The following is a 72089-nucleotide window of genomic DNA, read 5'->3' on the forward strand; positions in this document are numbered from 1 at the left end:
AATGATTAAAACATACTAGTATAAAATTTTATACCTCTTCGAAGAGAGAAGTGAAGCATTTTGTTTTTGGACTTGTTGTGGATTTCAAATAGACTCCAAACTCAAGTGGGAGTTTACTTTTATATATATATATGCAAACTTTTGTTTTTTTCTAGGACATCATGATTTTGATCTAAAAAGCTCTAATAAGTCCTCTAATAAAACATTGAAGAGCCTCATAATTTCGCTCCAGAAGCTCTATGGTCCCCTCTGGGGACTCACAAAGTCCGCTGGGTCCTATGGATTTCCTGCCTGGCTTGATTCTTTAGCTGCTGGGAAGCGGCTAGAGTTTGTTTATGTTCCTTCGGCCTCTCCAGCTGATATCATATCTCAGTCTCTAGCTACAACTTAGCTTGAGGAAAGGATGAAGGTAGTATGACGAATGGGGGAGACTCGATAGCATTGTGCGATTCGGGAGATAATTCTAGTTTAGATGAAATTGTCGAGAGTGAACACCGCATGCAAAGGAAAGCGGATAAAGAGACAGATTCGGAGTGCTCATTAAAACTTTCTTCTTTCACTTCATTTATTTATACAGAGTCAAATTGAGAGACAAGGAGGAAGAGACGAGTAGGGAATTCCGACTAAAAGAAAACGAAGTAACAAACACAAGAAGTAAAGACAAGAAGTAAAGAAATGATAACACGGACAAATAGAATACCGTACCTAAAGAAAAAACGAGTAAAATCCTTCGCCATTTGATTGCTTTTGTAGGAAGGTGTAGCTCCCCGAATGTTCTTTTGGATCCAAATAAGCGCTCAGTGCGGTCAATGACAAGGCATACACGGACGTTGTAAATGTCCATTGGGGTATCCAAAGTTGCATCAAGAATGATATTTGCCCTTGTTGCCCTTCCCTTGGCAACAACTTCTCGATGCATGTTAATCAATTCACATAATTCCATCCCTCTAGAAGAATCACCATGTGATTGTGAGCGTGTTGGATCCCTCGCCTACAAGCAATAAGTTAACAAAGACAAAACCACTATTTAGTTATCTCCTAAATTAGCTCAAGCCCCTAGGCACAATGTCTCACATTCAAATCATACATTTGACGTCGCTGATGAATCTGCAACGATCCTTCTATGTGATTGCTGACCTGCCACTTCTTCTCTTGTCTCCAGCAAGATCTTAGTGATGGTGACCATTTGTCGCTCCAAACTTCCAAACCGCTCTTCAAGCATTGAGTGTTGTTGCTTTTGTTGGCAAAGCTGCTCTTTAGCGGAGCCGATGATGCAAGGGATGTCTTTGATATGCCAACACTCATACCCAAAGACTCGACCAAATTTATCGAGGGCCACACACTTGAGCAACTGGATCATGGTCTAGGTCCAAGCTTACGCTAGCGGTCATCCTCAATTATAGCCTTGATTTTTTCCTATCATGACAACATATTAGACATTTAATAAATTTCAAGCGATATATAAAGAGAACAGAAAATAGGCGGTGGTCAGATTCATCATTAATGAAAATAGGCAGTCAAACTCACCATCCTTTCTGGCGCAATAAAAGAGCCATCCTTGTGAGTATGGATAGCCATATATGAATCCGTTCTAGTCACTTTAACATTCGGATTTTTCGATTTCTACAAAACATTACCAACTCTGTTAGAAGTAAATATGGTGTTACGAATAAAATTAGCAATTGACAAGGTAGATTAGTACCATATCATGGACTGTCCTTGCTGCTCCCCTTCTACCTGATGTATGTAAAGCCTTCACAGCTTCTCTAGCCGTCTTGCCCTTTGTCCGCATGAGTTTTCTCGAAGGTTTAGATTCATTATCCACGAATTTTTCCCATTCTTCCAATTTCACTCCTGTTGGGCAGTTCCTTTTCCTATCGACGTCATTGTCATACTTGTCATAGTACTTCACGCGGAGACGATGCTTAAACTCCCTAAAGCTTTTGGCGACCTTCTTCAGATTTATCTTTTTGTATGCATCATCCACATTGTATTCTTTCTGTATAAGAATCTAATATTAATAAAAGACATTTGAAACGGTCAAACTATCAAACAGCACATATTCGATTATTTTATATGCCAAATACCACTAACAATGAAAGAATACTAGTATACAATCTTGTAATTTATAGTTAAATGGCTTGCATCTTTTCACAAGATTGCTCAAACCAAAAGATGTCAGAAATAACTTTATAGTATCGCTATTAGGACATGCACAGTGACACACATTAGAAACTAGGAAAAACATTTTCATATGATAACAATCTGCTTACTAGTGCTAACTGGAGTTTCTGTTTTTGACATGTCATAAAAATTTATAGGTAATGATTTATGAAGAAACTAGTTAATTACAACGGTCGTTTGCTGGTCAAGTTCGAGAGTCGTCAGAGCAATAAACAGTTCATAATTACAACGCTTGCGAATGATTACAACTCAGCAGTAGAATAGAAGATCATTTTCTTCCAAACTTCATACTTATTATGTAGAAGATTTTATTCAGAGAAAACTACAAAAGTCTTTCATCTCATAGTAAATCAGGATGAGTAGTGACTAGTTTGCTTGTAAAGTTAATCCAAAGACAATTTTGTGTACTTATTATTGCTTTAGATATTTGTTTTTTCTTCAAATATTATCTCTTATTCTTTTCTCTTCCTTCTTGTTTTATTTTAGTTAATGTACCTATTCTAGATATGTTTCAATAAATACTATCCCTTTCATGTTACTCCAATTGCTATAGGTACAAAAAGTATAGAAAACAGTGATTTAATCATAAATGAAGTTATATACTAGACAAGTAGAGACCTATGGACTTTATTTTTTAGTTCGAACCTTTGCAATATATTTGGTTACCCAAGGTTCCATCAAAAGTCTTGTCTGTTTTAGTAGAACATAGGATTATAACCATTGCAAACCTTCAGAATGTAAAATGACTATTGTGACATTTGTTTCTTCTAGGTGTGCGTACATTAGCTTCTCCTTATATCCTTATACATTGTCATTTCTCATGAGACAGTTTAGTGCCATTCTATAGAGTCCACTTCTCTTTCCTGTACAAGGTAAATCTTGGATCCCTTATCTAATGTATCTTATATTTATACATTAGATAAATAATAGTCCAATCCCCATTTTCTTACGCCTTTTACCCAAACAACAACACTCTAACATTCTAAAAATACATTCTTTCACCTACAAAACCCAAAAACAACACTCTACACATAAACCCACAACACCATTCCACACAAAAAAAAAACAATACTTTAACATTTTATAAAACACAAAGTACCTGAATGGGAAACAAAATTTCGATAATCCCACGACGAGCAAGAGCGTAAAACAATCTCATCGGAGATACCAAGTTTAGTAATTTCAAGACCAGTTTTAGTAATCTTGGTCTCTCTTTGAAAACCAAATTAGTAGTAGTAGTAGCGAAAAAGAGAAAGTTCTTGAAAGTGAGTTGGTTTTGGAGAAAAAAGATTGAAATGGGGGTGAAGTTGGTAGAGAGAAAAGAAGATGAAGCAAAGGCCATAATGACTCACACTAAAAAGAGAGAGAGAACCATAATGGATATGAAGCGAAAGACTAACCACAACGCCGCTCAGTTATGTTTTTTTTGTTGGACTAGGCACATTTTTGAAACTCTCATAAGAGATAGGACAATGTGTCTTTGTTGTCCCACCAAGCAAACTAGAAAATCCTTCTGAACCGTCTCCAACAGGCTGTCCGTCAGAGTCAAATTCAACTTTCTTCTTTCCTTTGGAAGAGACTATAAAATAAAAATAAATAATAAAATTACTGAAGAGGCAAAAATATGTCAATCAATTCGTGGGAATATATAAAAGAATAACTATCAACAAAATTGTCGCAATAAGGTTCTCGGCTACGTTTTTCTCCACATGCATTACATCCACATTGTGAGGACTAAACAAGAACTGTTAATCACGAAAACACACAAATTACAATGATGTATAATGATGTAAATTTACAAACCAAATTAAGAAATGGAAAATTAAGCTACCTCCCAATACGGCAAGTCAAAGAGTTTTGATCTTTTCGACCATGCAGTCACGCCCTCATCATCAACATTTTTTTTCCCTTTCTTTCGTGCTACCTTTCCATAAACCGTTTCAAAACTTTCCACTTTGCTTTTTACCTCGGAACCACTCAATCTTCTTGGAGCTTCCCCATGTTCTTCCTTCCCATCAAATGGTTTTTTTTGTCGCCTAAAAGGATGATCCTCTGGAAGAAATCTCCTAGTGCCCATATATGCATTCTTATTCCCATGTTTTAACCTAATTGAATATGTCTTTTCGCCGCATGGAGGACAACCATAATTTCCACCCGTCTTACAACCTGATAACATGCCAAATGTAGGGAAATCATGTATGGCCCACAACAAAACTGCTTTCATAGTAAATGTGGTGTTACTATGAGAGTCGTATGTTTTGGTGCCTGTAGACCACAACTCATTCAACTCGGAGATTAGGGGTTGCAAATAGACATCAATGTCTTTCCCTGGACTACTTTTCCCAGGTATCAACATGGACAACATAATAAACTGTTTAACCATACAAAGAGATGGCGGGAGATTATATGGAACAATCATAACAGGCCAACACGAATAAGAACTATTAGAATGAGAAAACGGATTAAATCCGTCTGTCGCAAGTCCCAGACGGACATTGCGTGGCTCAGCAGAAAATTCTGGCCACTTTGCATCAACTGTGCTCCAATTGAGAGAGTCAACCATGTCATGTCATGTCATGTTCTCCGCAATCCATGGAACACTAAAAAAAAATATATACATATATTTCATTAAAAACTTATTGATTCAAAGGGTAAGAAGTAAATGCGATAACGTACAAGTATTGAAGCCAAAGCCTTACCTATACAATCTTTGTAACCTAAGTATTAATGGGAAGTATCTCAAGACTTTTGCCGGGTATCGGTTTAGCCTTTTTCTTGTCTCAGAAGATCAAATGGCTTCAACATTCTTCCATCTGCTCACACCACATTTAGGACACTCTTGAAGAGCTTCAAGTGTTTTCCAATACAAAATGCAATTATTGGGACATGCATCGATTGTTTCATAGTCCATACCTAAAGATTTAATCAGCCCTTTAGCCTCATCATATACGCATGAGAGGCAATGTATTATCTTCGGGAAGAATATCTCTTAGCGATCCAATAATTCCTGAAGCTATTATCGGACCACTCGATGTTTTGTCTTGAGGTTCATCAACTCAATTCATATCGATAACTTAGTCTTTTCTTGTCTGCATGAGGAATATATTGGTCTCTTCACATCCTCCCACAAATTATTGAACTTCATCTCCTTTTTAAATTAACTCGGATTTTGGTTACATTGTTCATTATGGCAATCGACATCCACATTTTCATCCGAACTAATCTCATCCTAACTTATCTCATCCGCATTGAAATCTTCATCCGAACTAATCTTATCTACGATTCATCCAAATCATCAAGTTGGACAGTCCTAAGCTCTTCATTCACAAAGTTAATTTCTTGAGGATGGGTATCTTCGGGAGAGTTATGAGAGGATGAACCAAAAGGTTCAAAATTCCCAACATTGTTTACAAATGACTCCCCATGAAAATACCATGTAGTGTAAGACTCGTCAAATCCATAACGAACCAAATGAACAAAAATGGTTTTTGGATCAACCATTCCACGAACATTGCAACACTTGGCACACGGACAAGAAGACCAAGTTCCTTTTCCTAAACTATCCCTCATGAATTCAAGGAATGATTCGATTCCATCTAGATATCCATCACTCCCCACTGATTCCTTCATCCACTCTCCGCCGGGCGTGACAAACTCATCCCTACTTAATGCAATATGTAGATAAGTACATATTATTTCACAACATTATGAACAATCAATAACTAAAAACAAAATAATAAGTCTTCATTATCCATTTAAAACTCATGAAATTTTCGCATGCTCATTCAAAAATCCTCATTGTGTATAATAAGATCACTATGTGTGCCGTACAACGTGACAACTGAATCTCATTGTTGGTCAAAATACCAGTTATCAGAGAAGAACTGAAGATCGATAGTGGCTAATATATACAAATATACAATAAGTCCATAGTGATTCCAGAAAAAAAAATGTTTTTAGGTGCTATTTTTCAGAAACATACTTTCCAAACAATTTTTTTTTGAGTTAAGCTCTACCCCCAGGATATCCTCATAGGGGCGAGATCCAAGATCGTTGGATGTGTGATCAATCGGTTCAAAAATCAAAACAAACTCACATTCTCTCTTTTCATTTTTGTTTTGATTTTCGGACCGTTGGATCCCTCATCCCTACAAGGATATTCTAGCCCAGGCCTTTTTTTATCTATGAAACACACCCTAAAAAAAGAACCGAAAAGGAACTTTGTTACTTTCAACTTTGGACGGTATAACATTCACCAACAAATCAGCCTATATAGTAACGAAAAATCGGTAGATTAACGAAGTTGTTGACATGTCACATTTGGTGGCACATGTAATCATGAACATGAATGAATGAATCTACGCCTTTAAATTGACTGAGTCTCATCAAGAAAAAAAAAACAAATTAAAATCATTGGTAGGGTCTTATCTATTTCTTTTAGCCTAAAGATGTTTAACAAAGTAAACTTCAGTCTTGATCTTGTTTTTCCTTTGTTAGGTTATAGAGGTGATCCCTTGAAGTTATGGGCCTGAATCCACAGCAGGCATCGGAGGTTCGTGGATATATGGGATATTGAGAAAAGCTTAGCTCAAGAGTTTAAAAGAGTGGTCTTTCAAATCAAGGAATGGATAGGGCTTTGTATGTTGGGTTGTAGTTCGGTTCTAAGCACATATAGGGTTATGTTGGACTTGTTCTTTAGAATTGGTCTCTATTGAGTTGGAACTTTGGGAAAAACTTAAGAAACACAATACCTAAAAACATGGTGGCAGTTCAATACTTCAAGATACAATGAACTTGGCCTCGCCAATCCACCTAGCTACGATGCCTACAAGGACCGTAATTTTTCATAGGGGTTTAAGGCCTAGATATGGAGATACACAATTTCTTTTTTTTCGCTTTTGAGAGAACCCCTACCAGCTTATCGATATTGGTAAATTAATAGAGAATGCCTAACTAGAAGTTTAGAAACATATATGCAATTGTAAAGAAGCATAGCAATAACAAAGTAAAGAAGGGGTACTATTTATTACGATAAATCATCCTAACATATGTCTTAAAACACATACTCTACCGTAAAACACATAAGTAGTTATAGTTTCTCAAGAAATGTTGAACAGGACATCAAGGAGACCAACAAACTATAGGCGATCCTAGCACAACTACACTCTATTAGATGCCAAAGTCACTGACATCGCATTATTGTGGATCGTGCATTATTTTTGTAGCACGCCCTTAAACTTAAACTTTTACCACACACGGAGAAGAACAGATATCTACACTGATCCTTAAGATGAATGTAAAACATGTAAAACTCGATCCAATGTGACAAGAAGTTAAATTGATACGCATTACCTAGAAACGCTCCAGTTCCTCCTGCAGCGGTCTATATACAAAATAGTTTGTATGTTTTCAGTAACTCCCTGGTAGATCTTAAACAAATGATGCTTCGGGGCCACTAATGTGCTCTTTTAGTCGATTCAAAGATTGCCGCTATCCTAAATAGAAGAATATCAATTTCAATTTAAGTAACTATTAAAAGTGAAACCTGAGTATGGCATGAAAACCTAAACAAATAATACTCGAAGAATATCATCACAATGTTGATTAAAGAGATTTCTAGGTTTCATTACCAAACGCAAACCGGTGACAAATCAATGAATCACTAATTTGAACCTGATTACAATACTACTCTGTTTAACTAATTTCGAATCTGATTACATGTTTAAAGATTATATGAATTAATCATAGACGGATTAAAAAACGTTAAAATCTAAACGAAATTGCTTAGATTTGATAAAGAGATTGTAGATTTGCTGAAGAGAGTGATTTGAGAGGATCGATCAAATATTATAAAGATTTTGAGAGTGATTTTGAGAGCAGAGATTTTGAGAGCAGTGATTTTGAGAGATTTTGAGAGCAGTGATTTTGAGAGTGATTTTGAGGATCGATGATGAGACCCTTTTGGTGAGAGAGAACAAAAGCGGGTTTTTTTAGACCCTTTTTTCTTGATCCGACGCTTAAGGTGAGTTCAACGACACGTGGTGGGCGTGCTCACAAAAAGACAAAACAAAAACGTCGGTAGGTTTGTCTTTTTTTTTTAAATCTGGTGTAGTGGAACTGGTAATAGGATCTTACAACCTTACCCCAAGGTATTGTTTTTCAATCTTGTAGGTGAGTCCTCTTGTTTGGTTTGTTTGTTTGATAATTATAGTGTTTTTTTAAATATATTTACAGTGGTGCCTTACTTGTAAAGCTGCGCTTTTTATCCATTTCGAATATGACTTTCCATTGCTTTGACCCTCTCTAACACTTGTAAGCTGCTACAACCTGTTTTAGAAGGTATTACCAAGAAGGTGTTCTACCCACGAATGAAGGAGCACGCTGAAGCAAGGGAGGCAAAAGGAACCTTAGGAATAGCCAGGGAGGCAGGAAAGGACGCATGTAGAATAAGGAATACAGTCCAATACAGCTAAGGTAAGCACCCCTTTTCATATTTCCCTGTTTTTTGTTTGTTGGTGTGCTTGATCAATATGTCACTTTAAGTATGCCTTTTCACATTATTGCTTTCTTTGTTAGTTGAAAATGCGTACAAGGTTAAAATAAAGCAATTACAGACCCATTTTTTTCTCCCTTCACTTTCACGCCAATAGCTTATACAAGCTACTTAAGAGAAACCAAAGTTACTAATTAACCATCTATCCACCTTAAAAACTTTTATGACCCATCTCTTGTAAACACTAAAGTTAAGTGTGAAAATTCAAAATATGACCTAGGTATGGCTATTGGGTTTTCTTTTATTCTCGCGACAAGGCGAGATTGAGTTCCGTCGACTTTTGTTTAATTAGTTTAGAGGTGAGTCTAGTCTTCTTCCCAAATAGCTAGTTTAAAATCATTTTGCAAGATGGGGTTTTGTTTTATTATTTGGAACTTGTGTTTTTAGGTACGGTAAATGAACAATTTTTAGTTTGAAATGCAAACTGTGAATCTCTTTCTTCTTTTGTTGAGTTGGAGCTTGTGTTTGAACTCGAATTCGAGCTCGTACTGAACGAGTCGAGTCGAACTTGAATTTGAGCTTTAGCCCTATATTAAGCTCGAAGTCAAGTTCGAGTCGAGCTCGAGCATGCTTGCTAAATGTGCGAGTCGAGCTTGAGCATGCCGATACCCGACTCGGGTAGCTCGATGACCAACCCTAGTTGCCAATGCGCTATAGGACTTTAGCTTAAAACTTTTGTCTACTTACTGGATTTAATTCAAGTGTATTCTTTGCAGGAGAACTCTTAGAAGGTTAATTGTAAATAGTTTCACTAGATTAATTTTCATTTCCTACCTCAGTTTATGGTTTAAATACCTTATTAAGTTAGTTTTGTGCCGTCCTATTCATCCTCTTCTTAGTAATATGACTAAGTTACTTTGTTTTCATTTTATGATTGCAGACCCAGGTATATTTGATATTTGAATATGCAGTGAAAGGCGAACTTTACAAGGAGCTCTAGAAGTGCAAATTTTTCAGCGAGAAATGTGCTACCACCGAGTTATTGGTTAGGGAATAAGTTGCCCTACTTAGCAACCTGTGTTTTCTTGTACATAGATGCAAAACAATTCTACGGAAGCATACCTATTTTTGTTTGCAAATATCTTATACCAATGTTCACTACTAAAAAAAAGACATGTGATGACGGCTTTTAGCCGTCACGAAACAGGTTTAATGACATTTTTTCATTTAAAAAACAACTGTCATTATAGAGCCCGTCATAAAAGTTAACTAAAAGCGTCATAATTTTGATGACGGTTCTGAAGAAACTAACATAAACGCTCGAACTTAATATGACAAAAATTCATTTATAAACGTCATAATTAGATCATTTTGTGTGACATGTTTTACTTAGCCGTCATAGTTTTACTAGAAAAAACATCAAGAAATAAACCTTCTTTATGATTGTTTTTATTTAAACGTCACCATGAGAAACAAAAGCGTCAATAAATTAACATTAAAAACTGTCAAGAATTGGTATGTAACGTTCTTTGGAAGCCGTCATAACTTCGTTTTTTTTCCTGTCAATCTGAAAATTCTTGTAAATTTGAAATTCCTGTAAACCCAATGCATTCATACACCTTGACAACTCAAGTCCATTACGGAAACAAGAATCATACTTTTATTACCAACATAAATCATTCCAAGAGCTTGTTCATATTACATGATTTATTCACAAAGAAAAAAAAAATTAAATAACTCAAACACTTGATTCAAAATCAATTCATAATCCAACAATAATACAATTTACATAACCCATCTAACAAATTGCTAATCAACCGATCCATCTCAAACAACCTTAATCGAGCTACCATGATATCTCACTTATAACCTAAAAAACAATATAAAGAAGAATGTGTTAGTTTGTTTAATAAATAAACTAAAAATATAATCATATAACTACTAAATGAAAGAGATACGAACAACGCTACTATGACAGAGAATCATGTTGGTTGAGCCCCAAACGTACACCACTGTAGGATATCTGATCTGTATACACAAATAACCCTTTACCTAATATGCAAAGGAAAGAACGTAAGAAATTACCAAGAAAAAAAAAAGTAAGAAACCGAGTGATGTGAGAAGGTTACACTCAACATGAATTAGTGACTTAACATGTGAGAAGTGATGTGAAAGGTTGACTCTTTGGTTCCAGTTGAGAACAGGGCCAGGTGTAGCCCCCTGTACTCCCTTCCTTCCTACATAAAGAAATTAGTGACTTAGCAATTTAAGTTCCAAGAGATGAAAATGAGAACAAAAATAGTAAGTTGTCACATATATGATCAGTAGAGCTAATAAGTTCAACTTATAGGGAACGCATTAGATATACCATGTAGAATGTCACGTAAAGAACCGCTTCGTTGCATAATGATATATCAAAATTGATTGTTTGCCTCCAAACAAGTAGCCCAACAATTCCACAAAATGCTCATGCTTTTAGTCTAGAAACCGCTTGATAAGCGCATCCAACAAATTTTAAAGTCAAGACAATGAATCGGGGCTTAAAGACAAATCGAAGGCTTAAACCTCATATCTTGCCCTTCAAAGAGCTATACATATTTCATTTTATTACTCAAGTCACCGAAAGCAAAAAAAATCAGAATCGACTCTTGTGTGTTACCGAGATCTAGCTTCTTTACAATTGCTGCAGACTCACCAAGATTTTAGGGTCGCAGAGAAAACTCGACCATAAGACCCTTCTCCAACTAAAGCCTTTGTCCCAAAGTTAGAAGTCAACCTCTTCAGTTCATCCAAAGATATTGCTGGCGTTTCAATGGGTAAGATCTTTGGAGGAGCTTAACTCCTCGAAGCTTGGGATCCCCTAGGCTCTCCTCGATCATTACCTAAAACATGCAACAAGAGGAGTGAATCAGTGTGCATGATGCCATGTTTGCAAAAATTTGCATGACAAGCACAAACATAACGGGACATAAAGGCATTGACATATATAGGATACAGAAGAAATTGAATACCTTGTGAACTTCATACAAGTATGATGAAAGCAAAAAATGAGGAAAATAAATGTTGATTTATGCACATTTATAGTTTAAAACTATACAAAAAATGCCCCTGATCTTCCATGCATAACAAGGTTCGAAGATGTAAAATGCGCTAAATATGTGTTTCCTCATAAATGTTATAATAGTACCATAAAGCATGATTCAAAACAACAATTGAGATAGGACCATGATTCAAAGAAAGAGCACCATGCATGTTACTTCCTGAACATCAAAGTAGCTATTCATGATATGGCTGCAAGATTTATGAGTGTAACCTTCTCACATCACTACTAAAAAAAAAATTTACCCATAAGCGGTGCTAAACTAGCGTTTCATTCGCTTCAAAACCCAGCTAGCATCGGCGGGACTAGATCTTGTTTAGATCAGGACTTACGCTTTAGCAGCTAAGAAAGCTGACTTAGATTCCCTTCTAACTAGTCCTAGTTGAATATAATGAATAGCCCAAGATCAGAACCAAGAACTTCATTTAGATAGGCATAACCGCATGTTTAACCCTTGTGTGCTGTCTTTACCCATTAGCAGGACTAAACAACCTTTTAATGCATCTCAAATGCCAGCTAGGTAGGGCAGGAGCTTGTTTAGAATCGGAGTTCACCCGCGCTTTAGCTGCCATAGCAGCAGACTTAGCTTTTTTAAGAAGCGTTTTATCCTCTTGACTTACCCTTTTTCTTCTTTTTGTTTATAGCTTCATATTTGTGATTGTATAGAGTAGGTTGTCCCGTAGTTTCTTGGGTACGGAACTATGTTGGCGATCCACTCTAGATAGTGTGAAACCAGAGGAGGAAGCGGCGTTGTATCTTTGCTTGATAAGCTATTTCTTCCTTGATTTTCAACATCCATTCGGTCTCGATCTTAGTAGTTTCGCTTGACGTAGCTTAGCCCCTTCGTTCATAGATAGAGTAGAGAGAAATGGGAGAAAGCGGATTAGCCACGCGTTATAACTCTTCGCCATTTGACTATCATAAGAGTCATTTCATCCCGTGAGTCTCCGGTGAGGGATATCTAGTTTAAGTGCCAGTTTCCTTTGCTGTCGATGCAGGCAAGTTGGGCCTATTCTCGTCTCGAATAAGAGAGTACCTAGAGTACTAACATATAATCTTTCTTGTAAATATACAGGACTCCTTTTCCTTTCCAGTACTATTACTATTATAATCCCCTATAACTAGGGAGTTTAACTAGAACCTAGATATAATCTCCGGAATCATAAACTGCTATCTCTAACTATGCTTTTATGAGTGGATTTTAGAGTACGGCATAGCTATAAGCTCCTAAATTTTTGGAAGGTTCTTTCTAAGCAGCGTAAGATAAAGCACTAGTAAAGGATGCAGGCAAGTGGTAAGCTGGCCAAGTCAAACTAAGCAGAAGTTGAGGAATGCTTTTGAACTTTAAACCAGATTTGTCATGGTAGTCGATGGGTTGATGGGTTTGAGAGGAAATGGTATTCGCTTCGAAGGAAAGACAATGAGAGCTCAGTCCCTGTTCGCTCGATGATGGCGAACTACTCTATTCGGATGCGGGGGACTGAGGTTGACGGAGATCGAGAGGAAAGCATGTGTGACCATTGACTATGAAATTAGAGCTTTGATTATAATTACTAAGAAAAAGAATATATATTTCTTAGTGTGTGTAAGAAAGGGGTTTTGCTACTTACATAGTGTGTGTAAGGAGAAAGCCCATTGAAAGATATATGAGGGAAGCATCACCCCAAGCCCTATTTTCTAGCAATGACCGGTCAATCAAAATGGAGATTCACAGATGATTCTCAGCATAGAAGAGATTTTTACAAGTCTGGTCACCGATGGAATGAACGGCTAATCATCGACTCAAGCACGTATTGCCATCACATTACAACATGTCTCCTGAAAGGTCAACAAAGAGCGCCTCCCTCCACACTCAACCGAAAAATGGAACCCCTTGAGCTGAACCAACAAAGCAAATAATTGAATGAAGCCCAATTCCCTCCTAGAGCCACTTTCGGGGCCCCGCTTCCTCAAACCAAGAGACGAGAGACAGAAGATGCATAAATACATAAAGAAAGATAATTCTAATTATCTTATTTAGAAGAATAATATTATAGGACTACTCACTCTCCCTTATTCAACGTTGGTATCCCTTCTTCACCGGTGGCGTAGTATCTCTTCTCTATCGGCTGTCCTTTTGTGCTTCTTGTTCCAAGCTTTCCTTCAAATCTGCTTATAGGGTGTGCTCCTCTCTCTCTAGCCCCTGAGACTGATCCTTCCTTCGCTTTTAGAGTGAAAGAATTCATCTTTGAATACTTAAGCCGGTCTGATCCAACCGCACAAGCTTGGGGTTACTTCCTCGGAAAGATCCGCATAAAGGTTAAATAAGAGAAGGCGAACCACTTATGAGGGCTTGGGACCTTTTTAGTTGGAGGCCAAGAAAGAAAAGGTAAATAGCTAATAACAAGACCACTTACAAAGAAATAACAACACCGTCAGCAGAGCATCCAACCATTTTCCAAGTACAAGGATAAATCGAGTTAATACCCCCACACATCTAGAACATGCAATTGACCAAGAACACTCCTAAGGTATAATATCATCCATAATGGTTCTTCATTACACAGTATGAACATCACACTGAAGATTCAAGACATATAAATTCATTACATGTTGGTGACTATTATAATATCTGGTTCGAAACTATAACCAAAACCAAAATTGCCCAACTAGATTTATCACAAATAGGATTAAAAAGGAAATGATATACAAACCTGCTGACGCAAGAAAGACGAGCGATGTCACAAGGAGATAAGACTTTGAAGAGACAACAGATGATTTCATCTGGAAGAACTTGTAAGTCTCAGATCTGCAATCTTTTTACTGAACTTATGATTTTTCTACACGTCTATTTTTCAATTTCCTCTTGTCTGACATACATCAGGCTTTCGCCCTTCTTTCTTGTGAACTTGTGACCAAGCCTTTAAAAGATTAATTTCTTTCAGAAATTTAATCAAACATTCGGTATTCATTTTCATGAAGACTTTTTAGAAGTCAAAGCTGCCAATTGAAATAAAAACATATAGGCTTAATTCGAACCTGATGATAGATTGAGAGAGTGATAACTGATGCTACTCCTTGTTTTCGCTTAAACTTCTACTTTTCCAGATCCAGAAACGCCAGTGTTCTAATTTTTCCCTCTCCTCATCAAGCTTTTCTTCCAAATTCATTAAAACTAAATTCATTAAAGGGGGAAATCATAAAAACCCACGCGAATTAGCAGGAAATGAAATGAAAAAGGGTTAGAGAAATTAAGACATATATGGAGGCATACCTTGATCGATCCAAAGCCTTCCACTGCTATTATTTCAATCTATCAAAAACCCGAACAAAAATTCAGTACTGATAACCAATTAAAACCAAAATTTGAGAGAAAAGGAGGTGCCTTTTCTCCATGGCCAGATAATAGGCAAAAAAAGATTCGTCGAGAAGGAAATGGTGACATTCCAAAAAGAAAACGAGGCGCCTTGTTTTTTCTAGTGAAAAATAAGAAGATGCAAAAAGAAAATTCACTTGTTCGCATTATAAGTCGGGGAAAAATAGAGCCCTTGACGCTTTTTCTCTTCTTTTGGTTTACTTTTGTTTTTGGTGAGACACGCTCGAGTCTAGATTGTTGACGCTTAACTCCCGAGCCTTGAGTTGTTGACGCTTTGATTAAACACACCAGCAACCCGCAAGTTTTTCACTTTTTCTTCTTGGGTATTTCTCTTGATGCCTTGACCACTCTTGATGCTAGAAACACTAATTTAAGGGTCCCTGGATAAAATGTTAACCAACAAATAGTATTGACGGTTTAGGAACTACGGGAGTTATCGGTTGTGCTAGAACTGTCAAAATAATTCTTGATGGTCTATCTTACTCTCATAAAAAATAGAACTATATCAACTGATGGTTTTGCTAAGTACGTCATAAATTATTATGACACCTATCTTGGTTACGTCAAAATTTGACAAAACCGTCAAGAAATTTTTAAGTACTTTAATTTGGTCTATTATGTTGGTGACTTGACTGTTTTAGGAAACCCGTCAACAAATTATCAATTTTTCTTGACGTTTGTGTTATACGCGACATAATGTTGCAACAGCCGTCATAAAACCATCATATTTTCTTGACACTTGTGTTATACGTGACATAATGTTGCAACAACCGTCATAAAACCATCATATTTTCTTGACACTTGTGTTATACCCGATATAATGTTACAACAGCCGTCATAAAATTTTTACCAAAATACCTATCTTGAGGGTTTTCAATAAAACCGTCAAGATATTGAAAACCCTCAAGATAGATGAAAAACATGCGTCATAATATGTCATTTTTTTGGTAGTGGTTTTTTATGTGCGTCAATAGCACATTTCATCACTTGCATGAACCCTGATATGCTGCCATGGAAAGCATGTCATACATAGAGATATAAAGCTGGAGAATCTCCTGATTGGTCCACAGGTGTCTTAACCTCATATATGTTTTGTGTTCAAACTTATTGTTACTTTCAACAATTGAGAGTGTCGAGTATTAGGTTATTTTTTTATTTGGATTTGGATTAGGCTGATTAAATTTATATGAATTAGATTGGAAATGTGTTATTTATTTCATTACGTTTTACAATTAAGTATATATATATATATATATATGGTTATCCAAGGGGATTGGAATGTTTCAATGAAAATAGCACTATATATGAGTGTACTTGAAATTTAATGGATCATATTCAGGTATGTAGTTTATTTAGGTGTGCAGTTTATTGTAGGTCTCCAATTTTGTGAGTTTTCATATATATTCACGTTTCTTTTTTCTCTTTTTAATAAAAAAAAACAATATATACATATCACTGTTTTGCCCAAACCGTCATGACTGATGGTACTTTTTATAACCATTAAAAAGAATGAATGCATAACAGTTTATTTAAAACTGTCACAAATTATATAATTTGTTGTGATGGTTTTTGAATAGTTGTTACTATTTTTTTATGGTTTATGACTGTTAAAAAGGATGAATGCATAACCGTTTATTTAAAACCGTGACAAATGATATGATTTGTTGTGACGGTTTTTGAGAAGTTGTTACTGTTTTTTATGGTAGAGAAAGGCTAGTTTGGAACAAATATTTGTGACGGTTTTGGGAAAAAAATAAATGACTCTCACTCCGTCACGGTTTTGTAAAAAAAAAACAGTGACAAAAGACTTTTTGTGACGGTTTTTAACAGTGATATAAAGCCTTTTTTCTTGTAGTGATATATATTAGTATAATTTAAAATAGTTGCATATTAGTTTAATTGCATTCAAGCATAGTAGGATAGTTTTTCATCATCTTCGCATAGCAAGAATACTAGACAAGATTGATACAATGGTCACACACAATGATGGAGGTGTTATGGACACCAATAATCCTGAAGCTATCTCACCCATGCAAGCACAGCAGAGGAAGAAGCTGAGCGATTTCTATTCACCAATCATTGGAGACCCACCCAACAATATTGTTTTTCCAGAGATGGAAGCCAACCAGTTTGAACTTAGAGCATCAGTAATCTCTATGCTTCCAAAGTTCAATGGTTTAGACAATGTTCAGCCATATGTTCACATGCACAAATTTCTATTAGTCCTCAGAACTTTCAAGAACCAGAATATCAAAGATGAGAGTATCAAGTTGATTCTTTTTCCGCTCTCACTTGAAGGTAAAGCCTCTGAATGGTTAACTGCACAGCCGATCAATTCAATACACAACTGGGAGAAGTTGAGAACAAAGTTTATGAACAAGTTCTACCCACCCTAGAAGACAGATGCCATGCAGCAAGCTATCAACAATTTCAAAGGAAAAGTGACTGAAGAATATCATCAAAGCTGGGAGAAATTCAATAATCTGCTAGTCTCATGTCCACATCATGGATATGACAAGAGCATACTGCTCATTTTTTCTATAGAGGACTCTCGATGATGAACAAGCAGATGATACAGTCAATGCACAAAGGCAAGTTTACATCAATGGATAGAGAGGAAGCTTACAACTTTCTCGAGAATTTAGCTGAAGAAACACAACACAACTACTAGCAACGAGGATGTCGCTAGTATGGAGGGGGAGCCAAAAGCAATTTGGTTACCAAGCACATGAACAACCGGATCAAGAACCGAAATCTACATTTGGCCACCGCCACCAAAGATTGAAACTCGAGTAAGAAATTCAACCCGGAGTTCTCTCATGAATTCCTCCAAGATCAACAAGTCTCAAGCTAAATCTCTCCCACCATGCAAGCTAACCGACATTGTGAAGTTTGTTCGACACTTCCCATGCAACTCTAGAATGTCCCGGTTACTATCAACATGCATCGGTTGGAGAGTACAATATAAACTCATTTCAGAGGCCCAACCAAGGTGGTAATAACTTTCAAGGCAATTATTGGAGATTTAACGCTAGACCCCGTGTTCTCAAGATCAAAGTTATATTCCACGATAAGTCAAACTTCACAGTTGGTTCCTCAACAACAATTATACTCTCGAGAATTCCAATACAAGTGGAGAGTTAGTGCCCGATCCTAGGAGAAATTATGCCGCGACTGGCCAACCCGGAGAATGCAATTACTTTGCTATCACGAGGAAAAAATTAGAAGTTTGAAAGTATTCTAGAGCTTCTTGCACGCGGTCTCAACTCAATCTCCAAAGAATCTCGGGCAAGTCAATGTTCTAGAATGGAGTCTCTAGAGGCTAAAGGTCGACCAACTCACTACTACTTTGTCCTCGAAAGACACAAGCCACTCAACCTAGCTTATTGGAACCAATATCGAAGAGTGAAGATGTATGCCACATTGGGACAACTTCTAGTACTTGATCAACTCCATGATCATGTCACCGATTACTACTCGGTCGATTGAAGATAGACAACAAGGTTAACTTACCTTCTAATGATGACATTGCTACAGAGCAATCGGTTAAGATTTCAAATGAAGTTCAAAAGGAAGTGGGGGAAATCCTTTCCACTCCCATTTGTCAAGATGACCAAGACAAGATATGCAAGAATGCCAAAGAGAAAGAAAAGCGCGGACATCGTCGATGTGTTTGTACCAAAAGCACCTTTTCCTATGTTTTTTGCTCAAAGCAAAAAGGACAAGCAATTTTTAGAGATGAAGGATGCATTTGAGAAAGATAACATCAATATCCCCTTTCTCAAAGCGATCAAGCAGTTGCCATCATATGCCAAATTCTTGAAAGATGCATGCAACATAAAGAGAAGTACTCATGTTCCAAAGCGAGCGTTTCTAGCTAGACAAACAACATCTATTATCCATCAGCAAACTCCAGTCAAGCTCAAAGATCCAAGAAGTCCTACAATATCATGCAAGATAGGAGAAAAATTCACGGGTAATGCTCTTTTAGACCTTGGTGCTAGTGTTAATCTCTTGCCATATCATGTGTACCAAGCATTGGGCCTGGAAAACCTAAAGCCTACACAAGTCAAATTGAAGTTAGCTGACCACTCTACCAAGATTCCCAGAGGCATAGTTGAGAATGTTCTTGTTGAAGTAGCCGATTTCTACTATCTAGTGGATTTCATTGTAATAAACACCAAGGAGGCCTTTGATAAAATTCCAATTATTCTAGGCCGACCTTTCCTCGCTACCGCAAAAGCTTTGATAAATTGTCACAACAGTGAAATGAAGATCAACTTTGGTAAGATGTCCATGGACATAAATATCTTTCACCTGTTGCATAAGGATTGTGATGACACCGAAGGTGGAGAGATGTACTTCCTTGATAGCATGATACAAGAATCCTTTCCATTCGAAGATACAATTGAAAGTGCTCAATCTACAGAAAATTGTGATGAACCTGAGAACCCCACCACAGAGGCGTTGCTAGCCATGTTCTTCGAATCTCTGCAGAAAATTCAGGATTTAAGTGAGCATAATGGAAAATTGGCAGAGAGAGTATCATACCTTCAGAAGATGAACTCTACATTTCAGGATGAACATCAGACTTAGCTTCTGCCCAGAAAAATCAGTTGCTAGAGAATCAGCTTAAAGAAGTTTTGGAAAAACAACAGAATCTAGAAACTGAAATGAGTCTTCTGAAGCAGAAAGTGAACCATATTGATAAGAAGCATTACACTGTTGAAGCCTCTTCTACACCATCATTGTCTAAACAAGAGAAGTATGTGAACCAGTCTACCGCCCACCCTGAGCGCAGTCCGCCAGACATCCATTATCATCACTGTGGTGGTAAAGGGCACATCAGATACTATTGTCCTGTTATAAAGAAAGATTTTTGTCAATCTTCTACACAGAGAAACCATAAGGCCTATTACACAATCATCAGACCTGAAATAGTTCAAGGTAGAGAAGCAACTTCACCAGCAATCTTTCCGACATATCAAGGAGTATTTTTGACAACCCACAAGGTGAAACCTCCTCGTCCTCCAAACATTCGTCAGATTTGGGTAAGAAAATCTAATCTCCTCACTCCAAATTGATAATGCATGATATATAGTCTTAGGGATCTAACTTAAAAAGACCTAACAAAAAAAATTAAAAAAAAAAAAAAAAAAAAAAAAAAAAAAAAAAAAAATGGTAAAAGGAAATGTTCTTATTTTTTGGATTAATTTTGATATTCGGCATCAATGGTAACATCTTCCCTTTTTCTCATTCATTTCATTTACTTAATTTCTATACATTGAGGACAATGCATATGTTAAGTTGGGGGAGGGTGTACTTGAGAAGTACTTGAGAAATGAATTTCGAAAATTAGTTTTCAAAAACAAAAATATTTTTGTTTCTATATCAGTAGCATGAGAAAAATGAATTTTAATGATGAGTCTGGGATATATATTCTATATTGATTCGTGTTGAGTTTGATAGATAGTTGATATTATTGATTTCATTAACACTTAAACTATTTATTATGCTCGGACATAGTTTTTGTTGATAGAATTCTTTATCAAGGCACCACCATAGTTCTTGGTCAGTTTTGTGTACTTTTGCTAGAAAAGAGATTTAAACCCCTAGTAAACTAGAAGTAGAATTTTTAGACTTAGCTCGTGAGACTTGAGCTTTATACCCATTCTTTGGAGAGTTCTTACGAAAAATCCGAGTCTTAGTGACTCTACATCTTTCAGTTCTTTATGTCGTTATAATATAGTCTCATTATTTGTTGGTTTGGTTAATCACGAAGTGACATCAACTGGGGAGATAGCCATTAGGTCTTGTAGTCTATTCGAAACAGAGTATCATACTGATAAGTCAAGTAGTGAACCTATTCAGCCTTTATCCCACCTAGTAAGACCATCATGTTAAACCCTTTTGAGCCTTACAATAAGCCATTTTCTTTCATAAAACCCTTTACCCTTTACCCAACTCCAGACAAGGAGTATAGCCAAAATATTTATCAGCCATACCCATATGTTTTACGAAATACGAGGGGCACAAAGAGGAAGAAATAGCACAAAAAGGAAGATTACAAGGAAATACCGAGAGATACAATGAAGACCATCATTATGTTCTAAGTGAAAAAAAGCTAGTGGAAAACAAGCATATCCAAGACTAATCAAGGATATACCACTGAGCTAAAAAAAAAGATGAACAGAATGGATGGAAAAGCTAAGACAAAGGAAGAATTTTCTTTGCAATACAGAATTTGAAGAAATCTTCCAAATAATGAAGCAAAACCTTTAGTGTTTTCAGAAACAACCTTAGAATCCTTTTTACCTTTCCTTCATAAACCAATACCCAAGCCAAGTTACAACCCATAACTTATCACTACAGTATGATACGAAGTCTAGAATAGGTGAGAGGATGCTAAAGTGAAGGACTCGACACTTCATATGTGATTGACATTCTTTCCATGAGACTACTGTCATCTAGAAGTCTGTTTTTCAAGGTAGTATGTGGGATGTTCATATTCATTATTCTTTTCCCCCACATACATGAGGTAAAATAGTAGACCATCTTCTAAGATATTCTTTTCTGAGAGTATGACCAGTGAGGATTGAAAGTCGAGATTATTTATCTAAAGGTAAACTAGGGATTCCGTTTGTTGGATAGGAGAGTATAGGAGATTGACTAAGTACACACATAAGCCTTGATTGAGAATTTTGTCAATTTTTACCGTCTTTCATTATAATATATGAGTCTTTGCAGTAATGTAGTTAGCAATGGAGACCGTCTGTTGGAGTAAGCACTGAGTAGGTAAGGAATTTCTCTCTCTGAAAAATACTATCATTCTTGAACATGCTATTGATTGATTTTGTGGGTATATCACCTGAAAACCCTCACGAGACTATAACTCATCCTTTTTGGGGAACTTAAAGGTTTAAAGCCTTGTTACATATGGTAAATGCAATCGCGATGCCTGCAAAATTGAGTTAGGATTTTATTTTTGTTATTAGGATGTGATTTTGATCACTTATCTATTTTTTATCTTATTTGCTAAGAGACTAGCAAAAGGCTAGTTGGGGGTTGTGATAAGTGCTCAAAAAGTGTTATTTAACCCTCGATTATGCCTCTTGTTTAGCCATCTTAGTGGACTAATAGTGTTTGTAAGTTATGTTTTATGATTCTACAGGTGAAAGAGAGAGTTTTGTGGAATATTAGAGAAAAAGGGGTAAAATAGAGCAATTCGGAGCATTAAGGATCACATGGGAAGCCCGTGGACAATCATGAAGAAGGCCAAGGAATTAGAGCTATTAAAGATGCGACTTGGACCTATTTTAAAGCCTATTTGGAAGCCCAAGGCCAAAGGATTCGTTACTTGGACCAAAACCCATAAAAGATGATAGAAGGATAGAGCAGAAGAGACAAAATAGGCTTACGCGTCTGGGACGCATGGATCGAGCGTCCAGATGCATTGATCGCGTCTGAGACGCATGAGTAGTGCGTCCAGACGCATAAATTGACACTATAGCCAATTTCTTCTCAGTTTTGGAGACGAAGTTGGAATCTGAAAAAAATCTATTTGTATTAGGAAACAAATGACGGTTTGGAATGCTTCTAGAGCTCATTGTAACCTCTATAAATAGAGGACCTAAGTGCCTCATGTAATTGGCCAATTCACTTATATTCTTGTCTCCAGAACTTGAGGCAGAGAGAGATTAATAATAAAAGATCGGTTTTAACTAGCTGAGTCTTAATAAATTAGTCTTTCTAGTCTTATGTTCTTCGACTCTTATTCTTCTCGTTCTTCGTGTTCTTCCTTCTTTATGGAAGGCTAATCTTCTCCTTCAAGGGAGAAGATGAAGCCGGTGCTTAGGGTTTGTTGATTCTTTTGGTTTATGGTGTTCTTCAATTAGGTTAGTTATTTATGTTTTTAGTTATTAGTTCCATTGCCCAGACTAGGGGATAGAAGTATAGATTAAGATTTTTATTTATTGCAATCGAATATCATGCTAGTTTAGGGTTTTATTTATTGCAATTGAATATTTGCTAGTAATATGCTTTTATTTATTGCAATTGAATATAATGCTAGAATAGGGTTTTATTTATTGTAATTGAATATTATACTATTATTCTCTACTTTTTTTCTAGTTGTGTATTGTTTTAGAGTAAGGGAAGTATTCCTTGTGTTTGCCTTAGATGGTGATTCATTGAATAGCTACCAAAACTCACATAAAAGGAAAGAAGATACTAGTAACATGAATATAGGAACAACCTTAAGTAGAGTAATTTGTTAACGATGTTTTGTCCAAAAGGGCATCGGCACTCGCTCGATTGCCTAATTGTAGTCTACTTGTGAGAACAACCATGAAGCAAAAGGTCATTGAATCAAAAGTATTGGTGGATTCTAATCTCTTGAATTCCCTCTCTTATAAATTCTCAATAGTTTAGTTTAGTTTAGTTTAGCATTAGAATCTACAATATCTATAATAATAGTTTTTAATCCCTCAAACCCCTTTTCCAGTTATGTCCTTCATATAAACATACACTTAAAAGTGTAACGATACCCTACTCATCCTTTACTTATTGAGGGATAATTAGGTTTTGATACGCTTCTATTTTGTTCAACGACCATCATCTATCTACATCATTCATATACCATCTACATAACACAAAAAAGAGGCATGTCAGCTATAGCAGTTCGTTGAAGCTGTTATTGAGTATTTATATCACTATCTGAAAGCCATATAATGTACAAAGATAGCACTCTCCCAGATGCCATTGTTGAATGCATAATTAAGGACATCCTAAACATGCTATATTATGTACTATTATTGATTGCATAATTAAGGACATTCTAAACATGTTATATTATGTACTATTATTGATTCCATTGATCAGTTGTCTAATACATGCACATAAATCACACGCTACCTTAGAATAGATTCAACAATAGATGTAAGTTCCTTCTCTTCACAAAATAACAAAATGATACATGACCCAAAGATATATAGCAAAAGTCAGCTACCCACTTAAACTGGTGAGTGGTGGATGGAAGACCCAAATGCTCCAAAATTTAAACAGAATATAGTACCATCACCTGGAAATTTATCAAAAAAATTAGTAGCCACTGTAGGATATTGTGATACTACTATACCACTTAAACAAAATAGCATTTAAGTTACTATCATACTAATAATTAATACTCGTCCATTTCGTCCATGTTCTCATCTCCGTCCTTGCCTTCCACAATATTGTTTGAGGCCAGCATGATTATATAATCGGTTGGCCAAGCAATTGCACTATCTACAGCATCCTAGATTGTTTTCATGTCAAAATTTGGCCTCCACAGCAATGCTGAATCTTTGAGGGACTTATCAACCCAAACTCTTGAGGCGTTATGGGCAAGACACTTGAAGTGCACCTCCGTATCAAGATTATTTGTCGCCCAAAGTCCCTTAGCTACTATTTCACTATGATTCATCCAATTAAGCAGCTTGCATTTGCCACCTTCCTTCCAAAGATTATTTTCACGTTGTGCCTATGAGCAACAAACCCAAATTTAGGAGACCAAAAATCTTAAAGTTGCAACAAATATAATATGTTATGCTGTTTCCAAGTTCCATAAAGTGACACTTTAAAGATAAGCTATGGTATTACAACCTGTGACGGAGATGTACTCCCATGCATCACTCTAGTGTTTTGCATAATAGCATGACCCTATAAAAGGATTAATGAAAATGTAAAAACAGATTTAAGTCCTAACCCAATTACATATCTAAAAAAGAGCATGAAGAAACCCAACCAACTAACATCATAACAATTCAAAGTTGCGTAAGAGAATCTCCTGCCTTAGTTTGAACATATTTTCACTGAATCATAACAATATTTAGGATGGTATATCCAAAAATAATACATGCTAGAAAATGACATGGCATAAAAACTTGTACAACAGAAAAATAAGAACCCATTAAGATCCCAAGGTCCATATAATAAATCACCTGTTGAGGAGATAAATGCGGTTGCATTATTTGATTATTTCTTGTAGCACCATGACTCTGTAAATATGAGAAAGGGAAAAAGACTATGATAAAAGGGAATACAAGAAAATATAGAATTAAATATCTAGATTTAATAATAAAAGTGCAACGAGAATAAAAGAAAGTCTAACATGTGAAGCATATGATTTTTCTTGCATCACTTGATCATTTCTTATAGATTCGTGGCTCTAATAAAAATGGAAATACACATTGTGAGATATGCTTCCCAAACCAAGAGGAACCTCTACCAAAGGGAAAAAAGCAATAAAATTCATAAAGAAAGCAAGAGTTTCAATAGAACCTCTGGGGTAAATGCATTTTGTTGCATCATTTGCTCGTATCCTCCATATTGTTGATCCTGCAAGGAAAGAGTCATGATAAGATTTAAAATACACTTATGAACCAGTTCTCGTTGATAGGTTTACTTTGTCTTTCTAATGTACCCGAAGTCATAACCAAACAACAAAAGAAAAAAAAAAATTAAACTTTCTTGGTTTATCAACTTATCTATCAAACTTTTCTGATCGATAATTATGTGACCCAATTGCTGAATCTGTTCCATCATTGTTTCAACTTTATGCTCTAGTTGTGTTACCTTTGCATTATTCTGTGCCCTAACCCTTAGCTGAGATGAAGTAACTCCAGCTCCTACCAATGTGCAATTGTAATCACCCAACCTTGCCTAAATCAAACTAACAAATAGCATTCAGATATTGATCGAGGATGTATTTTTCTTAACAAATAACTCATATGAATGCCAGTGAACCACACAAGCACTGATATTGACAAAGCACATAATGCAAGTCTGGATTTTTTGTAATACATGCGTTGCTATCATTAAATAACATAGGTCAACAAATGAATTAAAAATATAGAAAGGTATAACAAGTTCACATTTACAGAGCAACACAAGTAGTAGAGAATAAAGTCAAATTTTGTAGCTTTTTTCAAGTGTGAAAAAGCAAAAGATAACTTTGTCAATTACCAAAAACATCGACTACCAACAAACATTTTGCTTAGTTACAGGAACAATTAATCCTAACTTCACAAGGCTCTTGAATCGATCCTACGTAAACAAATTACAAGTCAATGAAATCTGAAATGAAATGAAGAAGCTTTATTGATAAGAGCCCAAAACTGTAGTTTTAACCCTGTAACAGTCATACTATTAGACCAATTATGTGAGTAATAATTAAGAGTTAACACTGACTACGTGTTTTTATGCATTTCAGGCTTCAAAGTCCATTATGTGCAGAAATGTGGCACTTTAGCGAGATAAAAGAGCAAAGGTCGGTTACTAAGGAGTTCCGTGATTAAAGGCCAAGTTTCAATAAGACAAAGCCTTTCTAAAGCCAGGTCAAAAGCTGAAAAGTCGACGCCGCGCGAAATAGCACACAAGTCAGCAGAACTTCTGAAGGCCGTATCTTTGGACTCAGACCTCGGAATGGGGCCTACTTTATGTCAAAACGACCGGCTCGGAAAGAGCTTTCCAAAGGTCCAAGCCTTAACCCAATCAGAGGAGCAGAAGTGGATGAAAAGTCTGTTGAAGCCAACTACAGCTGAAAAGGCCTTTTTGGACTGAAAGAATTGGGTTTTGGGCCTGATTCTCTGGCCCAAAACATGGCTCCAAGCCCATGCACGATTTTTGGATCTAAATGTATATAAACCAAAGCTTCACTCTTGGTTAATGGTAGATAGGGTAGATAGTTAAGGTAGCTATTTAGACCTAAAACTATATAGAATTCTATATCTAGTTTTCAGTAGAGTAATTAAGTTTAAGTTCCATTTTCAATTCTTGTTTTAGATTAAGTCTTTAAACCATTGTTCTTGATTGATTAGATAAATAAGAATAGTTATTTTTGTCAATTTCGATTCTTGTCAGTTACATTTGTGTTAGATCTGATTTCATTTATTACTTGTTATTCAATTTTTAGTTATAAATTAGATTTTAATTATTGTTTAAATTAGATTAATAAATTTCAATTCTTTATATTATGTTTAGTTTTAATTTAATCGGAAATGATTGCGTAATGATTCTCGGCTAAACCTCCATTAGAGGGGGTTGAGAAGCCTTGATGAAAGCTTAATTCTGATTATCGTAGAGTCGCGTAAATTCCTTTCCACTCTAGAAACGATTAGTTCACCATGAGAATGGGTTTAATCGTTCACATGCTAGTTATGAATTGGTAGGAATGCCATGTGTAATTAGGGATTAGGAGTAACCATATTGTTCCGCCAAGCAGTTCATTCGGATTACGACGATTAAATCGTTAGTAGGATTAAGTCGAGTTAAGGTGGAATCAATCCCCCTCTAACTCCTTATCATAGAATCAACGTAGCATTCCCATAGTTGTTCTGATAATCGACTAGTTGCATCTTGTGGGTAGTTGCATCGTAGTCTAGTTGTCACTTCGTAAATCTCTCATTAGACTTTAGAGTTAAGAGTACTTATACGAAGAGAACATTAACATGCGGAAGGACTAGGAGTGGAACGAATCACTCTACTCCACTATATCTCATAGGATTGAGAGTAGAAACTTTGATAAACATATAGGCACATAAGATAGTTTTAGTTTACTTATGTTTTGAGTTTCATTGTTCATTTCGTAGGTAAACTATCCAATTTTATGTTTTATCAAATGGTGCCGCTGCCGGGTTCAACAACACGTTCCCTGATAATCATATACCCAAATTTCTTTCATTTAGAAGTTCAGACTCCAACATTTCCATCCCTACACTAGTCGATACACATATTACGGATGATGATGAGATTGATGACTTTCTCAAAGATGTAGAGGACTATCATAGTAACGAGGATATGACCAATCTAGATGAGCAATTTGATGAGTTTCTTAGAGCAGGTGATGATTCACCCTATCAAGAACTACTTTGCATAACATCCACCTCGACTTCCCTCCTTCCACCCTTTCAAAGGAATCTCGAGTTTGCACTCGATCCTTTTGTTTCTTCTGTGCTTCATAAGTTTTTAAATCCACCTAGTAAACAAATACTTCAGACGACAAAAGCCTTTGACACCTTCATTTTCAGACTTGAAACAGTCCCTACACACACCATGAATGAGTTTTGTGCTAAAACCACATCCTCATTGGTTACATTCTGTCCTTCTACAACTTATCCATATCCACCATATTCTCCACAACCATTCACTTTTCCACACTTATTTACTAGAACACCCACTCGTTCAAAAATGAAAAAGAAGGTGCATGCTAGGTTACGTAATAGGGTTATCCGACTTCGCTTTCAATTCACTAGGTTGCGTCATAGGAAATCTTGGTGCTTGATTGTGTTTGGATATGTTTTCTGTGATATTTATTTATGGAATGATCCACAACTATTTCGGCTGTTGATATATGATAAACTGCATGTTCATGCATATGTTTAGATAAAGTCTCGAGTATCTGACTATAAACGACTCAACTTTTGTGTTTGGAGCATTTCCTTTCATTTCCATATATTGGTGAGTGCACCATTAAGGTAACCGGGCCCTCCCTTAGGAGCGTGTGGCTGTAAGTACCGGATCCTAAGTCCACGATTAACATAATTCACGTTTTCCACTCTTGCATGTTTTTTCTCGGATTTTTGAATCATGTTTCTCTATGGGGTGAATTATGTCTTTCTTGCTCATTATTTTTCCTTATAAAAGACAAAAATATTAAATAATAAACATAGTAATCTAGGAAGTCTCGGGAATCTGACTTTAAAAGACCCACTGTTAAAAAACAAATTTTCGAAACTTTGTTGTAAAAAATTTGTTTGGGGATGGGGTGTTCGTGTTTCCGTCCTAAAATGTTTTATGTCCCGCTTAGAATTGCTTAGGCCGTTTAATTGTATTCCGATTCGGATTGACATAATCTATGAATTTAGAGTTCAGTCGTTCGCATAACGTACGTCATGCACGCACTTCGAGGCGTTTTCCACTATCTTATATGTCATCCATGGTCGGAATAGAGTGTTTTATGGATCATTGGATTGGAAATTCTCTCCTGATTATTTCCATATCTCATTCGCAAAAATTGGACCGGTAACAAAGCGGCAATTTTGATTTGAAGTTTCGCGAAAAATCAAAAAATTCACAAATTTCGAATTGGGCTTGGGCCTAACTCACATTTCACCGGGCAGCTAATCTGCCCTTACCTTCACCATCAGTTCATCATTTTTTTTCCACAAACCGCCATTAACAAAGCTTCAAACCCGACCAAAAAATGAAATTAATTAAAAACAAAACCTAATTAACACACGCCCACAATCCAAGACCCAACCCAAATCTACTCCAACCACGCCGCCCCACAACCTCCACCAATTTACATCAACAAAAACCACCGGAAAATCAAAAAAAAAAAAAAAAAAAAAAAAAAAAAAAAATTGGTGCTGCCGCGCCACCACACCACCACCACCATCGTTCTTTTTAGTGAGGTGTCCCTCATTGCTTCCCCCTACCTTCTACAAACCTCAAACCGTATTCAAACTTCCAATGGCTCAACAATGCCGAATTTTACCAGAACAAGCTTTTATTGGCGACCACTTCACGCCGTTTTACGGTGACGAAATGATCAGTAGAGACTGGAATAGCTTGTGGTACTTCGACCAAAGCCTATTACCACAAAGACTTAGTCCGACGGTTCTACAATACGAGGGAGTTGGAGGGGACTAGGTTTTTTGTTATGGTAGCGAAGAGGAGGAAGGAAGTGACTACTGGGTTGTTGGCTGAGATTCTAGGCATTCCGCCTAGAATCTATCTGGATGTCACGTTGCAAGAGTCCCAATATAATGGGGTAGAGCCATTGATGAACGTGACAGTTACCAAAGGGAACTACAATGCGAGATCGCATTATGTTCGCCAGGCATCCCTAAGAACCAACCAGCGGGCTGCAGCTCAGTGGATTGGTCGAAACGTCCTGGGGAAGGAGAAGGTCAGCGACATCGGCCTGAACTGCCTCCACATTTTATGGATACTCCAGGAGCAGAAGTACGAGTTCTGTATCTTGGAGTTTTTGCTTAGCATAATAAGGGGAGTAGGGAAGTCTATTGCACCTCTCCCCGTGGTTGATAACCAAAATCATCTTTGAAGTTGAGAGCAGCAGCGGGCCCGATAGGTCTTACATCACCCTACACCAAATCCTCGCATCTATAAGGAGTGTATCCAACGAGTTTGGAGGTTGCCTGAGGATAGGTTAGAGGACGAGGAGGATGGTGGAAACGAGAATGCCGAGGAGGATGGGGGAAATCAGAATGCCTCGGAGGATGAGGAGGACTTGACTTGTTTTGATGTGGATGCCCTGGAGAGGTGTTGGTCAGATGCAGAACGCATGGCCGTAATTCATCGTGGCATGCGTTCGCTCAACACTATCTGCAAAGACCTCCGGACTCGACAGGCAACTATCTATCATAACTTCGAGATCCGTACCCAGAGAGAGGATGAGAGGTGAGAACAGATGAGGGCCGAGCTAGAAGCTCGCCGCCCGACCGACATGCTTGCACGATTCCCACCTCACGGGATTCTCCTTCCAGAGGACACACCATCGAGGCACGAGCGCCATCGCCGAAGGATCGAATGGTGCCGCCCATCGAGCTCAGAGCCATCTCCCGGACCGTGTGCCCTCCGCTACCAAGATGAGGAGTGGTTAGGGATAGTATCGCTTGATATTTCTATTTCTATTTGTAGTTTCATAATTGCCATTTATTTTAATGTAAGTTTTATTCCGTAATTTGAATTTTTGTAGTGAAATGTACTTGAATGAAAATTTTAATATAATGCGGTTATTTTCATTATGCGTGGTTGTTTACTATTGATCCCACCTTCCCAAATTGTTTGGGGGTGGTTTTATCTATTCCAGCATTATTTTTATATGACCCTCGTCTTAGAATTTATTGCGAGTCAAGGTGAAAATATAGCCGTTTAGGCATATCTATGAATAAGTATCATTGTAGGATGAAATCTCGATTAAATAGGTAGATTCTATCATAAATTCAACCTAAAAGATACTAGGTTTGTTTTAGAATCAAGAAAATGAGTTGTTTCCATTTTCGGTTTGGAAATTTTGGTATTTCCGAAACCGCCAGAAAACCTTTTGGTAACTTCCCCGATCCGTTTTTAGCAACTTAAAACCTATATAAACTTCATACATTCTACACTCACAACTCACACTACACCTAACCTCCATCACTCACCTTTCACTCCCACGATTCCCACGCTTCGCCTCATTTTCCGAAGTTTCAAGAACTCCGAAAGCACTTCGCAGCTCCGCAATTTTTAAGATTTTTGTCGAGGCCGACTCGCTTCAAGCCGAAGCACCCACCAGCTTAAACACCGGATTTCCAAATCTTCAGAGCGACTCAAGCTTCTAAGAGAGCGACTCGCTTTAACTTCCGTGGACCAGAAAAATTCCAGTTTTCTGCGAGTAGTTTCCAGATCATTCGCAGCTATTCCAGAGCGTAATTTTGAGATGACATCTCCAACGTTGATACCGGAACAGTCTTTCGAGGATTTGTTCCAAAGCACTACTTATGGTGCTTGGTTTCGCGGTTTATCACATACGCTATTAACAGCCGCTTATGGTAAGACTCGATGCACTTTATTCTCCAACACTAGCATCTTATTTTTACGATAACCGCATTTTCTTTGAAAGACCGGATGGAGAACAAGTGTTCTCCATCAACATTGATAATGAACCAATGGAAATTACCAGGTTCTTGCTAGCATTTGTTCTTGGACTTGCTATGCCCGCTGAAATACAAGACCCATGGTGCTATTGGGTAGATAATATGTATGTCTACACTTATGAGTTTTGCATGAGTCCTATGGGGCGTGCATTTTCCATATCGAGGACCAAGGGGAATATAACGTCGCCTTTGGTAGCCTGTCCATGAACATAGGAACTGTTATGTTTTGGATCATGCTAAACATTTTAGGGGAATGGCGTTTTTCTTCTATGAATAATGCCACTTGCAGCGTCTTCCTTGCTTTAGCCACGGGACGTATGTGTTATGACCTTCCCCGAACCTTGATGTCTAGTTTAGCTCGATCCCATAACATGAGGCATAAGTTCCTTCTTATGCCTATTCTAGTTTCCCGTATTATGCTATGTTTCTTTCATGTTTTTGTACACGCTTTCACGGATTGGATTACGATCGACAATCGCATCGACCCACCAATAGTATTATTCGATCTTTCCGTGCAATGACTTGGGAAGGGTGGAGGATACAACCTCATTAGGTTGCACCCTACACCCCGTCAGATCAAGTAGCACTTAATAGGTTAGCAATAATAGATGATAAATGGCGGGAAGCCTGGCAAATTATCATTGCATGGCAGGACGAAAAGGAACCTCACTTCTTTATGGAAGAAGAGGATGAGGAAGATGATGAGTAATGCGGGAGATAAGGTAAGTTTTCATTCTAGTTAGTGTCTGCTTATGTCCCAAGCAATTTCATTCTTGTTAACCCCATAATGGGTAGAACTCGTATAGAGTTGCGTCAGTTTTTATTTCCTATTTTAGTACGTTCTAACTTTATTTTGTAGATGTTCCTGAATTTCACACGTTTCAATGGCATTTTTCCTACCCTCTTTATTTACAATACTTTGAGGACAAAGCATGCTTCTTGTTTGGGGGAGGGGGGCATAGAAACACGTGTAATTAAGGCATCTGTTAGGATATAGATATGTATAATATGCATTTGTTTTCTAGTTAAAATTTCAAAAATTCAAAAATATAAATAAATAAGTTATGCTATACACTTAGGAATAGTGGTATTGTTTTCTTTCTCTATGCTCTTAACAATCTAGAAGTCTCACGTAGCTTTTGCATCAAAATAATTGTTAGAAACTTAGGTTAATATGTAGATAATAATCTTTGCATCTATCTATAAATATATTACATGAGTATCTATGATTGTTAGCAAGAAAGTTTCAAATCTAGGCTAGAGTACTTATTCTACAAATCCTATGAGAATATAGCCTAAAGCCTTATATGATGAAACATTTGAGAAATGACACAAGGAAGAAGTAAAATCGGATAGAGAAATCACACGTCCACTTGCTTGATCACTATGCCATATCATAAGCAAGAATTTAGGCCCTCTTTGGATCGATATAGCCAAAATTCAAACCTATGAATTATTTTCCGCTAGTCGCCTCCTCGCCTTTCCTTTAGCCTTCCATAAACCACAATTCCTTTACCCCCGTTACAAAACAAAGCAAACTAAAAATTCAACTTACCCAATTTAAATAAGTCCGAGAATAGAATGAGGAAGAAAAAAAAGAGAAAACCTCGTAAACAAAAAAAGTTAGTTAATTGCTTCGAAAAAAAAAGAAAAGAAGTTTCCATCCAAAAATAAAAATAAAAATAAAAAAAATAAAAATAAAATAAAAATTCCAAAAATAGAATAAAAGGGAGTCAAAAGCCAAAGAAAAGAAAAAGAAAAAAAATATATATATATATGGCTAAGGATGGAAACAAAGTATAGAAGCAAAAGAAAATAACAAGGTTTTCTCTAAGTTACATAATATGAAGACTCTATTATCTCAGACTTGTCCTTTTGAATATCCATTTCCTTCCTTCTTAAAAGCTCAATTAGGAATAGGTTAGTGTGATAGTAAGTGGCAGATGTGTTTGATCGACTCCGATGTGTTCCTTGTTGTCATTGAGATTAAAGGTAAAGTGTGCCCACGCACCTGGAGTAAATTTAACTCGAGTGGAAAAAATCGAGTGTCAGATCTTGACTATTATTGTGAGAACCTACTTAAGGACGCTTATCCCGAAGTTTAAAAACTAACCCGCTAGACATTTCATAGTATTACTCATTGTATATATGTTTATGGTAGATGACCGATTATTATGTATATATTAGCTTAGGTTTTAATTGATTACTCTATATGCATTGCTAGTGAGAGGTATAGTTAATTTAGAGCATGAATACGAAACAATAGTTTTATTTCTTAGTCGCTGTAGTATAGATGAAGTTTGTGAGTACCTTCACTGGAAAAACTCTCACGAGGTTATAACTCATCCACTAGGGAATTCCTAGTGGTTTAAGCGCCTTTGTTGCATATGGTCAATGCAATCGCACTCAAATGAAAACGAGTAGATAGAACTCCATTTTGGTCACTTATTCTAATTTCTCATCTTTGCTTGAGGACAAGCAAAATGCTGTTTGGGGGTGGTTTGATAAGAGCCCAAAACTGTAGTTTTAACCCCAGAATGATCATACTATTAGACCAATTATGTGAGTAATAATTAAGAGTTAACACTGATTACGTGTTTTTATGCATTTCAGGCTTCAAAGTCCATTATGTGCAGAAATGTGCCACTTTAGCGAGATAAAGGAGCAAAGGTCGGTTACTATGGACTTCCGTGATTAAAGGCCAAGTTTCAAGAAGACAAAGCCTTTCTAAAGCTCGGTCAAAAGCTGAAAAGTCGACGCGGCGTAAAACGTAAAGACACAAGTCGTGAGAACTTCCAAAGGCCGTATCTTTGGACTCAGACCTCGGAATGGGGCCTACCTTATGTCAAAACGACCGGATTGGAAAGAGCTTTCCAATGGTCCAAGCCTTGACCCAATCCGAGGAGCAGAAGTAGACGAAAAGTCTGTTGAAGCCAACTGCAGCTGAAGAGGCCTTTTTGGATCGAAGAATTGGTTTTGGGCCCGATTCTCTTCGGCCCAAAACATGGCTCCAAGCCCATGCACGATTTTTGGATCTGAATGTATAAAAACCAAAGCTTCACTCTTGGTTAATGGTAGATAGGGTAGATAGTTAAGGTAGCTAGTTAGACCTAAAACTATATAGAATTCTAGATCTAGTTTTCAGTAGAGTAATTAAGTTTAAGTTCCATTTTCAATTCTTGTTTTAGATTAAGTCTTTGAATCATTGTTCTTGATTGATTAGATAAATAAGAATAGTTATTTTTGTCAATTTCGATTCTTGTCAGTTACATTTGTGTTAGATCTGATTTCATTTATTACTTGTTATTCAATTCTTAGTTATTAATTAGATTTTAATTATTGTTTAAATTAGATTAGTAAATTTCAATTCTTTATATTATGGTTAGTTTTAATTTAATCAGAAATGATTGCGTAATGATTCTCGGCTAAACCTCCATTAGAGGGGGTTGAGAAGCCTTGATGAAAGCTTGATTCCGATTATCGTAGAGTCGTCGTAAATTCCTTTCCACTCTAGAAACGATGAGTTCACCATGAGAATGGGTTTAATCGTTCACATGCTAGTTATGAATTGGTAGGAATGCCATGTGTAATTAGGGATTAGGAGTAACCATATTGTTACTCAAGGGCGCTTCATTCAGATTACGACGATTCGTCGTTAGTAGGATTAAGTCGAAGTTAAGGTGGAATCAATCCCCTCTAACTCCTTATCATAGAATCAACGAGCATTCCCATAGTTGTTTTGATAATCGACTAGTTGCATCTTGTGGGTAGTTGCATCGTAGTCTAGTTGTCACTTCAGAAATCTCTCATTAGACTTTAGAGTTAAGAGTACTTATAATGTAAGAGAACATTAACATCTTGGAAGGGACTAGGAGTGGAACGAATCACTTCTACTCCACTATATCTCATAGGATTGAGAGTAGAAACTTTGATAAACATATAGGCACATAAGATAGTTTTAGTTTACTTACGCTTTGAGTTTCATCGCTCATTTCATAGGTAAACTATCAAATTTTATGTTTTATCATTTATCATATATGTTAAGGCAAAAAAAAACATATTTTGATACATGAACAAACAAGTTAGGGCATTTAGCTATGAATTAATGTTTAAAAACCTAAACAAACACAATAAAATATATATATATATATATATATATATATATATATATATATATATATATATATATATATATATTTTTATGACTTTAATGAATGAAGAAAATAAATTTGGGAAGATTGGAACAAAAAAAAAATCACCAAAATTGGGGAAGAACGTTCTTTGAGAAGCAAATAAGCCCCAATTGCACATAATCTTCCAAGTGAACAAGAATATGAGCTTTAAATATGTTAACAGCGATAGGGTTAGAAAGTTTTGTAGAAGTAGTCAATAGTGCGAAGAGATTGTAAGAAAAAAGGGTTTCCACTTTTCATGTTTAATATATATGGGGGTTTTGTATGGCGGACATAAGCAAAACAAATTGGGGTTTTTGGAGGGAAGAGGGGCGGGTTTCTCAATTTTAACCAAAATATTTTTAGTGGGGACAGCGGGATTGGGAGAATATACAATAACTCACATTAAAAATGAAAGTGATTTTTGGTGGGAAATATCATGTGTTTTGTCCCGATATTTAGGACGCTTCCATACCAAAATATTTTGTTTTTTTATTTACTTGACTACTCACTAGCGTGACACCTAATATTGTGTTCCTTTGTCAAATGCAATAACTCAAACTCTTTCATAGCCTTTCGGAAAAAAACGCTATCCTAGAACCGCTATCGTAGGGCATTATTATTGTAGTGAGTAAATGAAACAATCATCAACAAACATGAGGTGTGTGATAGGTGTAGCATGCTTAGAAATTTTAATACCATGAATTTTATTTGTAGATTGCAGATTAGCGATGTATCTAGAGAAATATTCAGTACATATTATAAAAGGAAAAGGTGAAGTAGGATCACCTTGACGGAGTCCCCTGATGGAAATGAATTTTCCAAAGAGATGGAGCCCCATTGAGATTAATAGAAAAGGAGGCAGTACTATACTTAAGCAAATTCTAATCCAATTAATGAATTTGTTTACAAAAACCCAATTGTTGAAGCATTTTAAAAATGAAAGACCATTCCAATTGATCAAAAGCTTTATGCACATCAAGCTTAATAGCCATGCATCCTTGTATACCTTTTTTAGTTTTTAGTTTTAAAAGAATTTCTTGAAGATTGAAGAATAGTATTGTCAGTAATTTGTCTTCGTTTTATAAAAGCATATTGGAAATGAGAGATGATTTTTTCATGAAGTAATGTTAGTCTATTAACAATAATTTTGGAGATTATTCTATATACAATATTACATGGACTTATTGGTCTAAATTTTTTATTTGGTTATGACAAATTTTTTTTTGGAATGAGAGATATATATTAGTGTTATTAAAATCTTTCATCGTAAAGAAATCATTTATGGTATTGAATAAATATATTTTTTTAATTCCCAATTATCTTGATAAAAGAGTGGAGGAACCCATATGACTGGTGCCTTTACATGGATCCATACCAAATAATGCATCATGTATATCATCTAAAGTAATATGCCTAGTAAGTAAAATATTATCATCGAGATATAATCTCTACTAGTAGTATCTCCAATAACTAACCCGACTCTTAAATTTATCCGGGGTATTTTTCTTACGCATAATACCCTTAGATGAATAATTAACTCAAAACACCCAAATAATTATTAGAAGGACTACTTAGCCTTTTTTGCTTTTGTGAATTTCTCATACCCATAGTGTCCTTAAATTAAAGTATTACTTAGGGTACTTTAAACAAGAGTAATTGGTCATTTCATGTGTTAGTGAATAAAAATACAAACTCCACACATCATTTGAATTGTACACCACTATAAATAACAACTTTAATTAGCCATTAATACCGACTTTAATTAGCCATTAGGAAATCTCTTCCTTTTTCGAACCCCCAGTTTTGCATCATTTCTTCTCAATCTTCTCCTTTTCGAATTGTGCTTCTCTCTGTTTCCCTTCTCTCTCATTGCTCTTCAAATTGGGTTTTCTCGCTTCGTCAACCCCAAAAAACAAGGGTTTCACTCGCCTATCTCTCTCAATCGGGAGGGTTTGGTATCTTTATTGACGGGGGTTTCCTAATTATAGAAAGGGGAGGTTTTAATGGAAGATCCATTTTCCCGTTAATCTCTTTTTTTGGCAGTCAGATCATTTTCCAAACCTCAACTAAAGATTGATTTAAATCTCAGAAGATTTCATTGAAATTGAAGGTACATTCTATCGATCATTCTCCATGTTTGTTAATTTTCTTTTGTTTGTTGTTGTGTTAGTTCAAAATTCTATTTTCCATTAGTTGTGGTGATTTGTTTGCTTAAAAAAATATGTTTTTTAATTTCTCATGGGTTTGATTTGTGGTGATATTTTATCCATTAATCTAGTTCGTAATTGTGACAATAGTTTCCCTATATGGGAAATGAGACTGCAATGATTTTTTCTCCTCTATGCGTTGTACATCATAAAGAAAGAGAGCAAAAAATTGATTGAATTGTTTATATGTTCTTTGGTTTTTTGTTTTTGATTTTACAGATAATATGTATGCCTAAACTATCTTTTGATCCTCTCCAGAAAAATATTTCACATCAGGTACTTTTTTAAATTTAGCACTATATTTTGGAATGAATTTGCATTCTTGATAAAATTTACTTAATTGAAGCAAGATGGGGAGTACAATGCTTTTTCACTTTGAAATTATGTCGATTGCTTTAGTATATATACATACATATAATTAATAAAAGGAAGGTTATTAGGCATGTTAGGATTAGTAGTCAAGTGAGTGGAACGAACGATCTAGGCTGGGGGGAGGGGGGTGGCCCAAAATTATATTTGGTAGGTTTCTATCTGTCCTCATTCTCTTTTCTCATCTTCTTCACAACTTCACTCTCTCTCTCTCCCCAAATGAGCCTCTTCCCCCCGCCACTACTCTCCCGTTCACGCACACCTCTCTTCACTTGCTCCCTCTCCATGACTCTCCTTAGCCTATAACCCTCCTCAACCAAATCCAACTCTCTCTCTCTCTTCCCCAATTCTCCCTCTCTCTTTTTTCTCCACCCTCCGTTCACGCCTTCACTGCATCGTAGTTATTCTAGTAGTAAAGAGAGTAGAAAAAAAAACCAACAATATGATTGCCAATATGATGTACTGATGTTGTCTTTTAATCAAAAATCCACAGGCAGATGCAACGGCTGTGAATTCGGCTTTAAGTACTTTTTGGGCCCATAGAAGTCAAAACCCTAGCCCAATCCAAATCAATAGTTTGACAAATGCTATCTGTGGTCAAAAAGAGGATTGGGCTTGTCGTACTAGCATACTCGCATGTGCATCTGTGTCGGCAGTTAATTTTCAGTTTTGTTTTGATTTAAGAATAGAAACCGTTTGGCATTTAATTTCATCAAAAATGGGAAGCGTACACGGACGTTACACGACAAGCGGTCAACGTGACAACACTCGAACACAACCCAACTCTCATTCTCGCCCTCATAAAAACCAAAACCATCCGCCAACTCAATCCACTAACACGATGACTTCGTTACCTTATGCACATGTAGATTCTAGCTTGAGAGCTCTAGCTGCTCAAGCTGAAGGGTTTGGCCGGTTAGCTATCGGTGGTCTTCATGGTCCTCTTTATCATGTCACCACTCTTGCAGGTCCTCGCTTTCAATTCACTGTTTTGATCTCAATTTTGGTTTAATTTATTTAATATTATATTGATTTTTTTTTATTGTGTAGATGATGGGCCTGGGTCGCTTCGTCAAGGGTGCCGCCAGAAAGAACCACTGTGGATTGTCTTTGAAGTTTCTGGCACCATCCATCTTTCTTCTTACTTGACTGTCTCATCCTTTAAGACGATTGATGGCCGTGGCCAGCGGATAAAATTTACTGGGAAGGGTCTAAGGCTGAAGGAATGTGAACACGTTATAATATGCAATTTGGAGTTTGAGGGTGGTAGAGGGCCTGATGTTGATGGTATTCAAATTAAACCCAACTCAAGGCACATATGGATTGACAGATGCAGCTTGCGTGATTATGAAGATGGATTAATTGATATTACTCGAGAAAGCACAGATATTACTATTTCTAGGTAAGGGAGGTTATCAGCTGTTTGCCATTAGTTAAGATTTTGACATAGTTTGATAGTCAAATTATTTTGCTTTGCGGCTTCAGATGTCACTTCTCAGGACATGACAAGACGATGCTTATAGGAGCAGACCCCAATCACGTTGGTGACAGATGCATCAGGGTGACCATTCACCATTGCTTTTTGATGGTACACGGCAGCTTACACCCCCTCGTGTAAGATATGGGAAGGTTCATTTATACAACAATTACACCAGGGATTGGGGCATATATGCTGTTTGTATCAGCGTAGATGCTCAGGTATGACGATTGTTAATTTACAATGATGCTTCTTCTCCTTGATGGAAGGTTTTGATGAATCCTTTGTATCTGTTATGCAGATATATTCGCAGTGTAATATCTATGAAGCTGGAAAGAAGAAAGGGACTTTTAAATATCTTCCAGAGAAGGTTAGTAGCTATCTTATTTAAACCTCCACATACTTAACCTTTTACCCAAGTCACATTGACACGGATACGGGGTGTCTGACACGGGACCTATATGAAGTAGGACACGGGACACAACTAATTGAAAAGAAAATTATTACAATTCTTTAGATACACCTCTATTCTTGGGCACAATACCTTCCGATGTGGCTCCTTACAAGTAAATAATTATGAAAGTGGCATATCATGGAGTTCTAAACTATGTTAATAGATTATTTCTAAGTCTTTTAGGGTATAGAAGAAACCCTAGGTTGAAATGGTATTGACATCATGTCCGTGTGTCCGACATGGATTTTTTAGAATATGAAGTGTCCATGTTACTTGGCCTTTTACTGATCCTTCAGTATGGACCTGTATTTGAATTGGTAATACTTCAGTCGTTACTCTGTTAGTGAAACAATTTTATGTTTTATGATCTTTCAGATTTTATTTTAGCGTGATTAATGTAGTTGTAGCTACATTTTCTGTATGTTTGGTCATGTGAATTTTCTTTTCTGGTCATATTTCTTTCGCATGTTTTTACTTCAAAACTTAGGCCTTAAGGTTGTGTCTAGTTGGGACTTTCATGGGCAACAAGTTTGGGGATAACCTCTGCAACTAATTCACATTGACACGGATACGCGTGTCGGTGTCCAACACGGATACGGGGTGTCTGACATGGGACCTATATGAAGTAGGACATGGGGACACAGCTAATTAGAAAAGAAAATTATTACAATTCTTTAGATACACCTCTATTCTTGGGCACAATGCCTTCCGATGCAACTCCTTACAAGTAAATAATTATGAAAGTGGCATATCATGGAGTTCTAAACTATGTTAATAAATTATTTCTAAGTCTTTTAGGGTATAGAAGAAACCCTAGGTTGAAATGGTATTGACAACGTGTCCGTGTGTCTTTTTTTGAGAATATGAAGTGTCCATGTTACTTAGCTCTGCATGTAGTTTGTAGGCCATAAGGCACTATCTAAAACTTGTTGTGCACCCAATCTCATGCCAGTGCATTTAAATTGGCATATAAACAAAGCATAGCAACTTAGACATTATTGTATCCATACGGTATGTCAATGTCATTGGACGCATTACTAAATAAGTCATACCTTGTGCTCAAGGCCTTGAAAGGCAGATTTTCATTTGCCTCAACTATAAATAGGAAATCCAAAAGAAATAAATGATGTTTTGTCAATTATTTCTTGAATCCCAGTTTGGTCCTTGTGCCTTGTCCTTCAAAAAGTTTTGTTTCCTCTCTTCCAAACCACTTTTGTGAATGGAACCTCTATGTTTGTCCAGCATTAAAGGTCTTATCTGCCTACAGAAAATTTCAGTTAAAATGTGTTAACGGAAGTGTTACTTGTGTACACCACACAAAGTGACTTGTACAATCTGACAAAAAGCTTGAGTAAAGAAAACCATCCACGTATCGATATACGTCTCAATGTGTACCAGTGTTAAGTTCTTAATATGTGATCCATGTCTTGTGTCGGATACACAGACACACGCTGACGATGACAATTTAATGTTAGATTTTTCCTGTAACTAATAAACTACAAGAATAAGAAAAGGGAGAAAAAACAAGTAAGAAACCAGGTGAGACGAGAAATATCTCATTCTTTTGTCTACTGAGGTTCGGAAACCGAGAGAAGAAGAAAGCCAAAGGAGAGAAATATCAGTCTCTCCCTATAAATCATGGGATACGGGTGGACTCCAGTAATGTTTGAAACATAAAGATAGTTATTATATTGGTCTTCAAAACAAAATAATAGGAGTTGGCAATGACAAACTGGTCTGCAATGGTTTAATCAGAGTTGGGATCAGCTAGTTTGAACACATGTTAACACAGCAGTGTCTGGGTGGTTTCAACATGCCACGCCAGACACTTCTGCACCATGTTGGATACCAACATACTCACAAAAATGTCAATGTCGAGCATAATATAAACTTTAACTGTCCATCGATACAATGTACATGGGTCGTTTGGATGAGGCAGGTCTCGAAGGACCACGACCGGCCAGGTTAAAACTGTGATTATTAGGGGGGAAGGGGGGTAAATAGAAGATATATTTGACATCTAGAATCAGCTAAAACACCACTGTAAGACACTGAACACTTCACTTTTATTTGAGTACGTTCTTATTCTGAAATCTGAATATATGAAGGGATGCGCATGTTGCTTCTCTCCTGCTACTTTGAAATATACAATGTTCTCTTGGTATTTAACCTACAGTTTCATTGAAGTAGTTAATATTTTGTTGCATGACCAGGCAGCAGACAAAGAAGAGGTTTCATCTGGTTGGGTCATATCTGAAGGGGATTTATACTTGAATGGAGCTCAAGCTTGTTTGCCTAAGGAAGCTATAAAGGATTGCACATTCCATCCAAGTGAATTCTATCCAACATGGACAACTGAAGCTCCTTCGGAGTCTCTGAAAGAAGTTCTTCGGCATTGTACAGGATGGCAGTCTATTCCTAGGCCAGCAGAGAAGACCGTCATTGCCTGACAAACTTCATAAGTATCTCTACACATACATCGTTATTTTCTTTTTAATTCCCTATAATAGATATTATCTTAAGCACTAAGATACTGTTTCAGTATATGAACATCGGCAATATGGAAAGTTAACTAAGGAGTCCTTTATAACGGGCATTAGGACTTGGGATGTGTGTGGTCCTCCAGTGTAAAGTTGGTGTATCATGTCATGTAAGTGAGTTTCTCTCTCGCATTGTATCCTCTTTACATCCTAATCAATAAATTTTACTTACCAAAAAAAAAAAAAAACCATCGGCAATATGGAGAGTGACTAACTCATATTGTACTTAAGGAAATTTGTAATAAATAAAGAATAAAAGAAATAATATTCTAGACTTCGTGATACTATTGTCAAATAATCTTGCAAAGGTCAGTTCAATGGAGTATGGTACAAGGTTTTGTTCTGCTAATACAATGTAGAACTAGTGTTCCTGAGTTTCAAAAGTTATTTTTTAATGACAGCATCGAGACGCCAGCCTGAAGAATCTGCTTATTAAATTATCATCAAGGTCGTATCAAAAAATCTATTTAGACTCCCTTAATAAACTTCCTAGGACTCTATATCTTAGGTAGCATCCAAATTATATTTCTCTTTCCAAAAATCAAAAAACAAAAATAGAAACAAATAAAGAATTAATAACTTACCCAATCAAATAACTCAAACCCAAAATAGTAACAAATAAATAACAAAAAAATTAATTATATTTCCACAAAACAAGAAAAAAAAAAAAAAAAACAAGGCCCAAAAAAAAGTTGGGGCGCCTTAAAAAATTCACCTTCCTCATTCTCAATCCTCTCTCTTTTTTTCTTCTCACAAAATTCACTTTTCATCACTTTACTTTAATTTATATTAATTTAAAATGGTTATTTATCTATTAACTTGAACAAATAGTTCATATGTATGGTGTATATAAATGTCAAAAAGGTATGATGATTTGTTTCGAACTTGGGCGCCCAATTCAATTTTTTTTGGGTGTTGAGGTTTATTCTTTCTTTATTTGTTTGATTTTGTTTGTGGAAATATAGGTATTTTTTTTTAAATTTGTTACTATTTTTTGTATTAGCTATTAAATTAGGTAAGTTATTTATAATTAATGTGTTTATATGTTTGTTTTTTTGAATTTTGGAAAGAGATAATAGGATTTGATGTCCCACGTAGGAAATAGAGTCCCAAGGGAGTTATAGATAGAGTCTGAGTAGAACTACTCCCAGTCGTATGTTACCCAGACCACCCTGTATGTTACCCAGACCAACCTGCATAATTTTCCGTCCAAGACCCATGTATCTAGGATTAGTTTTGTTTTCTTTGATTAATCCATGCCATGCGGGTTTAGATCTTCTGCTTCTCGCTGCTTCGTAGGCTCGTTTCTTTTTCCAGAAATATAATATTTTAGATTTTACCTTCCAATAGCAGTGTTGCATACTAAATTAACAAGCAGTTCTGTGTTGCACTGTTGCAGACTGAAAAACAATGATTACATACAGATCACATGAAAAAGAATCACCAAATGCACCAAGAAGTTTCTCCATACTTTTCCTCGGGAATTTTCAAAATCTTCTATAGATACTGAATGTTCATAACCACTCAAATCCCTTTTTCCCCAAACCTCCCAGAGCTTCACCAGTAGCCTTCCATAGTACTCGTCTCAATCAGACTCTTTACCAGGTTCAGATTTTTCACTACATTCAAATTCTTCACCATATTCAGATTCTTCATCAGTAAACGTATTGTGCTCTGTAACAAACTTTAAACTGCTTTCTTTCAGAAACAATAAGAAGCAATGGTTTTTATCTCCGCTTGGTATCCATGAACCATTTATATCTGATCAAGGAATTGTTTTGCCCATTGAGGCGGAATCCAATCACAATCGCCATACCGTAGTAGTAGTAGACTAGTAGAACTGGAGGCAAAGTAGGCAAGTAAGGCCCCAGATTGGTGACGACGGATGCCATTAAATGGGTTGGCGATGTCCGACATCAGATACAATAAGGAGTGCTGAATATTCCTCAGATAGGGAAATCTGTATTGGGTTGAGCGGCTGCTGCAGATGAAGATGTGTAGATGAAAAGATGAAGGGAAAAGAAACCTGTTATGTATGTGCGTATATGGTAGTAGTTGCTAAAAAAAAAGGACGTAGATCATTTTGTAATTCTTAGTCACGTTCTATTGGTTTCCTACATTTTAGGCATTAGTAGTGTAAGAAGGAATTAGTGGTTAGCTGTTGAAGTAGTGTTGCTAGGCTTTATGTAATGATTTGTAATCAACATTCAAGATAGGATTTGAAAATTGTTATTTGAAGCAGACTAGCTTGTTTCTGTAGTGGTCAAAGGATTCTCAATAAGCCTTACTTTTATGTGTTTTGGATACAATCACTTCATGATTGTATCAAGTGGTATCGGGGCGGTTCGGTCGTTGGAGCTTGGGAATGGAACAGAAGATTATAAAGTTGGAGATTGCAATAAACTCTCTTGCTTGCTAGATGTCAACAACAAACTATGGCAAAGCTTAATGAGTTATGTGTTCGTGTCGAAGAATGGTGTGCACAATTCTATAATCTCTATAGTTTTCCATCCATAGAGATTCTATCTCCGTTAGAGCATTGTGTTGAAACTATTGAGAAGTCGATTCCAGCACTGTCACAACCTATTGGTACGACAGAAGCGAAAATTTCCATGAACGATTCATCATCAAATATTGTTAATTACAGGGCGCAACAACTTGATGACACTTTGAATGAAAGGGATTTGCGCAAGCAAAAGCTTGAAGTCAATGTAATTATGCCGATAGTTCTCACGTATGCCAAGCAAATGCTAACATGAAAAGATCCTTCCAAGTTCCAACCATGTTGACACTTTTGCTGGCAATAAAACTACGGTGCTACCTCTTCATGCTTTCAAAGTCCGCTATGGAGAATTGCATGGTGGACGGAAAAATTCAATGTTGGAGTTCATGATTCTTATTGTGTGGAGTGCTTCCCAAGAAATAATCGAGTATGGGAATGACAAATATGGTGCACCCATTCGAGCTTTGTGTCGCTTGTGGATCGAGGAAGAAAGATTATACTTTCAACCTTGAGGACAAGGTTGTTTTCAAGGGGAAGGGAGTTGTTATGTATGTGGGTACATGGTAGTAGTTGCTAAAAAAAAATGATGTAGTTCATTTTGTAGTTGTTAGTCACGTTCAATTGGTTTCTTACATTTTAGGCATTAGTAGTGTAAGTGGGAATTAGTGGTTAGTTATTGAAGTAGTGTTGCTAGGCTTTATATAATGATTTGTAATCAACATTCAAGGTAGGAAATGAAAATTGTTATTTGAAGCAGACTTGTTTCTGTAGAGGTCAAAGGTTCTTCAATACGTCTTAGTTTTATGTGTTTTCGATACAATCACTTTAAGATTGTATCAAAACCAATGATATATGACGATGGAGAGTAATGACGTTAGTTATTGGTCTTCTTACTATTGATGAAGATTTGAGCAGAGGCTAATGAAGAGAGACGAAGGCGAGAGTTTTCATGATTCCGACTGTCATAGTTGCTATAGCACGTAGCCAAGTTTACGAAGTAAGATTCTAGGGATACTAAGGAGAGGAGAACGTACATAATGGTTTGGGTACGTAATTGATGCTGGAAGACTATTTTAAAATAAGCATATTATTGAGAAAAAATAAGTCCAAAGACTGTCACTCTTTTAGCAGATATAAAATTATATTGAGGCCCAAAATTTAACTTCTATTGTAGAATTGATTTATCTTCTCCTTTAGCTCCAAAGAAACTTCTTGTAGACTTTCATTTCTTCAACTTTGTTCATGTTTCAACTTTCAACGTCTATTCTTTTTGAAAAGGCTCGAAATGTCTATTTTGTTGGACTCGAGATCTGTACAACCGGGTACAGAGATCATCTCTGTAACCGTGTTATCTCGCCGTTGATCCAAATCCAAGATGTATGTGTGCGCCTTGATACCTATGTGTGTACTCCGAGATGTGTGTGTGCGCGCCGAAATATGAGATGTGTGTGTGTGTCGTACACTGTACCCGGTTATAGAGAAACCGGACTCTATTTTGTTAGTGTCGTCCAAGTTTCATTATGATTTGTGGAAAAAGCTTAAATGATAGCAAGATCACATCACATATATATATTAGCTCTCTTTTTTAGTAAAAGAAGAGACTTAAACACTTTTCAAAAAGCCGTATATTGACTATATCTTACTTGTCATCACATCTATGCAGAAGGACGAGCTCAGTCAAGCCGTCAAGGTTACAATAGGTGTGTCACTGATTTTTTGTCATTTTGCCCCATATGTTTATGTTACTCTGCTCTTCTAGTATTCTTCCGACGGACTAATTAAGTTTCAAATTTTCTGCTTTTCTATATATAATTCACAAAATGAAAAGTCTAATTGTCATGTTGCTCATAACTCATAGGCTCTTCAATGCAACCAAGTTGGTATCCATTTGCTCACAAAAAAAAAAGTTGGTATCCATTCACAACATCTCAGTTATTGGAAAAGGTTTGCTTACATAGTGACGAAAATTCTCTATTTTTATTAGTGTCGTCCAAGTTTCATTCATAGTGGCGAAAATTTGAGAAGATTGTTACAGTTTTCAACCTTTGTATATAAAATGATGCAGAAACTTCTGTCTCAGTTATTCTCCAAAGTTTCACTATCAGTATCTTAACAAAAGTTCTAAAAATCATTGACGTAGCTGGAGAAAAATGAAAATATATACATATAAAACTAGTAATTGAATTCATCAAAATTTTCGGATATCATACCTAGCTTCCTCAGTTCTTTACATAATAACTCAGTATAAGTCATATACTCAAACTCAATATATAATTACATTACAATGTTACATACTGATTCGCTACTTTAGGTGAGGGACATCCAATCCTTGATCAAAATGTTGCATGTCCACGTACCCTAACATCAGAAACTCGGAGTGTATTCAGGAGCATCATATCACATGCTTATTTGGCTTGTACTTTATTTTAGAACTAACCCAATGCATATCTGATATGCTCAAATCCGATATATTACTGAAAACCATCATATCGGTAATTTCGTATCAGCGAGCCGACATAGGCGACAAGTCACCATGAGTAGAAGAAGTGGACGACGAAGAAGAAGAAACCGAAACACTATTCTCATAAAACAAACCCGATATTTGGTTCGTCAACTCATCAGGAGTAAATTTAATAACATTCCGCGAATGTTTCAGCAAAACCCGATATTTCTCATAAAACTGTGTATAAGCCGGTACGATATTTTTACAAACCGAAACTTCAATCACGTCTCTAAGCTTACTATCCGGTACGACCCATGATGACTGTGTCCGATATGTTGTTTCAAAAGCAGAATTGAATTTCTTGAAATGAGACTTCACTTCTTCTAAAGAAATATCAACAATTTGCTTTTCAGGTAATGCTGATAACACTTTGCTCCATCCAACTTTCTCATAATTGACACATACTGTTTCACTTTCATTTCATGCTTTGCCATCCAATCTTCACCGAGTATGTAACGTAGATTACTTCCACGAACTTTCGTTAGGACGAAATTCAGATTATTTGCTAAGAAAAGATACGAAAGAGATATTGTCTTTGTAGAACTCAACTTTCATGTCGAGTTTACATAGAAGAACAAGAACTAACCATGCGAATCGGACTGACAAAGGAGAAGGTGGGTTGTCGTCCGCTCCATGACCATCGAAGTAAGATTCCGGCAATGGGGATTGTATCTGTAAAGGCCAGTCCGCGAAGATGTCCCAAAGAATGACATTGTAGTCAGAGAGGATAGATAAATAGTTCATCACGTATCGAGTGAGAGGATGTACTGAACCACCATGAATCCTTGATTTTGAAGAGTCTTTGTTTATTACAGATTCGAACTCGATTACCATGGAACGAATAGTGTCCGATAACTGGGTAAGTGATGCAAGAGCTCGCGACTTGACAACAGAAGCTGATTCTGATGAGAAGATAGATTCAATCTCTGGCCAGACATTAGAGAGTGTATTATAGAGATCGAATAGGCGAAAAACTCTATCTGGCAACTTCTTGATCCTTGTAGAGACTTTTTTAGGAAAACCAAAGAGAATGATAGCACCTTCTTTAGAGATATCTGCAAAACAAGATTGCCTAATTGAATCAGAAGACGAGAAGACATGATCGCAGAGAACTCTTTCGCCATAGAAGAGTGTTTTGACTGCGATATTTGCCGCATTCAACCACTTCTTGATTTTAAGCTCTAGAACTGCCCAGTCCATTTTACGAATCTGATAAGAAGAAAATTGCTCGATCCCAAGACGATATAGTCCTTCATCGATAATAGATTTTCGTATAATCTTGTAGACTTTCACGCATTCTTTGCCATAACCAGAAGAAATCATACAATCTGCAATGGACTTGATATCAGCCATAGCGACAGCCGACACTTGTTCAACTTCCGAGATAGAATTTCCGGCAACTTGAATCTCATCTTCGGATCCGTCATCATAATCAGAAACAATAGACCTCGATCCTTCACTACCTTTTGATCTTTCAGACGCATGAGAACTTCTTCCAGAAATCGATTCTGGATCAAGATGGTCCCTATTGGTAGAAAGAATATGGTAAAATTCCTTCTCCATTCTTTTCATTGCAATTTGCATTAAAATTTGAGCTCGAACTAGCTTGTCCGACTTCGAATCCTCGAATAACAAGTAATTCATAGCTCTTTTGTAAATCTCTAATACAAGCTATAAAATCCTTAGCTTCTCTTCTGTTTTCTTGAAAGAGATAAGTGACGTTGGAGTATATTGAAGTATCTGGATTCCACTTGTTTATCATTTCTTCCGCGACAATCAAAGAATCACTGATCATTCTTTCAGAAAAGGTGTACACTGGAGAGGATAACCGACTCTTCCTAGTAGGAGTTGATGGACTCGATTTTGTTAATGTTGATTGTGAGTGGAAGAACACACTTCGCATTCCTTTTCTCGGCATTTTTCCAATAGCCAAAACTGGGTTTTTTGTGAAGAGGTGAAAAAGGAAGAGGAGAAAATGATTAGTTGGTTGTTTTGTATGAGAAGGGAGCTGAGGCCTGAGGGGGAGTTGGTTGTGAGTTGGGTGGACGTACTGCTTTTATTTAGTTTTTCAGTTTCAGATTTGTTTAGAAGGCTAATGAGTTCTGTTCTATTTATAGACCAACAATACTGAAACAGTGGATGGAAAAACTGGTCAAATGAAAGATTTGCTTTCAGTGTGACGTCTGCCAACGTGTAAGCCATCCAAGTAACTTGCGTGGAATTTGACAATCCACTTGGTAAATGTTTCCTATGACAAGAGTTAGTTCCTTGGGCGAGGAACTATTGACTTTATGGTCTTTTTTATTTTATTGGGCAATTTTCTCTCGAAAATTCATTTCTCCGTGTAGGGCGGGCTGTTCTCAGTCCGGTTTCGGTTCATATAGAAAGAGTAGACCTAACCGAAATATTCGGTTTTCTAAAAGTCTATATCAAAACCAAACCAAATTTGAACAAAAACTGAAATGAAATCGAAACTATCATTTGGGCTTTCTATCAAATTTCAAATTGAAGTCTATATGGACCTATTGGCTCGGATCTATTGAAACCAAGTGAATTTTAATAAATATATTGAATAGTATTGATGCCTATTTAGGATATTGATAAGTTATAACGTCAATCACAATAAGCAAGTGCTCAATAATATGAACCATTTAGCTCAAATAAAAATAGTAATAAAAAAACTTTAAAATATCTATATATATCTAGCACTCGGTTCGGTTTGATTTATATCGGTTAATCGAATTCCAAACCGAAAATCAAATCTAACCAATTGGTTTTGTCTTTTAAGAACAAGAAACCGAACCAAAAAAAATTAAAAACTATTATCCGATTTAATTCGGTTCGGTTTGGTTTTTTGGTTTTCCAGTTTTTGTGAATAGCCCCTATCTCCATGTATTTGTTTTTAGTTTCTTATGTTTGAAAAAAATGGTTTTGTTTCAAATCTTTAATCAACAATGATCAAAACCAATTTGATCCAATGGATTTTGAATTGATATGCACCTGACTGACATGAGCCATTTGGCTCTGCTGTTGCACAAGTTGGGCATTCCGTTTGAATGTTTTATCTGTGGAGAACTTTCCGCGGAAAACTTTTATTTTATTATTAAATAATTTTTAATCAGTGTTAATAAGTAGGAACTAATTTCGATTATACTATAAAATGATAGGAACTTTTCACTGATTACTTATATATAGTTCTAATTGTATAGGAAAAGATTTTGTTTTAAGTAGAGAGTCGAAAATTTCGGGGTGAGATCTTGTCTCAACTGTTTTCTCAATAAAATCAACAAACAAGTATGATTTTAGCTCATGTTTTTTGCTTGCAAATGACTAAAAATCAAATATACCCTGTTTTGATAATTCAGCAGGTAGCATTCACACGTAGTAGTGCTAGTCTGATTACAAATATTTCGTGTTTTGAATGCAGCACTTAAAACTTTAAAAGAGCACATACATATGTTAGGCAATATATGTGAACCGTTTACTAAAGTCAGCAAAAGAAAGCAAAATTCAGTAAAGAAAAGAAAAAATAAATCCTTTCACGTTATTCCAACCTTTTAATTGGATACGTAGTAACAAAGATTCAAAATTCAAAAAAAAAAAAAAAAACGAACTCACATTTAATGAAAAAAAAAAAAAACCCTTATCTAATGTTCCTAGTAAATGTACATAATCATTGGGCCCCTAAAAAAAAAAAAGAAAGAAAGAAAGAAGTAATGTACATATCTATTATCTATATGCTAAAGACTTGTAAAGGTAATTTTCTATCCTATCCCATGACTCTAACGTGAAAGATATCAAATTCTATATATATAGAACTTTTTGAAAAGTTTGAGTGATTTCTAATTATTATATTTGGATATTTAGAGAATTTGAGTGTATTTTCAATTATTATATATTTAGAGAGTTTGAGTGTATTTATAATTTTATATTTGGAGAGTTTAATATATTTCTAATTTTATATAAAAATATATAACTCATAAACTAGTTATAATTTTTTATATAATTTAGAGAAGAGAGTTGTCCACGCTATAATTAATTGTTATAAATACGCCTATACCAGGAATCCTTCCTATTAATATCCGAATTTAAATATATTTTACGAAATTATTAGCTCTTGATTCAAAAGAAAATTAGTTTACAAATCTAATTATAAAAAAAGAACTTTTTATTGTTATTTTAGGAAACAATAATATTCGTAACATTCATAAGCAAAATGTTTAAAAGATCCGGGCAGGTCCAAAATCTAGTTTTTTCTAAAATAAACTCTAAGTTGATGATAAAAGCCAAGTCAAAAAAGGTTTAGTGGAATTCAAACAGTTATGAATCTATGATGATGTTCATTAGTGATTGGGTTATAATATACTAATAAGTAATCTTAAGCATAGACAAAAAGGACGTAAGCAGTGATTACTCCATATGTATTTCTACTATGCAGGACGCAAGCAAACACTTATATGTGACCTCTGAGTGCAATTCTCTGTCGTTCTAGTCTTAGTCTTTAAGAGTCTATTGTGTGCTTCTTGACAGAAGATTAAAATGATACGCGCCCGCACACACGTATGGCTGTCCCTTCTCTATTTCTTTCCTGCCTTCGTATTTGTCAGTTTTGTTGTGCTTTTAGCTGCGGATCGACTAAACGCAGACCTTCATATATTATATGATATTTGATATATCTAGAAACAATATCAATCCTGCTTGATCCTGACGTTTCACCCTTGCCAAAGTTTGTCTGGCTGCCAATGGAAATTGAAAAAAATTCCCATACGCAACATTCACAGAAATGAGAGATCCATAGGTATTCCGAAGTCTCGACATGGAAGAATTTTCGCGAATTTTTTCAAAAATTTGGGTTTTCCGAGTTTTAGTTTGCTACATACTGTTTATGATATATGATACACATGTGCTTGTGATATCAATACTATTATTCTTGTATAGTTTCAAAGTTTCAATAGTTTCTCATTGTTCGTTCCGTAAAATTGGATCATAATGCAAATTACGTTTATGAACAACTGCATAGCTAGAAATCCAATCTTCAATATATTTTTGTGAATTTCTACGAATTTTTAAGAGAGTAGAACGTCTACATCATCTTGGTATGTACCAACTGTCTGATAAGAAATCAATTCCTATCTGCCAGGACTTTTAATAGGTGAAAGTCCTTAGGTACACTAAAAAATCTCATATTATCCAGTATATGAAAAAATCAAATTGTTATTGATGCGATGTGAACGAAATCATCATTGTAAATGTCTAAATTTATCCTAAAAGACTATTAAGACATTACACCAAATTAAGACTTATATCTTAAGTTAGATTGCGGAAAAGCGATGGTTTTAGTTGTTGTTAATGACTACTTTCATGAATATGAATATGCATACGATCAAGTCTCTGTATATTGAAATGTGGTAATTTGGTTCGAAAGTTAATAACTCGTGTGGGATAAATAACTGGGGATCGAATCAAGTTGTGTGTACATATTTTAACAAATAAATATGTAACACGGACAACATCTTCTTAAGGCTAGGTCGGATATGGTCTTGGTGTGTGTAGAAAGTAACATAATACACTTAAGTCCCAAGTCCTTTCACACTCTAGATTCGAAGTGAAATAATAAGAGGAAGTTTAGAATTGGTTGGAATAGTAGGCTTGAAGAACTAGAGGTTCCGAACCGTTGGAGTAGTAGATTCAAGAATCACTTCGACTAGAAACCCCAAACTGAACTACTTTAGTTCGAACTCCAACTCCCAATCCAACCCTAACATGTATCTTTGTTAATTATTTGGTAAATAAAAAGACTTTATTAATTTAGGAAACATGAACTTAGGAAGAATTCTGGATAAGACTTAACAAGATATTGTTTCATAGTTAAACACTAATTACTTAGCACAAGTAATTATGGGAAACCTAATCTATTCTTATAAATAGAATAGTTGAACTATATTTGAGTTTGATTCCTTCACAAGATAATGAGTGTTCCGTTAAAGAACGTGGTTCAACTTCATCATCTTCTAGATCTTGATTTCTCTTCTTCGATCCAATACTTCTCTCATTGTTCTTTGATTATCAACAAAATATTTGTGTTTTTAGATTAAGAAAAATCATCACACAATTGACACCGATTAACGTGGAAACTATACAGAATTAATTTGATTTCTTGGTCGAATTTTTTTCGGGCCTTTACCCACTAATTTTTTGGGTTGTTTGTTCTTCCAAAAATCTTCTTTTCTTCACTTTGATTCAAAATCATGGTTTACTACAAGAGCAAACGCGAAATCAAGGTAATGAGGAATAATGAGATCGAATAACCTACATGTTAAAGAATAAAGACAATTTTGGACGAGGAGATCGTCATTTTGGACACAAAGAAGATGAGCCTAATAACAATGATACTCCCCAATCGCCATAACCAACCAACTGCCATCATGGATGCCGTGGATGACCTAACGCGGGTCTATTGTGAGGCCTGCCAGATTTTTCCAAGACTACTACACGCGAATTTAAGGAGACCTCCTCATCACCTCCAAGAGCGTTGCCTCAAGGAACCTCGAGGGGCGAAACCCGCCACCAAGTCTCGCTATGGTGAGGGTTATCGCCCCATGGCTCCCTATATCCCTTTACTGGTATAATTACCAATAATTTAACCAGATTCGGGGATTATAATCTAGAATTGGATCCAATCCGGCACTCGAAGTTCACACGAATGACTTCTCTTGGTATTCAAGTTCGGAGTAATCGGGATGACGCCCAAATGTTTTTGCTCGAATCCATTAACTCTCGGCAGGTCACCCTGCATCTAATAAAGAATTTCAGTTTCAAGGGAACCTTCATTGCTCCTAATCCCTAACTTCCAAATCCAGCTTTGTAAACCTCCACTCGACCTTTTGGGTAACTCCGAACTATGTCATCATCGAGATGAGAACTGCGAGTGTCCAAGTTCCCGACGATAATAACTAGATAACCTAACCCACGAACCAAACTATTCTTTTGTAAATCTCCGCGAAATACCGAGGAACTGAAGTTCTAAAACCAACCAAGATTTAAGTTGAGCTCTACTGCTCACCAAGAATCGGTGAGGAGACTTTTGAACCTCTTTTTCATGACATGTTAGCGAGCGGATACATCCCCTATGATTACAAGCCAATCAAGTTCTCTCAAGTTTAATGGCAAAAGTTATATCTAGTCTATTATGTGCTCGCCAAGCAAAGGTGGCTTCCTGTGTACAAAGATTCATGAGTTTACTTGCTATCCATCAATTTATCATGAATTCACGGTAAACTGCCTTGCTACTCAAGATCGCGGTATCATTTGACATGCAAGACTGGAAAGACGAGCGACGTGGATTTCCTACCAAAGGATTCAACGAGGTTCAATTGCATGTTGACAACATCGATGAGACCCTCTCCATAGTGGCTCAGAAAGCGATTTCAGGATCTCACTTTGGTTTATACATGTCCTTGAAGAAAAAAGAAGCCTCGCGAACATGACAGTCAGTAGGCTAGATCGCATAAGTATGCGTAACTGAAGAGGACCAATTGATAGAAATCTTCTCACAAAGAAATTAGCAAGGAATACCAAATGACTTGAGTAAATAAAGAAAGTAAGGTAAAGACTAGAACACAAGATAAGATGGGTTAAGAAAATTTGAAAACATGCAACTTAACACAACATATGACCTTCAATAGATCGAACGATGGAAGATGTCTTGTAAAGTAAAACTTAGATAGGTGGAATATACTGAATTAAAGACCACATGAGGAGAAATCACATCATTCAAACATAGAGAAATTTGATAACAAGTAAAACTTGCCTTTTCTCAAGTTCCGGCCAAATAGTTTTCAAAAAGATCCTCGCGATCTCTGGGGACGCTCAATAGCCTTGAATCGCCATCATCCTCAAACATGGATATTGCTTTGCTAGATAATAATGAAACAATTCATATAGACCGCTATAAGTGACATTACATTTAAATAGTACTCTTGCTTATACCGCCTCAAAATACCTAATAATGAAGATGAAATACGCTGAAAGGTTTCAATTTTATAGCAAACTTTACTATCAACACCTAAAAATCAAGCTACTTAAGAGAGAAGACAAACCTCCATCTTGTAGACGATGTTAGTTCTTTTGGACTCCTCACAAGCAAAAAGTATCAATTAGTTTCCCATCTTATTGTTGAAAATAATAGATTTGGGGAGTACTATCCGTCTTTTACTTCTAGCATTTTCGAATTCTTCTCAGACTTTTTGTTTAATCGTGCCTTTCCTGGCCTCGCTTTTTTCCTTTGACCCAAGTACTAAAATACAAAAAAGTACAAGTAATTACGATATCACCGATGACGAGAAACAAAGAGAAGCGTGAAGAAAAAGAAAATGAAGAACCATCATTGTGAAGGCTTACCTTATTAAATGCTTGCTTTCTTCTCTAGCTCGCCACTAGACCATGTATAGTCTTATCAATTCCTTTCTTAATCGAGACAGATTTTGCACCAGATGTAACACTCAAATACCCTAATTTAATGATTTCGTTGCAGAACAGATGCTCGTCGTTGTCCCATCACCGGAGTCATTTGTTTTACTTGCAACCTCCCCGCATGAGAGAGTGCACCAAAGATTTTCCATAGGATCTCGCAAGTTCAATTGCCCGAGCAATTGTTACCCCGCCATTCACCACTTTTTTAGGCTACCATATTCATCCAACACAACATTCCTTCCTCTAGACCAAGGGTAACACCAACGGCATCAGCCAAGCTTATCAATTCCAGCTGGAAGAGTTGTCCTTGAAGCCCCACCAAAAGCAATTTCCTTAGCATTTGCACGCATAACAAACCCGGTTGCTTTTCTCGCAAGAATGGTCTACAATCGAGCTTCGCCTCACGATTTGTCCTATTACTAAGGCTTCCCCTGAGTTGGGGAATTGGAGGATGGATGAAGTGGTGAGGGCATTAGCAAACGCCATCTTCTTTTTTTTATGGATAAGATTTTGGAGAGGAAGTAGTAGGGTTTTAGAGGTAGCCGCCGAAGCCTTGCCCTTTGTTTCCTCTCTTGGTCTTGGTAGGATAAGAAGAAGAGTTATGGGTTTTCATATGCTGCTTCACGCCCTTTTGTCATTAAATATTACTCTCATGGCTCCCGTAATATTTTGATTTCATCATTAAATCAAAGTGCACATCTAGAAACTGAAATATTGGGAAGAGATAAATATACTGCTCCCCAACCCAATTAGGCTCAACATTCGAGATTCCAAAAGTTCTTTAAACGCAATATTTGCCTCCTAAAGGATACATAACGAAAACTTCTTTTAGTCTCAGACAAGTCAACTATAAAAAGGTATTTTCTACTTTATTTTTAATTTAGTGCTATAAAAGGAGAATCCTAAGCAAGCACTGTTTACTAGCATAAACCAAAGGTTCATCATCAACTCCACTTTTCCTCCAAAGGAGTAGCATGGTTGCAAATGGTCTCCACTACTCGCCATGTATACTAGTAATCATCTCTAGTATCACTTTCGGTTCTTGTGATACAAAGAACCTCAAAACCTACAGGATTCACAAACCTTATCCACCGCGAACTCCATTAGATCGCCATTCCATAACCCAAACTTGACAAAACTCCATTGCGAAATGCAGCTCATCTCCTCGCCTAGAACAAAGTACTTTAAAACAAACTCTCTCAAATAGCTTCTCCTAAAGCTATTGCAACGCCAAGATATAGAAGGCGTATTGCAGAGTACATGATGGAGTACTATATTGGCAAAGAAACACAAGTTCGCTCTTATGGAATATTTATTTTTCCAAAGAATCGCCATACCTTTTTGCTTCCTCGCTAAAAGTAAAAACATCAAAGATGATACGCAAGGCAAGTTAAATTAGCAAACTAATCACTATAACTATTAGATTAATAGGATCAAGTGCTTTAAACTCCATTGCAAGTAGAGAAATAAAAGATCCATATGAAACCATATACCATCCCTAAGAAGATAGTACAAATGATGCTTGTCTATTTTGTATACTTATTGACTTCGGCAAAAAAGGGAAACAGTAATTTAATCAAGTTTTTTTCGCATAAGAAGGCATCCGATAAGAGAGCTTAACCGAAAATACCTCCGGATCCCAACAGAGGCTACATCGCCAGAATTTGCAACATCTTGAGGAAGTAAATTCACGGAAGTATTCCCGAAACCACCATTGTAAACAAAAGAAACTACGATTATCCAAAATTCACTTCCAACAGTGTGTAAAATTCAAGAGGACTAAACAGGTCAATATGTCAATGTAGTGTTTGCCAGCACAACAATAGAAACTCCATTCCCGGTGATCGTAGCATGTGAGGGAGTGACAGATGCCATAGGAGAGTGACCTCCAACAACATTTGGTGCCACAGAAGGAATAACTTGAGTAGATTGTGATCCCAAGGACGCCACAAGCAGCGAACTCACAGCAGCAACAATAAATGGCTCCGAAACAGATGAGGTAGATGGTGCTTCGACTGTAGAAACATTTACCATAATGGCAAATTGAGCGGTCACAATTGCCTTCTCCGGTTGAAATCCCCGACTAGACAAATTTTCTTCTATGCGACAAAAAGTAGGTACCTCCCACGCTGAATGGTTTACGTGGCCCGAAGATTATTGAAAATATAAGAAGTCTTTGACTCGGTGACTCTTCTTTCTTAAACCGCCATTTTCCAACAATAGGCAATCCGAGAACGTAAATACCTGATGTACCTAAGCCAAAAAATTCTCATGGACCCAAAGACACGACTTCAAATGCTATCAATATACGTGCCACATCTCATGCAAGGCGAGATTAGAGGTTAAATTGATTGGACTTCCGTGCTCCAAAGATCGATTTTGAACCATGCATTATAGGCAACACCTGAAAAGTTATGCATTAGTATATCGCTTCTAATACCGGAGTCTTTGTGAAGCAAAGAGTAAATTATTAGATTAGAGGATGCTAGGACTACAACAACATACCTAAGAGGTGAGACCTCCTGCGCTTTGTAGTATAGTTTTGTTAGGGGCTCCATGAAGTCAAGGGAGTAGAAGCCATATGGGTGTGCAAAGCGCTTTTTCAGTCTTCTTCCTTCAATACCGCATAGCTTTCTTGTGCTTTTTTGCCTTCCTCCAAGGAAACAAAAGAGAGAAAGAAACCGACCAGATCAACATGCCATGTCCATGTAGTATAACTTTCAACAATTTCTTGACATTCCCGCGATAGTTTGCATGGACATAGTATTAGTATAAGATTTCCCTTACCACCATCACATTGATCATCAAAACAATTAATACAAGCAATATGGCATACATAAATTCCTTACAAGAATTTATTTACTAAGAAAAAGTCTTATATGTCAATACTTAATAAAAGTAATAACTTCGTCAAGTAATAAAAGTAATCACTAGCCAAAACAAAGGTGCATAACAGAAAACATGTTTCCTCACACTCATGTACACAAAACAAAATTGATAAAGTCATATACACATGAACAAAGGTTAACCCAAAAAGATTAAACTTAATCGAGATAAAGAAGATAGAAGTGTACCAACTCTAAAAGCAACCCAAGTTGAGCAAAGCAATCAGGACCTTCTCTTGTCCAATTCGATTCTAACAAGGACTGGAAAGTGATAAAAGATCTGCAAATAAATAAATAAAATGTTTAGCCGCTAATTCACTACTTAGGATATAACAATGGCAATAAAACAAGCCGAAAAACAAGAGTGAACCTATTTACAATTGAGAAAGCATATCAAATGGTTCTACTACCCAAATACAAAATTTCATGACGAAAACCTTGCATTCTCAACTTACGAAAACCAAGTTGCAAGGGCGGAAGTTTACCCCGAAAGCTAAACTTATGAGGGTTGCAATTTTAACAGATTGCAATAAAGTAACATAGATTGCAAAGCTATGAATTACCAAGCAAAATGAGGTAAACTACTGATATTCCAATGAGAAGATTAATGAAAGCAAACATATTACGAAGGGGTAATCTTCTTTGCTCCCAAATAAGATGTTCATCCCCCTCCATCAAGCCTCGGTTCACGTGTTCATCCCCTCCTACCCAGTTCATGTGGACGTGGCCCTGCTAGAATGCCTACCATTCCACCGTATATCCTATTTCCGGATCCATCGTCGCCGGACCCCGGTAATCTAAATTGGGTCGCCACAAATGCAAAGAACATTGGTTGTATGGATTGAAGACAATAAAGGATGGAATGGGGTTTGAATCTCAACCGCGTGACAATATTGTCATCAATACCTATCTTCCTTGGCTGGCTCTACTACTTACAATAATAAGATTCCTACAGGAAGTCCTCTAACAACCATAGCCAAGGTAAGCCTCATTCAAAGCTAGTACTACATCATGTAGTAAGAGTGTAAGACTACAATACCGCCTTATTACTAACGTTTGAGATCGTCTGAACAAATCTTGCTCTTCTACTAAGCTCTTACCGAAACCATTACCATTTTGTGCATACCATGTTGCTTAAGTTGCATCCTTCTTCAAGTTCTAATGATGCCACACTTCAATCGAATAGGTGTTCTTGGCAAAGAACTTCCACAACATGCTTAAGTAGGAGTCCAAGTAATGCAATTGGAAGCATGAACACACACCTAATGTACCTAACACAGCCACGGGGGAAAGAAGAAGAACGAACGACGAAAGAAAATCTTCAAACTCACTCCTTACCCAAGGTCTCAAGTTTTTCAAAAAGCGAGGAAAAAACAAGCCTATTTACCGTACTAGAATGCACTTTATGGGAGGATGTAGAAGAGGTTAAAGTATTGGTCAAAATTCTTCCCATCTTTGCTTGCACCATCATGTTTAACTTCTTGCCTAGCCCAACTATCCACCTTCTCGTGGAACAAGCAAAGACAATGGACACAAAGGTTGGATCCTTGAAGGTTCCACTCGCCTCCCTTCCTGTCTTCCCTATTCTATTCATCATAATCCTCGCTACCGCTCTATGACCATCTCATCATCCCATTTGCTAGGAAGCAAATCGAAAACCGAGATGGGAATATCTCACTTGCAATTAATTGGTACTGGGTTGGTACTATCTATCATTGCAATGGCAATGTGCTTTGGTTGAAGTCAAAGCGAAAGAGGGTGGCTACTCATTCAGGTCTACTTGACTCCAATGATCCATTACCAATCACATTCTTCTAGGTGGCTTTGCGAGCATTTGTTTCTTGGTTCAAATTCGCTTGTTCACCTTGGTTTGGGTTCTTGAATTCTTCTTCCACAGGGCACTCGCAAGAATCAGTCTTTGGCCATGGCATCTGTCATGGGCTTCATTGGCAATGGGTACTACCTCAAAGTTCTTGTTTTGGTAGTCAAGAGCATCACAAAACCTCCAAGAACACACCATGCCTATCCGGTAGCAACTTGAATCATTACCATCTTGGCGGTTCTACCGGTTAATGTGTGTCTTAAGTGGATTAAATTTCTTACACTATCTCTTCTCAAAGATGGTACGTGCATAGGTCTCTAGCAAGTATGAACCAATCGAATTATGCTTAAGATTTACCATTGGGGATGATCTCATAAGTCCAATTTCCATCTCAAATATAAGTTTTCAATTTACTGATTCAAACATTAATTTCTTGGAAGTACTTAAACCTGATTACTACCATATAATGAAGATTTTTATGTTTCAAATCCATCATTGATGCTACAATAAAACTATTCGAAAAAAAAATCAAATGTAAAAAATGTTTACCGAAATGACAAGTCCTACAAGTAGTTTAGAGTCAAGTTCCAGGATCTGCTTCCCCACTTTGTCTGAGCCTATATATAAAAGTATAATCAGAGACATTAGAGTTGTACTGAATATCAAATGAAGGGGGTCTGATACTTGCCAAAAAAGAACCATAGCCTCATTGTGTGGTCTGAAATCCAAGACCACATAAGAAGACTAGGGGGTTGTGCAAAAGGTAGCTTTCGACATTTAAAAGTAGTATTTGACTTTGGGTGGCCAGAACTCTAAATTCTCAGGTGACCGACCATTTGTACATCAATGCCTCATTGCTTCCACTAGCAGCCAATGTTTCTGTTAATCATGTTATTAGATACAAAGTTCGTTTCGTCTTATGGAGGGCAACTCGTTAACAAGCTTATCGATAGCACTATTTGTTCTAATACTACAGGCCTGGATCTATTCTTAACTCCAGTGGGTGTTACAGAAACTGCGAGTTCAAATACCAAGGAAAAGGCAATGCATTTAACCGAAATAGAATGAATGATTCTTATTTTAAATAATGAAGACAATCCAGCCGTGGAATAAGTTCAATTCTGGTTAATCGGAAGAATCTGTTTGGTCTCATACTCTCATCAGCTATTTGTGTGCAATCACGTTACCTTAAATAATAACACTAGCTTGATATAGTCATAGATACAAGAAAAAAGCTCGCTATGTACAATAAGGCCTTATCCGAAAAAGATAAAGAGTAATACACCGCCAAAAGCAAATCAAGTTGAGGCAGCGGGGACTGACCCGGAACCTCCTCAGATCCAATTTGTTTTAACAAGGAATGAATAGCTGATGTAAAAACTGCAAATCAGTTTATAAAGGTTAGGCACTAACTTATTTATACATGAATTTTCAAAAATCTGACTAGTTTTGAACACTATATAATCTCCTAGCTTAATCTAAGATAATTTTAGTACCTGAAAACCCGGAAGAGTTGTTAAACCTGGCGAGTTGAAATGGGTAGTGGAACTTGAATTATTTCTCGAATTCGTGCAGAGGTGAAGAGGGCAAAATACACGGATAGTGGAGAGCGCTACGAGATAGCTGGATTAAAAATACACCTAATTGAAGAGATATATAGTGGAGATCGAAAGGAGATAGTTAGCGAGATAGTTGGGATTAAAATAAAACGAAACGATAGCAAAAGAGCGAGATACTTGGGATTAGAATGGCAGTTTGCCATTATCATGAGTTAAATGAATGATATCGATATTCCCGATCGAGATAAAGAGTAATGTAGAGCGGGAGTTCAATTTTTTTTGGACTTCTATTTTTTTTAGGATTTCTTTTCTTTAATTTATTCCGAGATATTTGGTATAATAGCTATTATATCATTTTAGTGCTTAGATATTTGGTATAATAGCTATTATATCATTTGAGTGTCGAGATATTTGGTTTAATATCAATTATATCAGTTCAATGTGAGATAAATTAAATTTCCTATTATATCCAGTTTTTAGAATGGTGAGATAAATAAAATTTTCTATTATATCTGTTCCCTGATGGTGAGATAAATGAAATTTCCTATTATATCGGTTCCTATCCACCAAATGGTAAAATCCATATATTTTATCTCGGTTAAGTAAGAGGTGAGATAACAGATTTATACTCATAGTTAGTACCTAAATTACAGGACATATTATCTCATTTACAGGACATATTATCTCTCTTATCAGCAGAACCGAGATAAGGCTAATTTTAGAACCGAGATAAAAACCCTTTTTTTTTAGTAGTGTAGGTTAAAGATAGTTGGTTTAAGAAGAAAAGGCTTAATGTATAAGGTTCAAAAGGGGTTAACATGAAAATCCTACTAGGTGGTAAAGATAAAGGCTAATTGGTTTACTACTTGACTTAGAAAAAATGAGGTTTACTTCTGTACTATCTTTAACCTAACTCCAAATAAGGAGTGTAAACCCGTATTATTAGCCTTACCCATATTTCTGAGGATTTACACCATTAATCATACCATGTTGGACATATTTATTTTTCGCTAAACAAACATTTTGTTCCCACCCCCAAACTTCTTATAGACATTGTCCTCAATGTTAACATAGATGCGTAATTTAAAAGATAACAACATGGACAAGTAAAAGTATATAATGAAAGAGATTACCAAGAGCTTCCAAAAACGAAAAATAATATCTTTCAGTCACCTGTAGAAATTAGTACCTCACAAAAGATATAACAATGATAATATAAAAGAGGACCAAGTTACTACAATGACTAAAATGTGTCACGTGTCTCATCCCATAGAGTTACACGCCTCCAAAAGGCGGAGAAAAGGTGCTAGAGTGGAATGCATGATACACGTGCACAAAAGACTCAACAAAAATAAAAACATGGATTGCCTCCCATAAGCGCTATAGTTAACGTCTCTAGCAGACGAATGCTTCGCACACCCAATTCTTAGATTAGCACTTTGTCTACTAACGAAACATAAAATGAATGCCCCAAAATTCAAAAAAATTTGACAAAGTCTCCTCTGTATTTTCGACATTTCATAAATATAAAACCTATCATAACCTGAAAATCACAATAATATGTTTCTCATTGGTTAACCCAAATGGACACTAGGGGCAAGAATGAAGTATTTGGGAACAATCTTGAAGCGGCTTACAAAAAGAAAAACAAAATCTAAACTACTAAAATACAACAAGCATACTCATTCAGTCATGATAAATAGAATCAATAAGATCCACCTCTTCCACATCCTTATTAGCAAAACCATCAAGATATGGTTTCAAGCGTTCACCATTAACCTTAAACACACGACCACCCGTAGGATCCTCTATCTCAACATCACCATAAGAAAAAATAGTTTTAACAATGAAAGGACCAGTCCACCTAGAACGTAACTTACCAGGAAAAAGACCCAAACGAGAATTATATAGCAAAACTTTTTGATTAGGTTCAAAAGACTTGAGAAGAATAGATTTATCATGAAAAATCTTAGTCCGCTCTTTGTAAATCTTAGCATTCTCATATACCTCATTCCTTAACTCAGCTAACTCATTCAATTGAAGCTTACATTGTGAACCTGCTCTACGCATGTCAAAGTTAAAAGTTTTAATGGCCCAAAAAGCACGATGTTCTAATTCCACAGGAAAATGACATGCCTTCCCAAACACAAGCCTATAAGGAGACATACCAATGGGAGTCTTATAAGCAGTCCTATAAGCCCAAAGGGAATCATTAAGACGTTGAGACCAATCTTTTACGGTCGTCGCATGCCGTCTTTTTAAAATCGTTTAATTTCCTATTAGATACTTCAACTTGGCCACTAGTTTGGGGATGGTATGGGGTAGCAAGTTTATGATTAATAGAGTACTGTTTCATTAAAGATTCAAATGCACAATTTGAAAAATGAGTACCATTATCACTTATAATTGCACGAGGAGTACCAAAACGAGAAAATATATTATATTACAAAAAGTTAACTACAACCTTGTGATCATTCGTTTTACATGGCACCAACCCACCCATTAGAAACATAATCTACCGCGACGAGGATATAAAGATAGCCAAAGGAAGGAGGAAAAGGACCCATGAAGTCTATACCCCACACACCAAAAAGCTCAACAACCAAAATAGGGGAAAGAGGCATAATGTTCCTATGGGAAATATTACCCGTACGCTGGCATCGATCACATCCTAAACAAAACTCATGTGCATCTCTGAAGAGAGTAGGCCAATAAAAACCACACTGCAAAACCTTAGCAGCCGTCTTCTTAGGACCAAAGTGACCACCACATGCATGGTCATGGCAAAAGGAGAGAATACTGCGAAACTCACTCTCAGGAACACATCTCCTAACAATCTGATTAGGGCATGACTTAAACAAGTAAGGGTCATCCCAGAAAAAATACTTAACCTCAGCAAGAAACTTAGATTTATCTTGTTTTCTCCAATGAGAAGGAAACTGACCTATAACAAGATAATTAACAATATTTGCATACCAAGGCAACTGGGAGACAACAAAAATTTGCTCATCAGGGAAGGACTCATTCAAAGGCAAAAGACTAGTAGAAGACTCTACTATAAGCCTAGACAAGTGGTCGTGACCGTTCTCTATACCCTTTTATCCCTAATCTCAATGTCAAACTCTTGTAATAAGAGGACCCAACGAATAAGGCGCTTTTAGCATCCTTTTTAGAAAGAAGATACTTCAAAGCCGAATGATCGATAAACACGACAACCTTAGACCCTATGAGATAAGACCTAAACTTGTCTAAAGCAAACACAATGACTAACAATTCCTTCGGTTGTAGTGTAATTCATTTGGGCATCATTAAGAGTTCGACTCGCATAATAAATTACATGGGGCAACTTATCAAACCGTTGACCTAAAACAGCCCAAATAGCATAGTCCGACGCATCACACATTAACTCAAAAGGCACACTCCAATCAGGTGGTTGTATGATAGGAGCAATAGCCAATAAATGCTTAAGCTTCTCAAAAGCTTTCAAACAATCATCATCAAAGACAAAATCGACGTCCTTACCAAGTAAATTGCATAAGGGACGAGAAATCTTGCTAAAGTCCTTAATGAATCGCTTATAAAATCCAAAGATGACCTAAAAAAGACCTAATATCTTTCCACGGTCTTAGGTGGTGGAAGACTAGAAATGACATCAATCTTAGCCTTATCGACCTCAATTCCTTTAGTAGAAACAATATGACCAAGAACAATACCCTGTTGAACCATAAAATGCACTTCTCCCCAATTCAACACAAGATTCTTCTCCTTGCACCTAATTAACACTAATTCCAAATGGTGCAAACCCTCATCAAAAGAATCACCAAATACGGAGAAATCATCCATAAACACCTCAAGAAACCATTCTACCATGTTAGAAAAAATGCTAAGCATGCATCTCTGGAAGGTACCGGGTGCATTACATAACCCAAATGGCATACGACGGTAGGCAAAAGTTCCAAAAGGACAAGTAAATGTAGTCTTTTCTTGATCCTCAGGTGTAATACATATTTGGTAATAACCAGAATAACCATCGAGAAAACAATAATACTTATGACCGGCTAACCGTTCAAGCATCTGGTCAATAAAAGGAAGAGGAAAGTGGTCTTTCCTAGTGGCTAGATTCAACTTATGATAGTCAATGCAAAAACGCCACCCAGTAGTCATACGGGCAGGAACTAACTCGCCATTCGCATTCTTAACTACCGTAATACCAGACTTCTTAGGGACAATGTGAATCGGACTCACCCATTGACTATCAGATATAGGATAAATGATGCCCGCATCTAACAACTTGAGAACCTCGGCTCTCACTACCTCTCTCATGTTAGGATTAAGCCGTCTCTAGAATTCACGGGTTGGTTTAGCATTCTCCTCTAGATGAATATGATGCATACAATCAGCGGGGCTTATCCCGTTAATATCAATAATAGTCCACCCTAAAGCTGTCTTATGGTCTCTAAGAACCCTAAGCAATTTACTATCTTGTTCACTATCAAGATTAGAAGCAATAATAACAGGCAAGGTCTCATCAGGTCCCAAAAAGACATACTTAAGAGTATTAGGTAATGGTTTCAACTCAAGCTTAGGAGGACTCTATGGAAGAAACTGGTTTAGACTCAGAAGGAGAAAGAGGTTCTACCTTGGTTTTCCACTTATTAGTATCTAAGATTGGGGTGGCATCAAGCAAAGTATTTACTTCAGAAATAGAATTATCCACATCAAAATCGCCACCAAAATGAGTTAAACAAGACTCAAGAGGGTCATCAGAATAACTTTCCAAGAAAGTCTTGTGAACCACACTATCAATAAGATTAATATCCCAAAGATCATCAGGTTCAGGAGGTTGTTGACTCACATTAAACACATTAAGTTCTGTATTCATATTACCAAAAGAAAGCTTCAACACTCCATTACGACAGTTAATGATGGCATTGGATGTGGCCAAAAATGGACGACCTAAGATGATAGGAATATGGTGTTTAAGATCTTGAACAGGTTGTGTTTCTAGAACAATAAAATCAACTGGGAAATAAAATTTATCAACATGAATCAAAACATCTTCAACAATACCACGTGGAACCCTAACACACCTATCCGCCAGTTGAAGTGTAATCGGCGTAGGTTTCAATTTACCTAGACCAAGCTGTAAATAAACTGAATAAGGTAACAAATTAACACTAGCCCCCAAATCAAGTAATGCCTTCTCAATCATATGATCTCCTATAACACAGGATATAGTAGGGCATCCTGGATCTCTAAACTTAGGTGGAGTGCGGTTTTGAATAATCGAACTCACTTGCTCAGTAAAGAAAGTTTTCTTATGCACATTCAACTTACGTTTTTGTATACACATATCCTTAAGAAACTTGGCATAAGAAGGAACTTGTTTTATAGCATCCAGTAATGGAATATTAATATGAACTTGCTTAAACATCTCCATTATCTCATTAAAAGTATTTCCTTTCTTAGCCTGAACTAACCTCTCAAGAAAAGGGGCTTTTGGTATATAAGATGATACATGACTAGACTCGAAAGACGTAGGAGGCTCTAAGCACTTCTTAGAAGCATCCGCGACTATTCGAACCACTTACATCACTCTTCTCGCCCTCACACTCTATAGGATCAGATCTGACCTCAACATCCCTAGGCATCTCAACCCTATTATCAATATGTTTACCACTTCTAAGAATAGTAATAGACTTGGCTTGCTCCTGGTGGTGCTCTTGGCTCAAGTTAGAGCCTATTTCATCTTGTCCCTTTGGATTAGCCAGCGGGTTGACTAGGAAACCTACCCTTGTCCCTTTCATTCAAAGTATTAGCAATTTGACCTATGGTGACTTCAATTTTCCTAATGGCTTGAGCATTATCTTGAGTAGCAGTTTGACTGGCTTGCATAAACTGTTAGGTTGTTTCCTGGAATTTCATGGTGTTTTGTGATAATTGAGCAATGGCTTTTTCTATAGGTGAAAGTTTAGGTGGTTAAGGTGCATACTGTGGTACTGGGTTTGAGTTACCAACGGGGCCTCCCTGATGTATACCCTTAGACCAAGACAAATTGAGGTGGTTACGCCACCCTGGGTTATACGTGTTAGAAAAAGGATTATTGCCTAGTTTTTGGTATGAATTAAAAGCATTGACTTGTGCAGTTATGCGAGGGCAATTATCTATAACGTGATCAAAACTATCACACAAAACACAACCAGGGGCCTCGATATTGTTAACCGAAGTTGGAGACTTTGTCTCTTTTTCTAGCTCAAGGACTTCAACTCTTCTAATTAAAGCGGCCATCCTAAATTAGGTGTCAAATTCCTTGTCAACGTGGAACAAACCATTCGTGTAGTACTACTAGCCACCTTCTTAGGCTCACGGCTAGTTTCCCATTCTTTGGACCTTTTGAGACTTCTTCTAAAAAGGTCCATGCTTCATCTACAGTCTTATCACAGAAATCTCCAGTACTCATGGTCTCAATCATAGCCTTAGAATTAAAATCAAGACCCTCATAGAGAATCTGGACTATCCTACCTTTCTCTAGGCCATGGTTAGGACACTGCAAGAGCATGTCCTTAAATCTAACCATACACTTCCATAATGACTCTCCATCATTTTGGCAAAACGATGATAGACTTTTTCTAAAAGCAGTCGCCTTACGATTAGGGAAAAAGTTTTTTAAAAACACGACGCATAACTTTTCCTAACCCGTTATGGAATTCAATGGAAGAGTGTGAAACTAACTCTTCGCTTTCTCCTTAAGAGAAAATGGGAATAGTTTCAACTTTATAGCCTAATCGCTAAACTGTTGAAGTTTAACAGTCCCACAAATATCTTCAAATTCCTTTACATGAAGATATGGATCTTCCTCATCAGTCCCCCTAAACTTAGGAAGTAGCCCAAGCAGATTGGGCTTTAACTCAAAGTGATTAGCATTGGTCGGCGGGGGAACGATGCAAGATAGTCGAGTCATCCTAGTAGGATATATGAATTCCTTAATGGACCTAGGTACTTGGGCAACAACGTCATTATTATTGGCAGCCATGTCAGCAAAAATTGGTGTATTGCCGACAAAGGTTATGGGTATCTCTAACTTGGCGTGATTTCTAATCTTCCTATGGAGTGTCCGTTCAATTTCTAAATCAAATGGTGCTAACTCTGGATTATCGGATCGACTCTCAATCATAAACCACTTCTAAAACCTAAGACTCTAATAAATGATGCAAACGATGCTCACACAAACAATACCAAACAAATATTTCAACCCAGATTGAATTTTAAATATTGTTTAATATATTTGCTCCTAAACCCAAATAACACGATTCCCAGTTCTTGTGCAAAAGCACTGTCACTCGATCCAAGTGTAAAAAGGGCTTTCCTAGTGAGCGGGCTAAAACCTGTCCTAATGCAAGATGTTTAAGGCTAGTCAATGTGATTTAACCTTCCAAAATGCAAGAAACAATAAAACAAACAAAACACACGAAACAAACAAAATTCAACCCACAAAGGAAAGAGATGTACCTACGGGGTGAGCTTTCGAGGGCTACTTGCGACGCCGGGAGACAACATGCAAGCAACTTCACAAAGTCCACAACAAAATCACGACTATCAACCTTGTAAGAAGAAATCTTTGCTTACTGCCTGCGAAAATCAAAATTAGACACGAAAACTAAGAAATAATAAAACTACGACTAAATTTAAACTATGAATCACGATAAATAAAACTTTAAAAGTCAATTGTACCACTGCAATCCCCGGCAGCGGCGCCAAAAACATGATAGAGAATTATTCGGTCTAAATTAATTAGACTAATCTAACCCTAGTTAAACCGCAAGCGCACAACTATCGCTGAAAATAGTTGCGACGGCAAACCGGTCGATCCCACAGGGATTGCTAATTACAACAAACGAGTATTAAAATTATTACTTATCCTAATTCGAACAATGTTGTTTTAGAGAAAGTTGGAATTAACTACTCACTAAACTATTTAAACTATGAAAACTATAAACTAAATAATTGGGTTTTATCAAATGGAGAGAACTCTAGGACTATAGAATCCACCGTGACTTCTGTTTATATTTCTAAGAGTAATTTTAATGTTCCGTTTAATCTGAGTAGTAGCACGAGGGAAAGGTAACCCTTGCTTTCTCGATGATATGATCGTGATAATCTTAACTAAACATGTATCTTCTAAAGTTTCGGCACTACATATCAAACTCAAAAGATTACTCGTCTTTTAACGGCACGAATAATATCTAAATTTGACATCAACAGTTAAAACAGGCTTAACTAATAGCAACAAATATCGAACTATAAAGCATGCGTGACATACTATATGAAAGATGTAAGCTAGCTATCAATACATGAAACTAGAAGAATATAGCAATTTAAACTAACTGGAAATCATCGAAATTAATCCCAAAAAACACAAACATTAGCCTAAGGTTTCATCCGCCCTAAACTTGGAGTTTAGCTATACATAACAATGAATAGAAAAACGAAATTAATAGAAGAATTAATCATTGCAAAAACCGTAGTCTCGCGTTGAAGTCTTCTCCTCCAATTCGTTCTGTCCCCAAGCTTTTCCGCGTACTAACTTGAACTCCACTTTTCTGTGTCTCCTGTTCTCTGTTTCAGTGTTCTGGAGCGCCCCCTTCTCTTTGTTTCCCCTTGTATATATAGAGATTTGGTTAGGGTAGTGTTTGATTTTGAATGGAATTCGAAGTCGATCGCAAGAGTTTCGGTTTTGATCTATTCGGAGAATAACAAGTTGCTGTCTTATTGAGATTCTATTTTCCTAAGAATCATAGTCGGTGATCGGGTGGGATTGGATGTATGGATTGCTAGACAGATGGTTTGGTTTCATTCGGTATTCCATTTCCATCACTGGAATTATCGAGATGTTTTATTCTTTATTCGGTACTCCTGTTCGTGAGAAATGGGAGAGAAATATAAGTGTTGCTATGGTGCATCTTAGTTGGACTTGAACTGGTACAACCATTAGTTACTAACTGGTTTGGTCCAGTCTTTATGTCTCGGTTCTTGTCTTTAACCCACTTGGTATTTAGCAAATGGGCCAACTCTTAGGCCCATATTCCACAAACAGATCCTTGGCGTGGCTCATTAACTATTTGATGGAAAGCAAGCCTCACAATTTTAACTTCGATCAACTTCCTGTCCTTTTTAGCACTTTCCCGTAATCAAGTCGATTTCCACAAAAACCATAAAACACGCTAATCAATCGAAAAATATATAAGATAAATAGACTAACTCATACAGATTTGGGTATAAATATGTAACAAT

The 72089-nt window shown here is 36.6% G+C and overlaps 2 long non-coding RNA genes and 3 pseudogenes across 4 annotated transcripts in view; 1 reads left to right on the plus strand and 4 right to left on the minus strand.

The window, feature by feature from the left end:
- Positions 1 to 434, minus strand: part of LOC147488430 (uncharacterized) — a 2006-nt gene extending 1572 nt beyond the window's left edge. Inside the window, exon 1 of the long non-coding RNA XR_015201681.1 lies at positions 35 to 434. This is a non-coding gene — a long non-coding RNA (uncharacterized LOC147488430). The remainder of the gene's footprint in view (positions 1 to 34) is intronic.
- A 1092-nt stretch (positions 435 to 1526) lies between these two features.
- LOC147488431 (uncharacterized) lies at positions 1527 to 2302 on the minus strand. The gene is made up of 2 exons (XR_015201682.1): positions 1703 to 2302; positions 1527 to 1623 (listed from the first exon to the last, which is right to left on the minus strand). It is a non-coding gene; the product is annotated as an uncharacterized LOC147488431 (long non-coding RNA).
- A 36938-nt stretch (positions 2303 to 39240) lies between these two features.
- On the plus strand, positions 39241 to 43336 carry LOC147488432 (putative pectate lyase 4; annotated as a pseudogene). Its single transcript, XR_015200971.1, has 5 exons — positions 39241 to 39551; positions 39634 to 39985; positions 40069 to 40281; positions 40362 to 40430; positions 42728 to 43336. The product of XR_015200971.1 is annotated as a putative pectate lyase 4 (transcript).
- Positions 43337 to 47718: 4382 nt separating this feature from the next.
- Positions 47719 to 50156, minus strand: LOC147488433 (exocyst complex component EXO70H1 pseudogene; annotated as a pseudogene). The gene has a single exon (XR_015200970.1). The product of XR_015200970.1 is annotated as an exocyst complex component EXO70H1 pseudogene (transcript).
- Positions 50157 to 64484: 14328 nt separating this feature from the next.
- Positions 64485 to 68298, minus strand: LOC147488434 (uncharacterized; annotated as a pseudogene).
- Between the last annotated feature and the right edge of the window lie 3791 nt (positions 68299 to 72089).

This window comes from Coptis chinensis, chromosome 7, assembly GCF_015680905.1.
Source record: "Coptis chinensis isolate HL-2020 chromosome 7, ASM1568090v1, whole genome shotgun sequence".
Classification (NCBI taxonomy): domain Eukaryota; kingdom Viridiplantae; phylum Streptophyta; class Magnoliopsida; order Ranunculales; family Ranunculaceae; genus Coptis; species Coptis chinensis.